Below are 72,089 nucleotides of genomic sequence, written 5' to 3'. Positions count from 1 at the left end.
TTTCAAGAAACTGCAGGGATTTCAGAAAAGGCATTGTGGCTTTTTGTTATGAAAGATAAATCAGTTCTTACCAGATACTGTTTTTTTGCATTTGAAAGATAAGCATAATGCTTACATTTTTATGGGAAAATAAAAAGGAAAACTAAACTTTTTTTTTTTCTTTGAGGAAAACTGTACACATAGTCTGATTAAATGTACTAAAAAAATTGATAAATGAATCCATCAGAATTAGGGGAAAGACTGTAAACCAATGTATTTGCATTTAACCAATATGACACTCATACTAAAAATACACTTGTCAAAAGGGAAATCCGGTGACGCACTTGCAGACATCCTGTGGCCAGAGGGACAAGCCGTCGTACCGGGAGAGAACACTGGACGAGCTGGGGAGGAAGACCGGAGGCGTTTGGTCTCTGAGGGAGAGACTGGTGGGGAGTGAGGACGTGGAGGAAGCAGTGAATGTGTTGTTGCGGAGCGGAGAGTGAGCTCGGGATCTGTGGGAAGTACCAGGGCAGAGGAGAACCGGAAGACAGCGGGTTTCAGGATGGTACGGGAGCGTGGACTGGATGGGAGTACGTCTTGGTCGGCAGGAAGGTAAGGGAACATGGAATCACGTCTTAACTGAAGGATCAGGCAGGCTCAAGGTCAGGGGCAGGCAGAGGTTGTGGGCAGAAAGTTCCAGTCAGGGTTCTTTTGTGGTTTCAAGGGGGGTCAGGCAATTCTCGAAGTCGGGGGAGGCGAAAGTCATATTTCATGGATAAAAGTATCTTGGGTGTGATTGAGGTCCATCGGCCCCTAGCCAAATATTCCAGGCCATGGCCCCGCCACCATACGTCCAAGAGGCAACCGACCTTGTAGGCCAGAGAGCCGTCATTGTGCTGCAGAGACGGTGGCAGAGACTGGGGGGGTTGCAGAGGGGATGGGTGAGCCTGGCGGAGGTGGGAGACGCGGAAGACTGGGCTGGTGCGCAGAGTGTGGGGAACGGCCATCTGATACACCATGGGGCCGATGCGATGAGTCACTCGGAAGGGTCCAAGTTTTCGGGGACTGGCTTGGACCAGGGTATGCGGCTGCATGGGGGTGTGGTTTCTGTCCTCTTGGACCGGGGACATGGGCTTGGGCCGGGGACATGGCATAGGTTGAGGAGCGTGGCCGAGTCGTACCGTAGCGACTTTCTAGGGATGAGAGCGATTCGCTGGCGTGGCATGTCGAGGTTTGTGGCGGACGCATTGTTTAATGGCGCCTGAGGTCCAGTCAATGTGGGGTTCGTGGGCAGTCAGCCAGGGGTAACCCAGCATGATGGGGTCATGGGGAGTCGTGGTCAGGTAGAAGGTGATGGTTTCGATATGTAGGGGTTTGGTTTGGAACAGGACCCGACCCGAGCCCAACCTGCTTCCACCCAGCCCCCTGACTGCACGTGGTGTATCACGCCGGGTGACCGGGAGCTGGAGTTGGGTGGCCAGGTTGATATCGATCAGATTCATGGCCGCTGTAAGATTCGGCATCACAAGAACATGCTTTCGTTTTGCATAGCGACCGTCTACAAGAAAATATGTGACATTCCTGTGTCAATTGTTGTGCATGAAGATTCAACACCTCTGTTTTTCATGCCTTTTTGTCTGACGGCAACATGTGAAGTGTCGGCCGTCAGGACCGCCCACTCTCTTTGTCTTCCCCAGATGGGAGGCACCGGGGGCGTGACATCAGAAACAACAGGTTCTGATTGGTCTGTGACAACTTCCTGTAGGTCAGTGACAACTTCCTGTAGGCCAGGGGTATAAAGGTCTGCTTCCATGTGGGGAAGGGGCTTTTTTTCTTTTCTTTGGTTTTCCCAGCTGTCTTTCCATCGAAACCGGATCTTCTGGTTTTGAACCTGCTCTATTATCTTATTTCTTCCCATGGCTCTGCCTCTTTCCTTCTCTCTCTCCCCCTTTACTCTTTCTTCTCATTTTTATTTTCTTTGTAACCTTGGTACCTTTTTACATTCAATATTCACATATAACTACAATAATTATTTACCGGTGTTAATAAATTAGAAACTGTTCATTTTTAACCTCTATTGTGTCATGCCTCTTTCTGCCAGGTAACATCAAGTTGGAGTGGTTTGAATACAGTGTTTTTACACCGCCCCAGAATCCACCAGAGCTTGCCCCTGATATCGGCCGGGTTTGGGTGTCCTCCAGCAGATGGTGATAAGAAACAAGCAGCGGGTGGTGGAGCAGGGGGAGGCTTTGGTGCTCACCATGGGGCTCCGAACGTCGGGTGAGCGAGGGAGTCAAGCTCGGCCCAGCTGCATGGGTTTGTCGAGGTCAAGGGGGGGCGGAGTCGTCGGAGCATCAGGCCAGCGTGCTGCAGGAGTACAAGGGAAAGGGGTATGGTTACGCCATTCTTGGCCGTGCCCGGTGAGACGTCAATCGATGGACGTGGCCAGTGTGATTATGCTGTCAAGTGTGGTGCCCAATCACGATTCACCATCTCGTCTTTCACCGCCTCCCGGAGGCCTTGGTAGAACTCTTCGGGGAGAGTGGCATCAGTCCACTCATTGTCGCTTGCCAGGGTTCGGAATTCAATCATGTAATCACTTACAGCCATGACAACACTGTAGAACTCTGAATAGAATGTGTGTAACAAATTTACTAAATTAATGTTTACATAATTATTACAAATATTTATTACAAATAAAAACAAATAATGTAATGTGGTTGATATGGAAGGAAGGAGTGCTGCTATTGTGTATTTTTAGTTTTTCTTTTATTTAATTGAATTAATTTATTTGTCAGTGTTGACAGTGCATTCAACATCCATGTGTTTGCTGTCAACGTGTAACTGCACAAAATATATAGGTTCTCTGGCACATCAGTACTCTTCAAATCTCATGGGTCTTGTTCTGAAGCAGCAGAGCAGATTTTTTCCACCATATTTTATCAAGGCCCATTAACATATAAACATATGCAACATGCTAATGTTGTGGACCTAAAATGTCACTGATCTGAAAAATAGAGCGGAAATGTCATTAACTCTGTAATGTCTAAAGCAAAGAGGCGCCAGATGACATGAATTGCTGTTGTATCATTACCACTCTCGAATAAACATTCTAAATTATCAACACCCAGGTCATTAATGGTCATCTCACCCATCAACCATCAATGCCCTGCAATAGAGGCAGTGATATATAAAGCCATGGCCATCAGCCAGGTCATGAACTAGCATCGATGGATCAGTTATTTGCAACCTCCATCCTCCTGAACTTCAGAAGTGCTGATCCTGACGGTAATGACAGTTTAAGTCAACCTCGGTCTTTGGCGCTGACATATTAAGGTCAAATTGCTGTTCCTCAAACCCTTCTGCCGTCTGAGGCAGACGCTAAAAATAGACGGCGGTCGATGGCAAGGCCCCGCCACTGCGTACCAGCCTGCAGCATAAAATATGCATGATCTTTTAATGTTCAACACACCACGTAACAACAGAAAACCCGGGGTCTAGCCACTGTGTGTTTGATAAAGCCCTACGTATGCCTCCAAAGCCCAGCCGCATTGCCGGTGCCCCCTTCCCTGCACGCCCCCGAGCATTCGGCAGAAAGTGCCGGAGGACGAAGGCAATTAACTTGCCACAGTGACTAAGAATGTGCTTTAAGAGGATATAGGCCCCTCTTTACTTCATCTGGGAACACGACACCCCTGCTGATGCTCTTGTTTGATGCTCAATAAAGTGTCTTCATCCTAAAAGGCCCGGCCATAAATAATGCATTGAAAGAAGCAGCGGGGCAAGACGAGAGATTGGGGTTATGGATATGACGTGTATGAGCGATATTGACAGGGCCTCGCCAAACTGGCTCCCCGCAGCTCCTCAACGACCGGCGGGTGAAACAGTAGACCGGTGTCCTTTAGCAGGTGAAGAATGAAGGCCCCCGACTGAGGCTTCGCCTTCATTTGCCTCTTTTTTGGGCACCCTGGTGAAAGAGCTTCAAACCGAGACCTTTTGCTCCGTTGATGTCTGTTGTTAATCATTAACTGTTGTGTTGTTCTATTAACCCTCAAATTGGGAACACAACGATGGGGTATTTCAGGCAATTTCTTGAAGTGTGGCTGGGCTTTTCAGCCGTATATACAACACTTACACAACTTCTTTATTACAATAGATAAACCAAAAAAATCTTACTTGTTATTTTCTTCACTGCACTTTTGGTTTTTAAAGGTAATGTTCTTTGGACTTATTGGGGCTTACGGTGGTATGTAGCTTCGCACATAAACAACAGTTATATCCAGCTATAAGTTTTGGAAAATCAGATGAGTACTATAAAGCTATAATGTATGTTGTCCGGGAAAATCAATCAATCACAATTTATTTGAACTGTGTACAATAGAGGCAACAGCCAAAGGCAACAGAGGCAAGTTATAAAAGGAAGATACCTTGAGATGAACCCTATCCTCCCCTTGTCAGCTTAAGAACATTTGCTAAATGCTGCAAATGTAAACAAAAAAATCAAGCCATATTTTGCTAAACTTAAATGGAAACATGTATCACATATACTCTATTTCATAGTACGTGTTGAAGGCGAGAACACGCTTTTTGTCACATAACATTATGGAATGAAAGTGCAATTGTGTTTAATCAACACTTTTGTAAAACAAAATCACTTTAGATTTGTGCAAGTATGTACTGTGGCCTGCACCTGCTCACTAGGAAACCAAGGTAAAGAATGGGTGGAATTGCATACTTAAATAGACTCATCAAGATGAAAAAAGGAGAAAAAAAATAATGAATTAAGCAAATAAATAAATAATAAAAATAATAAAACTGTTTTTAGCACCATGCCATGCTGCTTAATTGCACATCAGTTCGGAGCATAGCGCAGCCACCTCAGTGTCACATCTCAATCCACACCACGGCCAACGGAGTCGCGCTGCCAGCCGTCACGGCTGCTTTAATAGGCATCCTATCGGGCCCCAGGGCCGCCGGTGCAGTGCAAACTCGCTGTGCCCGGCTGCAATAAAGTTAACTTTATCAGACAGGAACGCGCACCCTGAAGCCACAGCCTGTTGGGTGTCGGAACACACAGACCTGCCAGCACCTGTTATTAACAAAGACAATTTACACATTAATGCAACTTGTGTGAAGGTGACTGTGGAGCATATGGGTGGCTTGACAAGTGAGGCCTTGCTGAAAATAAGTCATTGAGGAAAGTTAATCTATTCGTGGGGAAAAATAGAGAACAGCACAATCTTACTTATGAAAAGGTTATCATAAACAATCCATAATGCACTTCTTATTGTAAATAATTGTAATAATTGTAATATACAATTGTAATTGTAAATATTGTTGATAAACAGAAAAAAGGTCAAAGTAAAAATTAAGCAACCACTACACAATTCTGTTCCATGTGAATTATTTGTTTATTGGTCTTTCAACATTATTTAATGAGCTGGACCACAAAATGGCAGCTAAGGTCCTGGCCTAACACCTTCAAACTTCAAACTTGTACACCCCAATCCAGAGCAACTTCCAATCAGTAGTGACAGGGACAGTCCCTCTGGAGGCACTCAGGAATCAGTGTCTTCTTGATATTTGATATTTGATATTTACAGTATTTATCAGACGCCCTTATCCAGAGCGACTTACAATCAGTAGTTACAGGGACAGTCCCCCTGGAGCAATTTAGAGTTAAGTGTCTTGCTCAGGGACACAATAGTAGTAAGCGGGATTTGAACCTGGGTCTTCTGATTCTTAGGCGAGTGTGTTACCCACTAGGCTACTACCAACCCTTACGGACACAATGGTAGTAAGTGGAGTTTGAACTTGTATCTTTGTTAACTTAACTGGTTCATAGGTCTTACCCACTAAAGTCCTATCACCCCACCCTTATCAAATGTCATAAAAAAGACAGGTAATAGGCACTTATGGAAAGATAAGCTACTGTTTTCATATGACAACACTGTTTTCTGCATTATAATACATTGTATTCAGTCATTTTAAGCAAATAGAAGTTTAATTTGGAATAGAAAAAAAAATACTACATTCAACAAGAATTTAATGAAAAATAAAAATGTTGCTGATTGTTCATTTTTATTCATGCATAGTTTTATGTTCAGCTATGTAATATGCATACATTGCGTAAATTATTTCTGTCGGTGTGCAAATAATTCTGTCACAGATAAGACAAACTGTAATGACGTTTACAAAGGGGAGGGCATGACCAACAGCTCTAACACACTCCAATTCCTCATTCTCAGTGATTTAAGCTCCTTTCTGTCAATACGTCACTTGCTCAAGTGTCACACACATGCTCCCATCTTTTCGCTCCTGTCTCCAACCATTTTCTCCTGTTTGCAATCCAATCGGGTTGTCAGTGTGTCCTTCTCAGGGCCACTGAATCTATTGCAGATAGGTGTAAAATGGCACTTTTGTGCAGTGCTTGCATCTATTGCACTGACTGCAAAAGGATAATAAGCAAAAGCCAACAGAAAATATTAAATAATATCGTGGAAAAAAAACATAAATACTCTAATGGCATTACTGCTCTAGTTTGTGCAAATGAGGGCAAATGGTAGCATATATTTTGCAATCACAGAGTCTCAGCGCTGAGTGTGATGTTATGTGGGGAGGCTGAAAACATTTCAGGAAGATTTCACACACACAATCACACACACTTATACACAAAGGGTCTGCAGCGACAGACCACATGTAGTGCACTTCATCTGGCTGTTAAAACTGGCACGAGCACTTGGCCCTTCACTACGGCGACCAGCCTTTATGCTCCTGGCCAGCGGAACGCTCCGGATTGAAATGTAAGTCTCGCGCACTGGCTCTAATCCCCCACCAGCAATCCCATGGTTCCGGCATTCATCCCTGTCTGCTCTCGGGACTTTCCCCATGTATAGCCTCCAGTCCTGCCGTTGCTCGGCTCCAGAGCTCTGCTGAGTCACGGCAACCGGTGCATCAGTGCCTAGGTGTGCTTGCAGAAAATTGCCTGGGGCTGTGGCTCAGTGACCCAGGACTTTTGGAGTGTGTCTGTGTGTCCGGGGCTGTGTGGCTTCAAATGTGTTCTTTGATGGCTCGCTCGCATTCGGGCGAGGGTGACTTTGGTGTAATTTGGCCCGTGCGGCGAGTTTTGAGGCTGCTGATATGCTGCGCCTGTGAAAGCTTATCCGTCTGCTCTCGTCCTCCCCCTCCATAATGGATGCTCTGGGGGTCCGGAGGAGACTCGGTGACATTGTCCCTGCGACAGCACCCGTGTTGGTTAAATGAACACAGAATCGCCCTATTTGGCTGTGGAGGAGAGCTGAATGTGCCTGAATTAATGTTATGATGACCTCCAAAACCTGCTCTAAAGATCAGAAATCTTTCCGCCACCAGGTAGAGGTCCTGAATCATTTAAGTACCTGTCATAGAAGAGCACAAAATGTTACACTGTTCAAATAAATAAATAAATAAAGTGAACACATCATAGACAACAGGCGGAAATTATAGGCAATTAGCAAGACGTCCCCAATAAAGACGTGGTTCTGCAGGTGGTGACAAGTTTTCAGATCCTATGCTTTCTGGCAGATTTTTTTGGTCACCTTTGGTCACTTTGTCCCTCTGGCGGTGCTAGAGTGGTAGCATGAGATGAAGTCTACAACCCACACAAGCGGCTCAGGTAGTGAATCTCATCCAGGATGGCAAGGAGGTTTGCTGTGTCTGTCAGCATAGTGTCCAGAGCACTTCAACGTTTCCAGGAGACAGGCCAGAACATCAGGAGATGTAGAGGAGGCCGTAGGAGTGCAACAACCCAGCAGCGGGACCGCTACCTTTGCCTTAAGAGGAGCTCTGCAAAATCCCTGCAAAAGTGACCTCCAGCAGACCCAAAATGTGCATGTGTCTGCTCAAAGGATCAGAAACAGACTCCATGAGGGAGGTATGAGGGCTTAATGTCCACAGGTTGGGGTTGTGCTTACAGCCCAACGCTGTGCAGCATGTTTGCCATTTGCCAAAGAAAACCAAAATTGGCAAATTCGCCACTGGCACCCAGTGCTCTTCACAGATGAAAGCAGGTTCACACTGAGCACACTGTGCATTTGAGTATCAACACAATTTTTTTGTGTCATCTAGGATGAGCAGTGTACTATTCTCATGTTTTTGTTTTTTTTTCCAGAAGAAGCAGACACATTTCCTATTTGTATCCCTCATGTGCTTCCAAAACCAGTATAGGATAATAGGGGGTGGGGGGGTAACATTTGTACACACATACATATACCTACATAATGTAAAATCAGACAAAAATATGATAAACAAATATCATATTTTTTAATTAACAAATATCTACACAAAGAAACACGTCATGGCAGCTATGGCAAATACAGACTCTTGAGTATGGACTAAAATAATCAACTAGTATGAATATGTATTATATTTGCAGATTTGTCACTGTGTAAATATTGAGCTGTGCAATAGAATTCTGCAAGTTTGTCTTGTAATGTAACGCTGTCTGAAACTTACTCTTTGCAATGGGCACAATTTGATTCTTAAACCTTAGACAGATATTCTATGTGTCCTTTTTTATCAACAGGTATTGTTTGTGTCATGTTTGACCACGTTTGCTGATTTCTGTTGTGACAAATACTGTTCCGCGGCTTCTGAGTTCATATCTTTCATAATCTTTTGCTGACCTCTAGTGGTCAACATTATCACTGCAGTCAGCTTAAAAAAAAGCCTTAAAAGTATTAAAAAACAGGTCTGGATTTGGATATTACAGAAGGTTTGAGGTTCTTCTTCTATTGTTAAAAATATACTTTTTTTTTATCTAATTGCCATTATCTGATTGCTATTTTGACTGACACACACTTACATACATTCATACACCCACCCATGCATTAAGAAAAAAATAATAATTCAAACAGGTGAATAGCATCACTTTCCCAGAAGATGGCGTTACACACCAAGATGACAAATAGATAATTAAAAAGCTTGAACAGTTACCATCATGGTAACATAACAAACACAAATTCTCTCTTACAAGTATGTTAAATTGACCAAAAGTAAATGCAACAGAATACACTGGCTGCTGCTAGATATGATTGAATCCGGCTGACACATCATAGTTTTTCCGTAGGTAGGACACTGTCTAACCATTACTTCTTAAGGACTAAATGTACTGTGTTACATAAAAATAAATCGAAAGGATTGGCTTAGCCCTAAAAGGACAGAATCATGTGATTTATGGGTACATGTATTTACAGCTTGCTTGCATAATGACCGGCTTCTCCTCAGCTATTACAGTTGCAATTGCATATATTAGAGCCATTTTCTTTCCTCTTTCTCCCCTGTACCCTTTCATGCCCCCCTGCCTCCCCACTCACCTTACCTTTCAATACTGGCGTAGCATGCAGACTGTCAGAATAGTTTTCCATGAGCATTAAACCGAAAATAACATGATTGGCATGTGGAGGCTCCGTAATGATCTCAAAATGAGATGAATGCACATTACTCCTACAGGAATGGCAAGCATTCTGCATCTAAAACAGCAATTACAATTTTCCCCAAGAAAATCACCCAGATGGAGACAAATATGCAACAATTTGTTTGGCCATTAAGACGGCAGCTCCTGTTTTTTTTTTCTTTTTTTTCTTTTCTTATTTGGTGGTAGTTATTAAAATTGACATTATTTACTGCTATGTGCACAGAAATGACTGAAGTAATTTGGAATGGGAAGAGGTTTTTTTATTGCTGTGCTATCATTTATAGACATTGATTATACATTTTCATGTTAATTTCACATATGAAATACATTTGCCACAGGTCACTTTGGTAGACACATCCACCACCTGGATGGAAGATCTTGTGTGGGAACAGACTGCAGTCCAGCAATAGCCATGTGCATATAGTTCTTGTGCTTACCCTGCATACCATTTCTAATCACCGAATGTGCAACAGAATGCATATGAAAAGTGCACTAGATGGTGTATAAAGGAATAGGGGAAGAACTTAAAGTCATGAACAACTCAATTTGTCAAAAGAAAAAAAAAAAAATTAAGAAGTGGGTGTGACCTGTGACATATTACAACCACAACACACAACTTACAACCACAACTTGTATAGCCCATAATCATATACATTATGTCTCAATGGGCTTTGACAGGCCCCGCAGTTGACACCCCCCCCACACACACACACACTTGACCCTATTATCTTGCAGATAGCACTGACCTCCTGTCTAGGGTAAATGCGGCCCGGTTCCTGGTTGGTTCCCAGTTCAGCACCAGCAGGAGCACCAGAACCAGCACCAGTGTAGTGGAAATGAGGTATAAGACACACCGATGAGATTGGTTTTATATTTAATAACTTATCTTATTCCACATTTAGTGAATAGTATTGGAAATTTTTTAATTTGCAGTTTCTTTCATTCTAATAAAGTGGCAAATGAGAGCATATAATAATAATCATAAGTATAATAATACATATCACTGGGTTTATTGCATTGCATTTCTAGTATTATGTATCTACACCACCACTTCACCACTCTCCTGTTGTAGTGTCCAGATGGTGCTCATGTGTCCATATTTATCAGGTTGTGTGGAGGCTGGAGTGGCTCTGATGCGAGGAGACCCAAGCCCCAGGGGCACGTGGGCAGGTGACGTCTCCGCTGTCGAGCGCTGTTGCTGGGCATCATTCTCTCGCAGCCTGGCCTGGCATCGTTTCCTACTCTGGCTCGGGCAGTAACATTGACACGGCCCATTAAACACGGGGGGTGGGAGGGTGGGTCACTGTGTGTCAGGAGAGTTGTTCTTCCTGCAATACAGCACCGCCTGCCTCTAAGCAAAGTGGACTGAAGGGGTCTGCTTTCTCGGAGAGTGTCGAATGACGTGGTAATCTTATTGAAATTAAAATTACAATTTAAATGAAAGCTACTTAAACAAACTACTCTAGGGTCCCTGACATGCTAAAACATTCAGGGATGATTTCTCACTCATGCACACACAGACATTAAATTCAAGCTGAGACTAATTCGACCTCTTAAAGAGATGGTACAATTAAAGATTGAGATCAGTCAGTATCTGGCTTTCTACTGCTGTCTCCAGACGGACATCAACATTTCAACATCAAACACAGACTGTGCTATCATACTTATTATTTTGACTGTAGCATCCCTTTACACAAGTAATTAATTCATTAATTAAAGATTTTGCAATTGAAACAGACTGATAATGAACAAACACAAACAGATGTGGAAAGGAAAAAATCAATCAAATCAGAGACTAGTCACATAAACATTTTATTTTTCCATTTTTTTGGCAGTAGGAGCAATTTCTTAAGGAGTTGAATCTGTGTTTATATGCATATTTTACTAGAATTGAGAAAAAGGCTTTTTTTAAAATTTTGTGTTCAGGATTGATTTTGTCCTCCCTTATATAGCCCCTGTGCTACAAGTTGCCTGAACAAATGCTTAATCTGTGCCAACTTGTAGAAGAGTGCTACATTCCCCAGCATGAGAAAAGCTACAAAATAAATAAAGAAGCTATACCAGAAAATGTCCAGCTGTGTTGCCACTGGCAGCTGAAAAGTCCTGAGGCACTTGGTATGGCCTGTAGCCCTCCATTATTCACCCTTTTTCAGCAAAGGGCAGGATGGCGTCTTTTTAAAATAGATTTTAAAGAGATGTCCGTGTCACAGGAGAGACCCTCCGTGTGCCAGGTCATCTGATTAATCACTCATACCCCGGCCCCCTACCTTGCTTTTTCCTGTCACAAGGCATGTACGCACACACCCGAACTCACCCTTGAGCGCACTCGGCCACTCGAGTGTGTGTTTACTGTGTTAAAATGGGACACAGTTGAGCGCGCCTCGATGGCTCCGAAACGGATAGAGCGGATGGGGAGGGGAGGAAGAGGAGCGCGGGTCCCCGGCGGCCGGCCGGCCCTGTCACATCACTGGCGCGTCAATAACGCACCTGCATTATTGATCGCTAAAACCCAACACCACCCCTTCCCCACACACTCCGAAATCACTCCACTTCCCCCCATGGCGCTTTCGGCTCAGAGGGTAAATAAAAAAAAAAAATAGAATAAAAATGAATAAATATATACAGTAAAAATCGAATAATACATTAAACATCAGGACGTCCCAGCTGGAGAGGAGCGGCCTGCGGCTGCAAGGTGGTCATGAGTCTGCTGTCCTCTACCTGCTGACAGAGGATTAAAGCCTCTCAGCAGAATGCCGCTCTCTTCACGCTGAGATGAAACAGAACAAAGGACTGTGAGAACTTAATCACACACACGCATGTACATACATATATACTGTGAGGGGGCTAGAAAGGAACCATATTTCAGATGTCGGTGGTGCTGACACTAACATGCTGCGTTCCATTTGCCTCGGGGGTTCAGAATGATGTCTTGAGCTGACATCGCTTTAGCGTATGGGTCGGAAATCCATTCTTTCCAGTAAATCCAGTTTTAGCCATTGTTCAACACAGGGCGAAATAAAAAAAAAAAAAAAACACTATAATTTTTGTAGGGAAAAAATCTAAGACTGGAACAGAAACAGATGAAATTAAATGGTGCATGAACAATACATTTTATTATTGCACAGAGCAGCCAATTTGGATAAGGAGGTCAGGGACCTCCTAATCCATGTATGAAACCATACAAAAAGTAGCCAGTAAGTCTACTACCAGTAGATGGCGGCAAATACAATACTTTGTAGTGAATAATATGATTCATTATTCTTGAAAAATACTATTTAAATAGCTAGATTGATATAGTTGCTGGGGTCAAGATATCTGGAGGAACTTGATAATTCCATACTAGCATCTAGAGTCTCCATCTCCCACTTCACCCACTTGAGATCACCTCCTCCTCCTACGTGTACACCTGAGTGGCTCATGCTCATTCCCATGTTGTGTCTTCCTATTGTACATTTGTTACATTGGATAGTGGAGTAGGGGTTTGTTTCAGGGCCTCGTTCCTTGTTCCTTGTTAAGCATCAGTGTTGAACGCTCAGCTACTGATATAATACAGTTAGATGTGATATATAGATTTTTTTTTCAGTTGTTTTTTTTCTTTAAAAATTTCTCGTACAGTCTGCATTACCAGCATGCATCTATTATCCAAAAGTGATGTTGGGGTTCAAGTCGTGCCTCTACACGTTCCCAACTTGTTTGTGGGTTGTTTCCGGTGTGTTTGTGCTCTGTGAAATGAAAAACGATTGACTGTTTGAGCTAAACTCGACTGTACCTGTTTTCTGCTGTGCGCATCTGTAAATCTCTTAACAAGGTCAAACCATCATGTTTTTACACACACACACACACACACACACACAAGGTCGGACCGGTCGGTTTAGTTGAAGCACGATGTTAAACTACTTCATCAATCATCAGAAACATGCATGTTGGGCAGAGGAAGGGTTAGTCGCCGCTAAGTGAAACGCTGGCTTGGGGATTTGAGGATTTGTGGAAGTTAGAAAGACGTAAGTGATATTTAATGATCTCTGCCGAGGACGCCGTCCCTTCCTCGCACACGCTCACGCGTGCTCCGGTGTTGCCACGTGAAATGGCATCGGTGCGCCTCAGAGCTCGCTGACTTGACAAGTCATTCCGCTCCTTTTGAAATCGCTCCAGAAAAGGCGCTCTGCGGGGAATCTCGTCAGCTGGGAGACGTCGGCTTTCCGTGCAGCCGGTGGGGGAGAGCTGCATTGGCGTTAAGCGCGTGACACCAGCGCCGTGCGGCGGCATCAGCGAGCTGTCATGTAGTCCCCTGTACGAGGAGAGCGCTGGCGCAGGCCGTACGCCGCAGAACAAGAACGTGCACATGGCATCAACAGACATGATCCCTGTGATTGATGCGCGGCTTTGTTGCAATAACTGTTGCCGAGGAAACCTTGGTGTGTCCCCCCCCCGCCACCCCACACCCCCCTTCTTTCCCACAGCTTGTGGCATCGTGAAGGTCACGCTCACCTGCTGGGAGAGTCTACGTTCCGTAATATTTTCATAAACTCAGAACGCTCTGATTACAGGACGATTGCAAAGACGATTTCTGACTATCAGGACATCGTGGTGGGTGAATTATGGTTCAGTTTTGCTCTTTGCTTTATCGTATCATTTTAAAGCCAAAATGAATGAGTAACTGATTGATTGTACATATTGATTCGAGTTGATTTTCTCAAATTTAAAGTTAAAGTGAAGTGATTGTCACATGTGATACACAGCAGCACAGCACACAGTGCACACAGTGAAATTTGTCCTCTGCATTTAACCCATCACCCTGAGTGGGCAGTGGGCAGCCATGACAGGCGCCCGGGGAGCAGTGTGTGGGGACGGTGCTTTGCTCAGTAGCACCTCAGTGGCACCTCGGCGGATCGGGATTGGAACCGGCAACCTTCTGGTTACGGGGTCGCTTCCTTAACCGCTATCATTTACAAATTTACCCCTGTCTAAAAGCGTGCATTTAAATGATAACAAATAATTGTGGGCATCATGCACCACCAAATGTCTTTAAGACTTGTTATCATTTACAATTTCAAATATCCCATTTCTAAATAGAGCAAACCTATTTGGAAAGATGGAGACATCATACTGTATATCATGTCACATTTTCTTGATCTAATGGTTGATGCAGTTAACATTTAATCTTTAACACATTGTACATTGGTTGCAATTTTTGAACCAATTTCAATTTTGTACTAAATATATTACTACAAAACAAAATCTTCCTCATATTTCTGCAATTGATAAGTCGGTTGATTATGGTTTAGTTAATCGTGATACCAGACAGTCACTGGTATTAACACTATATATTTTTCTGTACTGTACTGCAAGGCTGCCATGAGTCCTTACACTGCATTTAAGTTGTGTCTGCAGGAAGGACTCATGCGGTTTAAATCCGGTCATTTTTCTGTGTGAGAAGTTTGTCGCGTCCCATTCGCGTCCGCAAGGCCCAACCCCCCGCTGTTCCGTCGTCCCTCTCCCCAGCTATCAGACACGCAGTAATCAGATTACAGCGCTGTAGATAATCAGGGATGAAGTCAAGCACCCAAGGGCAAAGTGGACAGAGGGAAAGGGGAACTTTCTGTCACCCTGCTGTCCTTCCGTTCGTGGATAAGCAGCCGTGGCACTGCAAGGCCCAGGCGTGGTGCACTTCGCCTCGCAGCTGACCATGCAGGTGATCCCTTATGAAAGCGTAGGGCTTGGTACTTGGTGACCCCAGGCTTTCTATCTCTCTTTTTTTTTCCCTCTGTTGCTCTTTAAAACGTTAAAGCGGTGGAGTTTGCCCAAGCGGCGGTGGCAGCTGTGGCAGATGAGTCACCGCTCACGTCGCCTCCAGGTGCGTGCACCTCATATAGCGCTGCGATGCACGCGTCCGCTAGACGGGAAGACGAGGAGCATGACAGTGATGAGCCCGTTCCCCGCAGAGATCAGCTGTCTGCATCCCGCCTCTGACATTTAATGAGGTTGTCTTACCGTCGGGCCTTTTTCCTTAATAGCAACATTATTGGGACACAGCAGGGCGCATAACCCATGCATTTAGAAACAAAGTAAGAACTTGTTGATGAAATTGGGTTGAAATTGCATCCACCATGAAAATCAACAAAATATTATAATATATTGATAAATCTGACATATATGATTTATATGAGAATATACTTGTTATGCTTGGTCCTGATTTCGTAATTATTTTGTAATTGCATGTGCAGCTGCATTTTTTGGCAGAATTAACCTACAGTCTTTGGTTCAGCATGTATGAAGTTTGTACTTCATACGGCAAATTATTACAAATAAAAGCCAGAAGATGTTTGTGGGTTTGGTTTAGGTGTGCTGAATCTGTCACACTGAAGCTGTCATTCTAGGCCTGTTGACGCAGATATGTTAAAATGCGTTAATGCATTAACAAGACATCTGGAGGATTCATGACAGAACGTGCAATTTAAAATACATGGATGTTAGTCATACAGGAGGTATGGCGAAATGTGCAAAAGTAAGAGGTACTTGGATCCAACTAGGAAATGCACTGATGTTGATAATGGTTTTAAAATTTAATTAAATCATTTTAAATTGGTAATAATGTCCATGTTCAGTCGCCTCAATGAAAATGTTGCTCACGTCTCTTTAGATGGACTTTAGGGCGAACATGAATAGCACACATAAAAAAAAAAAAATGAAGTGATTGTCATTCACAGCAGAACAGGACACGGTGCACACAGTGAAATGTGTCCTCTGCATTTAGCCCAACACCCTTAGAAAGCAGTGGGCAGCCATGAGATCACCCGGGGAGCAGTGGCACCTTGGGGGTTAGGGATTCAAACCTGCAACCTTCTAATTATGGGGCTATTCCTTAACCACTAGGCCGCCACTCCCCCAAAGAAACTGGGGGACGTATCAGATATTAAACTGATAAGAACAGATACTACACTTGATCTCAGCCAAAAGGCCGAGAAGCGATCTTACGTGATACAGGCAATCAACAGAAGCTGATTTTTTTTTTGTGACTTTTCTGTGACTTTTGAGCATTAACCTGCCTTTCTGTGATGAGACATCACAGAATATGCCGAATGCATCTATTTCACTAAGAACTCTGTCGGCAGATTTGGAGGGTCAACAGGACACACACAGAAACTTAGTGTTAGAGCTAAAGCGTTCCCTTGTGTCTGCATGATGAATTGAAGCTGAAGTGGTTTGCTCTGTTATCTCATTTCCATAATTTATGGCAGTTATGAAAATTAATGTTAAGATAGTGCCTTGGGCGCCTTGCCTGGGAAAAGTTGGAAGTCTGGGCCTCCTCGATGGAACACAATCGAGCATAAGTCAGCCAACTGGTTGTACTCCTGTTCCACAGTGGGTAACGGTTGCAAGAGGTCTTAATTTATAATCAATTTATACCACCCAGGGCCATTCATTACTGCGCTGAGAGTCACAGGGAATCTGGGGCCTTTTTTTTTCCTATTTCCTCCCTATACACCGTAACCACTGCACTCAAGAGGCAGATGGACCAAAATGAATGAAGTTCCAACTACACTGAAAATCTTGCATGGCAGAGCATGGCAGTGCAGGCGAAATGTGTCCCTGTCCACACAGAAAATTTTTTTTTCTCTGATACAATTTCTGTTCAATTTGTTTGGACCCAGAACGGTTATTTTTGTGAAACGGAATTTCTTTTTTCCGCCTCTCTGTGTGGATGGCGTAAAGCTTTGGAGATTCACAGGCTCACAGGAGACTCAATTGCATCCAATGTGCCACACTTGCCACTGAGCTCAGCACCAAAAAAAAAAAATAGGCATTAACGTGGTGAACGCACAAGGCCGCAGCAAAACTTGAAGCACGCAAGCCATAGAAAATAATGAGAAAATGCCATGTTCGGTCTGACGTATTAGCCTAACCTCCAACCTGACCTATAACCCCGAACGCGTCATACGTACAAATCGGGTAACAACAGTGCTGGTGCAGCTGCAGAACCTCATAAAGCAACCTCATGAAAAGACAAGGCTGGAGACAAGTTCTGGCGGTTTAACACAGAGCGGGAAAAGAACAAGACGTGAAACAAGATGCCAGAGCAGGGAGTTACAGCGCCACTTGTGGAGGGGGGCTAAAAAAGCATTCGGGACATTCGGGACATGCTTCTACGCGTGAACAACAACATTTCAGATAGCGCTCCATGGTTTGTTGTAAGTCATTTTAGAGAAAATTGTTTTCATGTGGACAGGGCCCAAATAGTGAGGTAAATTGTAAAAGTATATGTCTTACACGTGAACATGAATGCATAGATGCCTGCATGTATTTATTTATTTTTGCTGGATCAATCAATCATTGTTTATGTGGCGCTTTTTTACGATGTACGTTGTCACAAAGCACCCAAAAATGGGAACAGTGATCAAAGCGCCAAAGTCATCGATGCTCAAAGTCATTGTGAAGCAAAGCACATGGTGCACACGATGAAATGTGTCCTCTGTTTGTAACCATCACCCTTGGTGAGCAGTGGGTAGCCATGACAGGTGACCAGGGAGCAGTGTGTGGGGACGGTGCTTTGCTCAGTGGCACCTCAGTGGCACCTTGGCATCTCAAGACTCGAACCTTCTGTAACTGCTAGAACACCAGACTACAGGTCAAATTACTGGAAATGAGAGAAGCACCTTACCAGGTGGAATGGACGCCATCTCTTCTAAGTAGTCCGGGCCTCCCCTCTGAGAATTTCCAATAATTAACATTTAACTGATTATTTATTTATTCTTTTTGGACATAAAACTAAATTGTAATTCAACTATGCAGCAATGAAAGTCTGCCACACATCGCCACATTAGCTTGGGATGGGACCATAGCAGATTACTGACTTCAACATCTTTTTAGCAAGCTCAAAGACCTCTTTAATATTAATTTAGGTAATTTCAGACTGATGCATTCACACGTCATGACATGATTTACAATTTTACAATTTAATTGTAAATTACAATGTTAGAAAAACTTAGTTTATTTTTTGCCTGCACTTTTAAATTTGATTTGATGCCGGTCGCTATAGCCCCAGAAATGAATGTGACTTGAACAAAAGTTTGGTTTAATAGGGAGAAGTGGTTAGAAATGGGATTCTTCGAGCGGTGCCGGATATGAACGCGACGAGTTTGCCGCTCAGTCACCCAGGTGCATTGCTGCTCAGGCTCTGGAGCCGCCGGAGATCCAAGCACTAACTCTCCGTGTGTCAGGACCGCTTTTATATAGACACTAGCCCGAGTCTCATTCGGACAGAGGGAAGAATCCAAGAACGCACTCTCCTAATTCTGTTACCTATTCACTAACCTTTTCCCAAATTAACGGCAGAAGTATAAGTCGAGAAAATAAACATTCTACAGTTCGAACAAGCAATGAAACAAAAATCCATAACTTAGCGTAGGGGTATGGGTATGTTATTTTAATGTGGCTGACTTTTGTAAACACAGACCTTTTTTTTTTTCAGTGAACACACACTTGAATTTGAATTTAAAGTGACATTAGCATCAGTCTGGGGTAATGTGCCCTAAACATGAAAGTGCTAAAGCTTGTATAGGTTTTCTCAGACAAAAGACAGCCAAATGAAAGCCTGTCAGAGCGTTTTTTCACGGGCTTTTTTGTCTGGTTCCTGCGAGAGCTGCAAGGCGCTGGCTTCCATTGGCTAATGAGAAGACTTACACGTTTCTTTTATAATAGATTAGCTGCCCGTGCTGCAGTGGGTGAATTATGCATGCCGCCATGCTATCATTAGCCATACTCAGATCGTACATGTGAACAGATTATGTTTTCTGTGTGCACAGGGAGAAAGACCTGGAATTAAACAGGCTGGAAGAGATATGAAAAAAAAATGGATGAAAAATCTGGATAGAGAAATTGTTCTCACAAAGGGGACTCTAGGGCTATTGATCATGTGGAAAGCAAAGCTTGCCTGGTTTAAAAAATTATACCCCATGGAGTAGGAGACTAAAATTAAATTAGGCCTAAAAAAATGTAAATGTTAGATTGCTCAGGTCACAATATAATATTTATAAAATGTATTGTCCTGTCTTATCCTATTGAGGAAGAGGCCTTTATAAACCCGTTTTTGCCCCCATGACTCCCCCACCTGGCCTACAGAAAATCATAGGCCTTTTAAGATTTTCACATATTTCCATCTCATGTTTTTCATTTTGATAGTTGTGCTGCTGATAAGTTCTGAGCTTCCAGTTTCCTTCAATATTTATTTATTTATTTATGTATTTATTTATTTTTGCCATGGTTGCACATTTTACTTTTTGTTTGCAGCATCAGAGCCACAGAAGGCCAGCAATCAGCAAGGGAGCCACTGTGCTGGGCATGATATTAGCATTTGATGAAACGTATTTCCTCCAAATGATGCTACGGAATCCACAGGGTGTTCGGAATGAGGAGGAAGAAGAAGAAGCCTTGATATCCCATCTTGGTGATTCAGCTTTTTCACAGATTCATTGTTGTTGGGTAATTGGCGACCGGGTCATACACAGTGAATGATGAGCAGTAAATGACATGCTGCACACTTTTTTTATGAATGAAAATAGTTTAGCGCAATTTGAACAGGACAAAGTTCTGTTTTTGTCAGATTCATAATGCTGTTTAAAAAGGATTGTTAGAACAAAAAAATCTGCGACCAATGTGACAAAGATTAATTAAATTAATCAAAGACTTAATTCATTATTGATTCATACAAAGTTGTGTTATGCAGTAGAAGCTGTAAAAAATTGAAAAAGCACTAATGGAACGCTTATGAATACAGTTGTACACCAGTGTGGCCCAAACATTATATCTAATCACTCAAAGGAGAATGTACCATATTTTATACACTGTGCCATAAAAACAGTCTGTACACGAGGTAAGAAAGCCCCGAAAAGGCCTAATGCAGCCCAGCTTAATGCAAATGAATGTTCTTCTGCGAATGAGGCAAGCCCTGGACTATATTTTTGGACATTTTATTATGAAAATAAGTATAAAAATATAAATATAAAACAATATGACTCAGCATTCAAACAACATGATTTGAGCATGACTTATTCTACAGGGCACACTGTCTCTGTACACGTCTACATCTATGTGTTCACATGGATCCACTGTTTGACAGAAATTGTACTTTACCGTTCACAGAACATTGCTTCTTACAAAAACAAAGATATTGAGCAATATACATTATGTATGTTGTAAAACAGATTATACACACACCTATTTCAAATAGCAGTAGTGATAAAAGTTTTTTTTTTTCATAGTTTTTTAATCTTTTTTATGCCATAAACAATGATAGTAACAAGACTACTATCGCTCTTCATTGTTACAAAACACATTTTTTCCACACCATTGTACACAATTATTTCCTAAGGTTGAAAGGCATTGTTACTCGTAAAAAAAAAAAAAAAAGAAAGAAAGAAAGAAAAAATAGTATTATCAATGTGAAATATGAGCTGGAGAAGAGTCACTAGGGTCTCAGAGTGATGAAGACAAGTGACATGAGGATGGAAGAGGGTGATGTCCTTCACACCCCAGCTCTATGTCTCACGGCCCGTGTCCTTTGCTATGTACATGTCTGCCAGTTTTTTAAACTGCGGGCCCCAGTGACTAAGGTAGTCAAACTCCTGGTCCCCTTCAGTGGCTGCGGACTCCAGAGAACTGAGAGACTCGGCTAGGGAGCCGTTGCCCTCATAGGCGTAGGTGGCCAGCGAGTCATAAGGGGGCGCCGTGGGGTCCGAGTCGTTCTCCTGCAGTCTGCTGTTGATGAAGTCTCGTACGTCCGTGTTGTCCTTTATGGGGGACACGCGTCGGAAGGGAAACAGCATGTCTGGGATAATGTCCCGACGCAGTTTGTTCGTGTCCATGACTTCGGGGTTCCGCAGGGTTCCGATGTCAAAGGCCTGCGTGTCCTCCTCTCCGCCCCCCTCATCGTTGTAGCTCACCACGTTGTCCCGCACGTCCTCTTTGGAGATGATCAGCGGCTCCTTCTTCCGTTGTCGCCTTAGCGCCGCAAACAGCACAACTATCACTAAGGAGACGAGGGACAGAGAGAGTGAAAGAGAGTCGTCACTATGGACACAGTGCACAACAAAACCAAACAGCAACACTGAACACAAGGAACTTTTTCTGTTCTGGAAAAAAAAGATTTCCAGTGTCATGCAGGAAATGCGATAAAAAGGTCATGACAAATGCAATGGATTCGAAAAGAGGATATTTCAATCTACTGTACAATGTACGTATGGGGAGTGTTGGGCCAATTACTCAGGAAGAGTTTTCTTCTTATTCATGGCTTGTTAAAAAATACTAGTTTAGCTTATGAAAACGAATTAGATACATTACTGATTACACTATTTTTTTTTATTTTCAATGGCCACACCTTCGTTAAAGTATCGCACGGATAAGAAAAAAAAAAAAATAATAGTGTCTAATAAAAGTGTCTAGTTTCAGACACTTTATTTGAGGTTGGGACAACAAATAACAATGTTCTTTAGACCTTTCACAGGAACCAACCTAAAACAATGACAAAATCCTCCCTGCCATGTCCTCATCTCATATAGTCTCATAAAAGCTATTAAAAATGACTGTGTGAATGTATGAGGACCACATAATGGTTTATATATATATAGAATATAGAATGTAATGCAGAAGAAAACATAATCCACCTTGAAGATGGTATTATGAAGAACTGATTCAGAATCTAGTGTCAAGTGTTGAATTAGCAGCAACGGTGAGGCTATAGAAAGGGGGCAGTAGAGTGTCAAAAACAAGCTTCCGAACATCTAGAGGCTCAGACCAGAGAGTAGAGAGAGAAAGAGGGAGTGCGATAGGAAAGAATGGAGGGGGGGGGGGGGTGACTGCTTTCAGTATCACAGTATTAAAATACACAGAGCTTAGCGGAGACGCAGAGGAGTGCATTTCAAAAACGTGTCATTCGCTTAAGATCTCCGCGAATGCAACAAAGTGAGACGCCTTCCCGATCACTGATAACATCTCCGCGCTGCCTGCAGCGATAACCTTGTAGTATTAAGGATTCAGTTCAGAAGCCTTGCGCTCCCTCTTTTCATTTCGGCTTGGCGGAATGAGGCTGTGCCACAAAGCCCGCGTCCCTAAGCCTCCCAGCCCCCGCGCTTTGTTGGAGCATCGCTTCCGATGCGCGCCCCATCCCTCGCAGCACTTTTGGCCAAGTAATAAAGAGGTCGCTGAGGCGGTGGGCATTATGGTGATCCGCGGGTCGTCTCTTGGCCTCGCCGTGAAATGTGGGGGCCGCAAGCCGGCCTTGTCCCCCCCCCGGCTCCCTGCTCGCGTGTGTCGGCCTCTCGGCTCCGCAGGTACGGCCGGCCGGGCCGGTGCCTCCCACTCAGGTGTTAATTATGGAGGAGGGTTGCTGCGGAAAGGGGGGGGGGGGGGGGGGGGGGGGGGGGCAGCCCACCAACCCCCCCCCTCAGGCTCCACCTGACCAGAGCGCGCCGCCGAGTAGAGAGGCGAGGCGCGATCCCACGCCGCCTCTTCGTGCCCCCGCATTCTCTCTCCCATTCCTGAGGGGGGGCGTGAGGCGAGCGAGGTGAATTGGGGGGGGGGCTTGGATGCTGGTGGGCAACGAGCAGATGTCGTGATATTTGGCCCGGCGGGTGTGGCGGCGCTGCGTGGATGTGGATGACGCGTTCACGCCGGTGGATGTCAGTACTTCATTTGCCGCCACCAGGCCTGGGCTGGGATCCAGTCACGCAAAGACTGGTGGACAAATGTTTGTGTGCATTTAGGTGTCACAGAAAATAAATTGATATTTAAGTAATCCCATATGACCCAGAGGTATACGTGTGTGACAAAGATGAATTACATTTTTTTAAACAAAAACTGACAAAAACAGATTTCCTCTTGAGCACAGAGGATGCGTTCAACATTTAGAGGTCCAGTCAAGACACACCTAAACATTTATGGGGTGTTTTTTTTTCTGTCTATCACTACATGAAGAGAAAAACGGAAGACCCAAATATATGAAATAACACACATGAACCTATATATTAAACAAAATTCAACAAAATTTCACTTCACTTTCGAAAATCAAGTTGAAGAATTTTTTTTTTAGCCCTAATAAAAGACAACACGTAGAAAAAAACTTTTTTCAAGAGTTCAAGGTTGTTTTTTAGACAAATGTAAGACAATGGCAATATAGGCCAAAGCAATACATTTCAAATTCCGCACTGCCTGCACATTGCCTTCCCACTTGTAGATTAATAAGACATTTATAATACACTTCATACAATTGTATGAAAGTGAATTTCTTCTTACATTAAGGAAAATATATTGAATTAAGTACATAAGAATTACCAGACATCTACACATGCACATACAGGATACACACCTTCAACTTGATAACACACATGTTTTAAATGCTTTATGGATCTGTTGGCATAAATTGCAAAAGTACAGTACAGAGTGAAGGCAAAGGGGCCAACAAGTGCTAAACACCTCTGGGAACTCCTTCAAGACTGTTGGAAAACCATTTCAGGTGTCGACCTCTTGAAGCTCATCGAGAGAATGCCAAGAGTGTGTAAAGCAGTAATCAGAGCAAAGGGCGGCTATTTTGAAGAAACTAGAATATAAAACGTGTTTTCAGTTATTTCACCTTTTTGTTAAGTACATAACTCCACATGTGTTCATTCATAGTTCTGATGTCTTCAGTGAAAATCTACCATTGAAAAAAAGAAAACACATTGAATGAGAAGGTGTGCCCAAACTTTTGGCCTGTACTGTATATATTTTTTCTTTTGCATTAATGTGCACTACACACAATTGCACAATTGAAATCCACTCCTCTAACTGTACAAAACATTTATAATACACATTTTTTTTCCACATTGGGCTGCATAAAATTGGATAACTGTATTTTTCCTCCGCATTAATGAACACAATACCCAATCATGAACAAATTGCAATATAATAGACATATGCACTTTGCATACACATGTGGGAAAACACACCTTTTCATAGAACTTTAATGTACATGTCCTTTGGCCTGTCCATTATTTATTGATTTGCCCTTGAACATGAACACAACATATTTTCCCTTGCGTTTCTGCGGCGTATGCTGTTACATACTGCATTAGCTAACAAAGGGGCACAAGTGCTGTTTGTGGACGTCAGAAGCTGCAGCCGACCTACTTTGCAGGGAAAAAAAAGAACAAAACTAAAAGATGCCCCGCGCACAAAGGCCTGCTTTGTTGAACGCATACATTTAGTAATGAAAGTTCTCTCTGCGCCGGAACGTTTTACCGGGAACGAGTTTACAGTTACTGTGTACCTTGGGAGTCTCAATAGGATGGCCTACTTTTTACTCTTTTTTCATATTTTGATTGTCTGGGGGAAAGCACTAAGAGGAAAACAACACAAACGAGGTAGGAGTCGGCCATACAGAAGACAGACAGACGCTTGTTAACCGGACATCTGTGTTTCGGTGTGACACATCTGCTGCACATGATTACAGATGTAGACCAATCATCTGAAACACTTTATTCGTCTCCTCCAGTCCTCAGCTGCACGGTTATTAAATGATGAGTGAGATTCTGAGACCTGAACATTGTTTTCATTTTATATTGTTTTATTATTGGGACAATCTGTTCTCTGTTGGAATCATATTGGGTTACGTTCACGGCATTTATCAGACGCCCTTATCCAGAGCGACTTACAAATCAGTAGTTATGGGGACAGGGACAGGGACAGCAACTTAGGGTTAAGTGTCTTGCTCAGGGACACAATGGAAAAACGTGGGGTTTGAACCCCTGTGTTCTGGTTAATAGGCAAGTGTGTTACACAGGGGACTCTGTCCCTGAAACTACTAAGGGCATCTGTTACATTTGTTGATGCAATAGAAGTGCAGTGGATATCCCAAGACAAAATCAGGATGTTTTGGACCATGATGTTCATGTCATGTCGAGTCCATAAACCAGGGGAGTCAAACTTATGGTCTGCGGGCCACACCCCGCAAGATCACTGCATACAGATTCACGATTATGGCACTGATAAAGGAGCTTTAAACTGCGAATGGGTTGTGAAGCAGCTCTGAATTCTTTTTTCGTGCTTCAACGTCACCAAAGCGCTGTGTGAACAAAGTCATCTTGCAAGGTTTGACACATGTGCCATAAATAGTCGATGATATTCAGTGGTCAAGAAAAAAAAAAAAAAAAAAATGATCTAAAGTATATTTCCCCTCAGTTGTGGGGTTTAATTAGCAGGCTGTTTTGAATATTAAACATGAATTATGTCAAAATAAATTTACTAGCTTGGAATTTCAAAACCAAAGAAATCCACACCGCGAAAGATCAACAGTATTGAGGCAGTCAGTTGTGTTAAATGTAAAACATTAGCGGGTCGGATAAAATATAACAGCCTGTGCACCGGGTCCGGGTTTGGTTACTGCTCTCCAGGACTCAAGTCAGATTGAGATAGAAATATGCACCCCGAGTGGCACTCTAGTGCACACTAGCCTGCAATTTCCAGTGCAAATAATTACTGTTCGGTACGGGCATGCAGAGTTCATAGAGCCCAATTATGCTGTCTGACAATAAATACGGTCTGAGCACTCATGACATCGAATATGCTCATTGTATTTTGTGATTATCGATGCACAGTAATATCAGAGTAAGAGTAGACTAGCATGTTCAAGTTACATGTAAGTTTTCGCTCAGCAATAATGCCATGCTGGGTTCAAGAACAGAGCAAAGTTGAGAAAAAAACAGAACAAAAAGCAAATTTGTAGTCAAAAAAGCAGAATATTGCTAGACCAAAGTGCAATAGAGCATCAAAAAAATAAGAGAGTTGGATGCAAGTGTTACAGTAAAGCAACAAAACACAGAATGGTGATGACAAGTGAGAACTGGAGTTGATCCGGATGCCAACACTCACTCAGCAGTATGATGATGCAAAGCAAGATGGCCACCAGGGCTCCGGTGCTGAGTCCAGCCGAAAGCAGCAGCGCTTCCGTGCTGCACGAGCGCACGTTTCCGTCGCTGTCACACGCGCACACGCGTACCGTCAGGGTACTGGTGCTGCTCTGGATTGGGTAGTCGTTGTCAGAGATGACCACGGGCAGTAGGTACAAGCTCATCTCCCTCCGGTTAAAGCCTCCCCGGCGGGTCAGGATTCGAGCCGTATTATCTATATCAAAGAAAGAAAGACAAAAAAATCTTTGTATTGAACTTCAGAATACTGTTTTATACATATATTGATTAAGGTTTACTGCATTGTAATGCAACATACAATGATCAATGATAAAAATATGACTTCCCGCCTAATATCGAGTACGTCCTGGAGAGCCCTGACCCACAGGGACACTATTAGATATCTTGAAGCATGCTGTGATGTCTGCTACCAAGCAGCCAGTAGCAGATCATAAGACCCATAAGTTGCAAGGTAGTGCTTCCATCGATCTGTTTCCTTGACACTTTTCTTTTCAGCACATACTAGAGATGCTTGGTTTGATTGGAATCTGGAGAATGTGGTGGTCAGGTTAACAACTCAAGCCATGATGCGCTGCCTCTATCAGAACCAGTTACGGCAATCTGGGATACGGTTGGTCTTCTATTAGATCAGACAACAAAGGTCAGCCTGTACTCTTCAGGTGCATCAGACAACCTTTTTGGTGCTGAACATAACATATCAACTTGAATTTTTTTTGTTCACTTCACCTGGTCATAATTAAATTATATGATCAGTCTATGTAACTTGGGTAGCAGTATCACATTATGAATTTAAGCACATGCCAGTAGAACTTTACCTTCATTGTCTATAAGTGTGAAGTTGGGGTTATGGAGGCTGAAGGCAAATTTATGACCGACTAATGGCTCATCAGTATCCACAGCACTGATGGTCTGAATAAGCTGTGAAAAAAAATGAAAGAGAAATGAGTAACAATGAAAAATGAGCAGCATAAACGAGTCATATTGAACTACATCTTTCAGATCCTTACCTGTCCAGCTTTTACGTTCTCACAGACGAACGTCTCGTAAAACATGGCAAACTCTGGGGCATTGTCGTTGATGTCCAGGACTTTAATGAACACTGGAACACGGGTGATCTGGCCAGCATTATCTAGAATTTCAGAGAGAAAACAAAACAAACAAATAAATAAATAAAGAAATAAACACATACATAAACAACATGAATATAATGGTTTGGGTCATTTCAGGTTAAGAAAGCTTGTTTCGCTATGTTTGCTATAGTTAAGTAAACTGTTTTCAAAGTGGATCATTTCGAGCTGGATGGCTCCTCTGGAATTTAAAAAGATGTATGGTCCAGCTCCTGCTGTCAGGGTTTCATTGTGGTTCAGGACTTGCAAGGACTATTGATTTAACGTCACTATGTAACTTAACATAAAGCCCCATGTCTATTCCACTGTGCACTGTGCATCTGTATTCAACTAAACGTCTAATAAACACATTCTGTTTTAAGATATTAATGAAGCATTAACTTATTGGCATACAAATAGATGCATAATGTATTGCCATTGCATATCAAGACAATTAAACTGAATTTAGTAAAGAAATAAACTTTTTACAATTCAATTTCATTGTTAGTATCAAAACAATGTTATATGAAAAGATTAAACAGACACATATGGTTGAAATAAACAGTGGTCACAAATGTTTTAGTGCCTTACACAAACAGATTTGGATAGTTCTGAGACTGAATGAGGACAGAAATATTGTTTCCAGCATATGTGAGCATTAAACATATCCTGTATATGTTTTAATCATTAAAAATATGTCATTTTTCTCTCCATGCATTGATAATCAATAAGGACACTATAAGCCACTAGCAATGTCTAATATAAATACAGTGTTGAGATAATGAGTTAGTAATAAAAACAGTATAACACTATATAAAATTAGTATGTTACTATTCTTTGTTGTGACATTCCAAGCTATTTTAAAATGAAAAGTGAACAGAAAGGTGTGCATTTTACAAATGTCTGCCAATGGATGCCAAAAGTAAAAATGTTACAATGCATAATGTCTGCATAATGTATATAAATGCATATATACTTTTTTATACTTATATATGTAAAAGTTAATTATACATTTATAATTGTCTTAAAACAGTTTACAAAGATTAATTAGATGATTACATTATAAGATCCAAAGAAGCTTATGGGTAAGATGAGTTTTTAGCTACCGATCATTTATAATCATCTTAGAATCAATTTTGATTCTAATTGAACTCATGCTCAATGTCAAAGATATTATAGCTATAGAAATCTTTCTGTCCATTCTTTATCTGCTCATTTTTAGAAAAAAAAGACACAAACGCATGGATCAAGCCAGTGACTTTGTAGTCATTTGGTTCATCAGTGCCCACTAGACTACTGACAAAGCCAGTAGTGCTGTACTGAAAACGTGATATGCGAGGGGCGGCTTACTTATTTCAGAGGCGGCGATGGAGATGTTGTGCCACTTTGACATCTCTCTGTCCAGAGACTGCAGCGTGTAGATGGTGCCGTTGATGGAGTCGATGTTAAACAGCCTCTCCAAGTCCGTGTAGCGGTCGATGGTGTACCTGCACACGGAGCGGAACGGGAGTAATGAATTCTGCGGCATGATGTCCCGATTATGTCCGACTGCGGCTGCTGTGCTTTAAAAAGGTGCGCTGACCCTTTCCCGAGGAAAATCACAGTTCGCCACACACGCCGCGTTATTAATAACCGGCGAGGCCGCACCTGGCTGGCAGCCGGCCATATCCGCTGTGTACCCCGCCCAATGCGTGCCGGCCCAAGCTCATTAGTATTTGCCGTGCATCTTGACCCGAAGTATTTCTGCCATTTTTCAGTTGCTTACATACAGCTTACAATAAATACAGTGCCACAGACGCCGTGACCTTGGCTAAACCGCGAAACAGGTCGGCCCAGATCCCAGGGCTCGGTGGGATGTGTCCTGATGAGGCCTTTTGTGTTTGCATTTATTTATAGTGTACCGGCGTGAGCTGGCAACGTGTTTTAAGGCCCATCTGTTGCCTGTGCCTCTTCGCATGTACCCAGCCAGCCTCTTTTTACCGATAATGATGTCTGATCAGTTGCGTAACGTTACGAGCTTTCGCCGATACGCTACGGCAGAGAGCGCCTTGGCATTCATGTCTGTTTATTATCCTCACTTTGGCACTGTTAAGGGATAATAAATCACTCTCATTTTTCGCATTCATCTCAGTCAGCTCGCATACACGTCTGACATTTAAACACAGCCAGCGCAGCAGCATGCATCATCGAGCCCCGGTGTCAAACCTCAAAATGTCTCCTGACAGCCGCAGCACAACAGCCCGCCACCGAACGCCAGAGCGTGCCCACGAATGCGTGCAAGTGTACGAACAGACTCAGAGCCGCGAAGATTAACGTGCTTCCTTCATGTCTCTCTGAGATCGGGCCGCAGCGTGCATGCGCATGCATTCACAGTCAAAGATGAACAATGCAGCCGCTCTCACTCCATCAAGTGTGTGCATGTGTGTGTGAGAGTGCACGAATATCGACTCATGAAGAATAATTCCGTCCCTCCGTATCAATAGGTTTATGTAATAAACGTGTAATAAACCTCCTTAGGGGTTTCAAGTATGGTCAGTCTGTGTGTGTGCGTTTATGCATTAGCATACTTTTCAAACAATGCAGCTCTTCACTTTTTTATTTAGCTTGGACCACAGCAGTGTGTGAGTGTGAGTGTGAGTGTGTGCGTCTGCGTTCACACCCTCAGAGAAAAATTCAGCCACATTCTCAATGGGGCTGGGTTGCCAAAGTAGAGAGTGTGTGTGTGTGTGTGTGTGTGTGTGTATGCATGGTCCATGAAAAGTTTTGGAGCCTCTGTCTCCATGGGTAAAGGGCAGTGTGTGTGTGTGTGTGCATGCGTGTGCATTGTGTGTATGTTTGTTTCCGTCAGTGAGAGATTTTTAAAGGAGTTTTAAGTAAACAGATGCTGCCGATCCTGGGCTCCAGTGGGAGATCACCGACTGAGACCCCATGAATAATTTGCCTTTCCTCCTCCCTCATTCACACCTAGGCCCTGGGACGCACTGATGGGCTTAGATTTATCCAAGTGGAAACATCGAAGAGGCGTCCAGAAATAGGGGAAATGATTGAGACAGAAAAAAAAAAAAAAAAAAAAAGTCAGATGTGAAAAGCTCAGCTGTTTTGCATTTTATTTATTCTTCATCTATCCCACCACCTCATTTTCTCCCGGTTATCTATTTGCATGTATATTAAGTTATCAATAATACAAACATGAATCCTAAATAAAAGGGTAGATCTGCTGACCTTCTTATTAGCATTTAAAAACACCTATGGGAGTTTATTCTTTCTTTTTCTACGGAACGTCTTCAAACGTTCACTTTGTTTATTGGAAGTCTGACAATAAGGCCCGGATCCAATTTGGAAAATGAAATGCAGAGAGCACGAATGAAAAATTCATATCCTCCCTGGCTTTCCAGCGCATGTAGGACAAGCGTCTCGTGGGAGTCCGTCGGGAAACAATCAGGCGAGCGATGGAGTCATGCGGTTGACACTCACCTGACCGGGTGATTGTCGGCATCGGGGTCCCGGGCTGTTACCATGCCAATAGAGCTGCCAGCAAGGGTGTCCTCCTGCACCTCGATGATGTAAGGGTTCCGGGTGAAGACCGGGGGCTCGTCCACATCCTGCACAGTGATGCGGACCGTGGCTGAATCTGTGAAGGGCCCCATGTGCAGGAATCGGGGGTCCAGGTAGGCGTTGGTCACGTCCACTTTCAGCTGGTACAGGCGCTTGCCCTCGAAATCCAGAGGCTGCGGGGACAGAGAAGAGAAATTATCATGTTCATGTGACGACTACAGAAAGGGCTTAAAAAATGTAACTTAGAAAGTTAATGATAATAAAAAAAATATATAAAAAAAAAATGATACAGGAGACACAGAACATCTATGGAGGTGACAATGAGGGTGCTTGACAATCAAATAAATAAATTATGTTTTAAAGATGGAAATAAGGACAACGTTACACGTGTGTAGTCAAAGCACCCTCATAATCGAAATGCACTTATGAAATATAAAGAAAAGCAATAAAGAACTGCTACAAAGCAGTATCTTTTTTGCAGTCTAATTATTTCTGTCACCCAGAACAGGCTCTTTATTGATGTTTATGCATGTGTCACAGTCGCAGAAGCAGCATGCATGAGAGCTGCCAATTATTGGGCTTCTGACATTCTTAATTCTGTTTCTAAAAACTGCATTAAAGATTATATTCTGATTGATAGAAATTAAAGCTAGTCACCAAGCAGCTCTTTGTTGTTTAGCGCTTTGAATGATTGGAGAAGGTAATTTCTATGTTGAGATTAGTTTCATAGTTGAGACTAAAACAAGAATGATCACCTCAATCCCATGAAGAAACATCCGTATTGAAATGGATGGGCGATTACGATGCCCACACCCACATTCAGGATAAGTGTGTAGTGGTTTGGTGTCAAGACCTATGGGAGGTTTTGACATCTCCACCATAAGCAAAACAGCAAACCAAGGAACTATTGATGCCGAGAGCAAGGCTTGGTTTTCTGTATGTGTATATCATTTATAATTTGGCAGCAGTTGGCACACACCTACACACATTCACACATTTTGAGATGGGGTGCATAAGTCAAACTTTTTTTGTGTGCTTTAAAAGCCTAATTTAATAGCTATGGTTCAGGACGGGTCCTTTTTAACACTCACAGTGGTAATTGAAGGTCTTGGACTTTTTTAATCTCAATGCGATACCCTCATTCAGGCGATGAAAAGAGAACTTGTGATTATCCCAGAATTTCTTAATTTAAAGCCCTTTTTTGTCTGTGTACAATGGCTGCTGTTTAATACCCCCCATAACAGACGGGCTATTAACGATTCAAGGTGCGATTTTTCACCCTAAGCTCATTCACGTATGCACCGACCGTATCTATTTCTTACCCCTATTTTAGCCATGGTATTTGCATAATTGCCTATGACTTGTAAAGGCCGCACCGTAAGGAGCACAGAAGTTATAGGCAGGCTTCGGGAACAGCTCCGTTTTCGTGCACAAAAGCACGGCGGAGACTAAGTGCCTTTCTGCAGTGAATGGAGTTAAGGACCTTTGTAAAGTTAATAGGACATGAAGGTTTCGATTTGGGGATTACTTCTGCCACATACGCACCCAGGCTCGGGCTTGGTGTAGGTTGGAGCTCAAAGAAGAAACACAAGAGGCCAGGATCTAGGTACCTTTTTCACGGTTATGATTGCTTCTTGAGTCTCGCCGTCCGTGACCACGCTGAACATGTCGTGGCCATCCCCGCTTGTGATGGTGTACCGCATCTCGGCATTCCTCCCGACATCCGCGTCGTTCGCTTTGATGCGGCCGACCGGCGATCCCACTTGTGCCGACTCTGGCACCGAGAGATGGTAGGCGGCTTGAATAGAGAAAGCACAAAAAAAAAAAAAAATTATTAAAGCATGAGGTGCATGCAGCGCAGGCTTTTGTGCTTGACATGGACTGCATGGAGTGCATTTTCTTTGGTCTATTTGTTTTGCGCGGCTCTCTTGGGAGTAAGGCTTAAGCGCTTGCCGCTTGTTTGCTGTTTAATACAATTTCGGCTTCAATGAGCCATTTTAGCGATGCGTTTATTTATTTATTTTCCAGAAACAGCTCCTGACTGCTCATTGGTTTAGGGACAGGAGTGAGGAACGAGGGATTAAGTGTCTGACCGAGCGATGCCTTCGCCTCATCTCATCCATGACCCTGCTCAAGGAGGCATGTGGACTCAGCTGCACCTTTAACACTTCCACCGAAGCGTCTTGTTAACAAATCTTGTGTCTCGAGACACTGGAGCATGTGTTGCAATGGAACAAAACCGGGGGCATAAAAAAATGTCAGTAAATGTTCACAATCGGTGTCTAACACTGGAGTGCCCATTCGCAGTGTTGTATTTCTGAAGCCATATCCTACGCTAGATAGAAGACATGAACCTACAAAAAAATAATACACCATTGGTTGTTTTCTCTTGCATTGAAATCCCTCATTATCATATAAGGACTGTCGGTAAACGTGGTTTCACGCTTAGGCCTACAGTAAACGCCACCCTTTTACTTCATTTGGTATGTTACCCTTGATGAGAAGAATACATAGAAAAAAGAATCATAGTGTCATGGTCTCTTACCATGCCTTTCCATACAAAATTTGAAACTTCCACCACATGCTAAATTAATTCTTCCCATTAATGCCATTTAATTCCTGGAAAGGCTTGGTGACATGTCCTCAACATTTACAGTCATAGTTCAACATTTAAGTGGAATATCACTTAGAATATCACAGTCACTGAACGCATTAATAGCTTCCACGAATGTTTGTTCAGCGTCAAGTTGCATTACATTTCTGCTGGGCACAGCCCACAAAGTGTAATGTGTTTGGATAAACTCTGTTTCTATACGTCTGTTTTCATCAAGGTCAGCAGAAACAACGCAACGTATCGGCTTGGCATAGAGCTGTGGCGTGTAAACATTCCGGGTGTCTTCACAGTCGCACTGCCTGCGAAGGGAAGTGCACAAATCATAAGGATGTATGGCTGTTTCTGGAAGCTCTGATATGTTTTACTTATTAATTTCCATGCCATTTTTAGACAAGATTCAGGAATGATTCAGATGATTCGGGAAAACAGTTGTATGTTGAATTTGACACAGTTCATTCCATATAATGTAATAGTTGGAGTCACAATAGAATTTGTGTCAAATGTGTATTAGATCACAGGGAAGTTAAAGGAGTTCAGCATCAAACGGAAGTCTGTCTTTGTAGATGACCAAGGCGCATCTAATTTAAAAGGCTCTCAAGAGGGATGAGAAGCATTTTGCGACCTCAGCATAACCTTAGTGAAGCACACGTTTCATCACCTACAAAGACACATATCCAATACAAAAATGATGGGACGTGAAAAAAAATAACAAATAGACAAAAAACAGCAAATCTGCACTTTCACAGAGAAATCAACACACTAAATGATAGTAAGCCTGAATAAAATGAACCTGGAGAAGATTCCTTACTGTGGGGAAACCGTGGCGGGCTGTTGTTCACGTCCTGAAGTGTGATGTTTACCACGGTGGTCCCCGACAGCCCACCCATCTGGCCGGCCATATCCTTGGCCTGGATTACCACCTGGTACTTTTCACGGTTTTCCCGTATCATGTTGGGCAGGGCAGTCCTTATGATCCCTGAAAAAACATAATCACCCCAGATATGACTTGATCAGAGTGAAATCCATAACATTTATCAGTACAATCAAGCTGTTCAGTTCTAACCATACAAGCTCCTCCATCCAGGCAATTTCATGTTATGCTACACTTTTTTATATATTTCATGTAAAACCCAAAAAGCGCAAATTTTCTGCATTACTGATTAATATTTTGTTTAAAAAACAGCCATTGAATTTGGAGAACAATTACATACAGAGTATAAAAAAATCTTTTTGCAATGAAAAATGGATCCAAAAGGAACGAATCCTGAACTCCAGAAAACACTGCATCATCAACAAAATTGGGCTGCTTTGATATTTTTCACTCCACTGCGGCACAGTCACAATGACTGACAGGCAGTATGGGAAGAGACTGCACTATGAGCCATTCAGAAGGAGATGAGAAGTGCACAGGATCCTTGGGGGGGGGGGGTGGGCGAGCACATTGCTTTCGCTGCAATGCACCCAAAAGCCTGAGATCGTTTGGCCGGAGGTAGCAGCCGACAAGATCTGTCATGTAGCGGGGCCATTAAAACACTAGCCATGGATGGGTGCAGAAATGTCATGTGCATCATAGAAACTTCCAAAAAGAAAAAGGATAAAGTTACTTTTACATAAACAATAAAATATGACGTGTCAGCCCAGGTACAAACATAGTTATAGTTAAAGCTTAGAAATGGCAAAAAATCATATCCTTGTGTATTTCACGTCCACACGAATGCATGCTTACTCACACAAATGCACATTTAAATCACTTATTACCTGGCAAAAGCACACTTTTAAGGCGCAATGGTGGCCTAGAGGTTAAGAAAGTGTCCCTGTAATCAGAAGGTTGCCGGTTCGAATCCCAATCTGTCAATGTGCCACTGAGCAAAGTACCATCCCCACATGGCTGCCCACATGGCTGCCCACTGCTCACCAAGGGTGATGGTTAAAAGCAGAGGACACTGTGTATCACCGTGTGCTGGGCTGTGTATCACAATGACAATCACTTTCACTTTAGTTTGGCCACTCCCCTAAGTGGTAGTATGATGTAGTGAGCATAATCCTCATTAAGTAATTTAACACTTATGCATTTGTGTATGTAGGTGCACATGTGTTCAAATATTTGTATATTTTCCAGGCTTTTGCACATCCTGCTGACGGATCTGCCCACCCGGAAGCAGTCGAGTTGGCATCACGTACGTAGATTTCCCCTGCTTGCTTCTTGTTCTGACCCTGATGTGCCTGACTCTTCAGCCCAGCCCTCTTATATCGCCACTCCAATCACAGTCGCCGACTGCCCGGGAACTCAGCTCTCCCCGGCACGCATCCACTACCAATACATCACGGTAAAGGCTGAACCTTATTCCACTCTGCAAGTGCGCCCCTAAGCCCCACCCATGACCCTGGTGGGTGAAAAGTCTGTACATGCATCTTTTATTTACATGTATGGCATTTATTAGAGGCCTTTATACAGACCAACTTACAATCATTAGTGACAGGCAACGTTCCCCTGGAAACACTCAGGGTCAAGTGTCTTGCTCATGCACACAAGTAAGGTTTGAACCTGTGTCTCTGTGGTCTTCTGGTTCTTAGATGAGTGCGTTTCCAACTAAGCCAGCACCACATCTTATTTGTGGCCTCAAGCAAAAAAATGAAACCTTTTCTCACTGTTCTTTAAGAATTAGCGTGAGATTATGTAATTGCAAACACACACAGACACACAGACATGGGCGCACAAAGGAAACACACACGTGTTGCCGCTCATCGTGCTCATCTAACTTTGTTTGTTCTGCCTAAGGGGAACAGCCACCCACATGTTGACGGAGTCTGTATTTAGAGGAAATTTAATGAGCTCACCACGGACATGCACAAAGCACACTGCAAATGGCATTCGCACACTTAAACACACACACACGCGCAACTTTTCAAGGCTTCCTGTGCCCCGGCGTTTACCATTGCTGGGATCCACTGAGAAGTATGGCTGGCCCTGCAGGATGCTGTACACAAGCTTGGCACTGTTCCCGTAGTCTTCATCGTCTGCATCTGAGGCTGTGACTTGGATTACCATGGTACCTACGTGGGCAAACAGAGAGTGTGTGAGGGTGGTGGATTCTGAATGTCAGCGACATCAAACATTATGATGGGGATGGTCAGCCACGTTTGTTCATGCTGAACTACAGTGTCGCTTCGGCTTTTCTCCTTTCCCCCTCTTTTCACAGCACGTTGGACATCTGACTACTCCTTACCAACCTTTAGCTGTTCAGCAGAGTTCTCAGTTTTTGCTGTTAGTGTGAGAACAAAGCACACAGGAGATGAAGAGCATGATACTATTTTACATATTCATGCATTTTTGGCCTTTTCTCATGAAAATGGTGTAAAAATACCATGGTCAGACGTGACTAAAACCTAGGACGTTCATTTAAATGCATCCTTGGCGTGATATAATTCTAATAGATTCTATTTTATTGTAATAAGTATAATTTTTTTTTCTGACCTGTATAACTGCACAGCAAGGCAGGACGAATCTTGGACAGTACAGATGTATAATTACAGACATATGTTTTATTAAACTTATTCAAGTGTATTTCTTTCATTATATAGACACACACACACACACACACACACACACACACACACACACACACACACACACACACACACAACATTTGTTGTATATATATGTATGTGTGTGTGTGTGTGTGTGTGTGTGTGTGTGTGTGTGTGTGTGTGTGTGTGTGTGTGTGTGTGTGTGTATATATATATATATATATATATATGAACAAACGTGGCTGACCATCCCCATCATAATATATCATCATCAAAAGCACAATGGTAGCACTGTACACTGTATCAAAGCAAAAAATGCATACTGTACTCAATATGCAAGACATCAAATTTTATTAGATTATGATTTTTAAGTGCAGTTTATCATATTACAAGAAATATTCTGCTAGAATGAGGAAAATAGCGTTGTTAGATTCCTGAAAATGAAATGGAATGCTGAGTCGCTGCTCAATGACACAGGTAGCGAACCGTCCTAATTATATTTCAGAGCACAGGCGGTCCTGAAGGGGACTGCATTGGTATTCTCTGTACCTCAGCAGTCCAATTTGGTTCCCTATGGCTGTAAATTAACTCCATTACACTGCTTCATACGCAATGCACTCAAACACATGCAAAATGGTATGTGGGGTACACACTTCCACCCACACACACACACACACACGAAGGTGCAGCCAGGGCCGCCGGGTCACTCAGTGAAAGGAGAACGTGTGTGTGTTGGCAGAGTGGCCGAGGTCAGGATCTCCTGCCCAAAGCAGTCTGCAGAGCGGCCCACATTGCTCAGCACCAGCACACCCACATTAGAGCTACAGCGCTGTCAGGTGGGCAGCAGCACACAAACAAACACTAACAAGCCAACAGTTGTTTGGTTTATGCATTTCTGCCTTTTAAAAAAGGTGTTCTGGCTAAGAGTTTTACAACATAACATGGAAAAAAATATAAAAAAGATTTCAACCAACCAACCTTTCAAGATTCTAATTTCACCAATATGAATCCTGATCCACCAAGGTGCCACTGAGCAAAGCACCGTCCCCACACTTTGCTCCCCGGGTGCCTGTCATGGCTGCCCACTGCTCACTCAGGGTGTTGGGTTAAATCCAGAGGACAAATTTCACTGTGTGCACCGTGTGCTGTGCTACTGTGTATCACATGTGACAATCACTTCACTTCAGTAAGTGTTGCCTCTCATGAGCTATACAGAACGTGTTTGGGTGGTAGTAGCCTAGTGGGTAACACACTCGCCTATGAACCAGAAGACCCGGGTTCGAATCCCGCTTACTACCATTGTGTCCCTGAGCAAGACACTTAACCCTAAGTTGCTCCAGGGAGACTGTCCCTGTAACTACTGATTGTAAGTCGCTCTGGATAAGGGCGTCTGATAAATGCTGTAAATGTAAATGTAAATGTGTTTGTGGCAAATGCTGCTGTCACTGCTGAAAATGTTTCTGCTGAGCGTGTCACTTAAACTCATTTGCATGCGGTAAGATGCATTATTTATTCAAATATCCGAAAGTTCCAGTGACCTAAAGTGTCTTCATTGGCCAAACACAGCAACACTCAACATGGTATCATCTCCTTTGAAGTAGGACAAGGCCTAGCACATGCCTCCGGCAACCCCTGTGATGTCAGCTGCCCTACAACTTTAGCTTACGAATCCCAAATGAATCAACATGGTTGGCTGAAGGAAGTTCAGGTTCCCTCAGCTTCACCCCAGAAGCTTACATGGATTGTCAGCTGCAGTAAAATGGGCTTGATCTTCTCTCCCCTGACAAAAGCAGAGATGTGAGGCCACAGCAAATACGAGCCACCCTGAAGAGCTCAAAAGTTGCGCAATCTTGTAAATATTTAAAATGTTTATTATTTTAGAAACTCTTCTTTATACACTATTTTTTCTTTTATTCTATGGGTTAAATTGTCATTTTTTTTTATCAGTTTAGAAAAGTCTAAAAAAATGTTTTGATCTCTTTCATGCGTATCATTCCTTAATTAATTATTATCCATTTCCTAATCTATTAATTAATCTGTGCTCTGAAATTATATGGGCAATCTTGTGTCCCGGTAATCAGGCTCTTTTATTCTGCTCACCTTCACCACCAGGCTCTGCGTCAGAGCATAGACACTCCAGGACTGAATTTCGTGGTGCACATAGTCAATGCTTCATATTTACTGTATTTACATTTACATGTACGGCATTTATCAAGATGCTCTTTTCCAGAGCACCTCACAATCTGTAGTTACAGGGACATCCCCCTGCAGCCATTTTAGTGTGTCAGGCACACAATGGTAGTAAGTGAGATTTGAACCTGGGTCTTCTGGTTCATAGGCGAGTGTGTTACCCACTAGGCCACTACAAAGAGCTTTCAGCATTTACCTATTCGGCATAACTACCTAAAAAATGCTACCGATATTAAATAAAATGTAGATGCAGATATGTTCTGATGATATAAATTTGCAAACCAGAAAGGACAAGACACTGTGTGTCAGACTGCACAACTCTAGGCTATAGTCTCTAAGAGTGACAACATTAACATTCAGCACTGCATGCAACATCTCCTCTGCAGATTGAATAGAATCACTACATGCATCAAAAAAAGTAATGAAAGGTAAACATGTGTTCATTTATTTGAGGCTGTGCCCATGCATTCGTCATTGTAGCCACATCCCCAGATGTTCCTTATTTTTCATTTTCCCCAACGTCTACCCTTTTCCTCAAGTGTGCCTCGAATTCCATTTGTTTTACTAATAACTTTCTTCTTCTCCCGCACAGACTTTGGAGGTGACCCCTGCTCAGGTCCTTTCCTCTGAAGGTGGGCTGTATACGTTGCCAGCACCACGGCACCATGCCGTCCTTGGCTTCGCCAGGACCTCCGCCGCTCAGCGTTTGCTTTCCGACCATCTTCGAGCATACTAATGAGCTTGCAAACATCTGTCGTGCTCAGGCCCCCTCCCCTCGGATAACACCGGAAAGCGCGGTTCACTCTTCATGGATCAGCGCACTGATTAGTGCTGGGCACATTTCCGACACGAGGCCGGTTTGTTTCGGTGGGAAACGGTCCAAATGTGACCTTTCCCCTGGCTGGGCTCGCCCCGATTTCACACCTGTGCAGGAGTGTGAAAAAGTTGGGCGGCGAGGGCCCTGTTAACTTTTTTTTTTGTTGTTGTCGTCGTTGTTGTTGCTGCTGCATCGTGATGGGAAGTGAAGCAACTCCAGGGATCAGCCCCATGTACAGCTTCTCTTCAGTAATTACACTAAATCCAGGCAAAATGAGGGAATAAATGACTGGGAGTTTACTTTGTTACCTAATAATGTATTACTGTATAGCAGCAGCTACATGTATTTATTGCCCTGATTCTGAAATCGATCCAATATTTTGTTCCACTGGACTACAGACGTGTCAGTCACCTTTACTCTAATTTGAAATGTGTGGCTTTCTCAGCAAATGTCTCAGGCAGACGACACTTTGGAGTTTTTTTATTTTTTATTGTTCACCTTGAGTGACCAGCGTAACAAAACCCAAACAATTTCCACGTCTTAAAACCAAAATGTCAAGGACGTCTGTTCACCCTAAAATAAATCACGTGGGCTTTCACTTTTACTTATCTTTCCGGTCAGCGGAGCTCTCGCCATTGACTGGGCAGAGAAGCGAACCTCGAAAGCAAAGTACTCTCTGTTTAAAAAGAACAATGCATTGTGAACAGCGAGCACAAATCCAAGCAGAATATGTTGCAGTACAAAAATTCGTGCCCCCACCTGTGAGTGATAAAATTCATGATCTTTTCAATGCCTAAGAAATCCACACTGACAAAAACACAAATTCATACTTATTCACTTGCCACAATGTTTTATCAGACATCATGTGGATTAGTGACAAGTGATGCGATCATAAAAGTGGTTACAGTCCAATCCCACTTGTATAGTGTTTCATTCACCAGTATTCTGTTCTAGAGCCTGAATGCAAAATGACACAATTTCTTTACATTTATTTTGTTAAAAACAAAAAAATATATTTTTGGGGACATTTTCAGGTTTAACTAGATTGTGTAGTTATATTGTTAACAAGAGCACTTTGTTGATTTGCAAGTAGTTAATTGGACTTTTTCAGAAGAGTGTTGAGTAAAGAACGTTGGATCATTTTGGATGTGGCTTTTAGAAGCCAACTGCAACTGTTGTACAATGAGTTTGAATAAAAACATCAGAATTTAGAATTAAAAAAATAGAAAAGGCCTTAAAGCCCAAGACGAAGAAAACACACCCGTACAAAACAGCCTTTTCTAATTGTTTGTTCTCTGCTGTTCATGGTTCATTGTGTTCTCTGTCCTAAAAAAAAAACAAAAGGCTCCCTGCGCAAATCTGGCTGAGTGAAGTTAAATGAGCAGGATTAGCCGTCAGCAGACCTGCCAATGCTGAAACCTCTCCCTTCACTCCTCTCTTCAGACCGGGATCGGGGGACTCATCCGCTTGAAGGAACCGACGTGTGTTAAACAAACAATACAAAACGGATTTCAGGGGCAAAATCCTTAATCACAAACAAACACTCTTGTTACTGACTCTTGATTGCCGTCCTTAAACAGCAGCATGTCAAAGTCATGGTCACACGCACGAGAGCATCTGTGCGGATGCACACACACACACACACACACACACGAGCACACACTGCGCCATTTCGACGTGTTTCGCGGTTTTGTATTCCGCTGGGGATTACATCTCCTCTGTTCTTCATCCTCTCTGCAATAATGGCTGCTGAGAAAAAGAGAGGCTGCTTACAGCAGCCTGCTCAGCGCAGCAGCCCACACAACAGGGCCGTGTGCGCAATTTAACATGAGCTCCCACAACTGGTCCGCTCCCCTCCGCGGGGCTTGGAGCGGTTCTGTCTGATCTGAGAACAGAGGGTCGCATTCAAGGCCCTCTCTTTAGCATGCACGGCCAAATACAGAAACGGCATCCTGTGCCTGCCTCTTGGCCGCTGAGGGGCCATTGTGTGCGGGGGACATGGAGGCTGGTAATAATAAACTGGGAGTTTTGGACAGTGGTCATGGGGTTTTAGTCACTCAATTCACATAAAAAAAAGAAAAGGTCGCTTTCCTCTAAATGTTTTCAAACATTTTTTTTTTTTAATCCACCTGCATGTTTGGTGTGGGATGACTAGAACTTGAAATGTCTGCTGAGCACAGAAAACAGAAGAGCACAAGAGGGACAAAGGAAAATGCTGTCCTTAGTGTTGCCAGATTTGGCCAAATAAAAAATTTATTTTTCTTATCAAGAACAAATAATGGGGATCATGGCAGTATACATATCAGTGAAATTATAATCAAATAGTTTTGTATCATAGATCATGTGCAGATTGAGTAATGCTGTCAATAACACTCATAAGAATCTTTATCAGGAAATATTGTATATTGCACTATAATTACAGTTGCTGGACCAACCAAAATCACCCTTTTAATATTCAGAGTTTAAACAGAATTTTTATTCAAAATGTCACTCAGTACAGCCGTATAAAATATATAAGTATATTTTACAATATATAATGAAACAAAGCATCCAATTTTAGAAGATTTCAATGCTGTTGTAACACCAGCGGTGGCAGATTCTATAATTGTGACTAACGATTTTCTGTCGCTTGTATGGTTAACTACACAAGGGTAGTTCATGAGTAGCGTTTGTTATTAATCAGTGTTTAAACAGCGTTTAATAAGACAAACTCATTTAATTTCCCTTATTTATCTTTTCTCTTGGGAAGCGGAATGCTCTTCAGGCTTGACTACAGAAAAAAAAAGGGTTACGCGCTCAGTGGTATCTTTATATTCCAGTCACCATTTCCCTTTTTAATAAAGACTGCCTCTGTGCTAATTTCCCTGCCGCGGTCAATGGTTTCACAGGCCCCGCTTATTGATTAGAATATCAAATAATTACGCCATCACAATTATATTTTTAATGAAAGGAGGGTCCGTTGCTGTTTGTTTTGCCCGGGAATTACTTTTGATCTGCTGAAGCTTGCCTTTTGTAATGCGTCACTTACATCGGCTGGGTTCCAAAAGGTTCCGGCTCTTCATGGCTGATAGAAGCTGAAAAAGCCTTCAGTCACCATTATTTCTTCAGGGAATATTTCCCATTTCTCAGTCACTCATCTCGGTACGTGCGCTGGCGAGTTTACGTTATGTTACATAACACACAGCGAGCTTTACACGGGTTCCCCACGGACAGCCTCGGTTTCGTTGGTAATCTCCATTACGTGAACAGTCCTCCGGGTGTCTTTTGTTTAACAAAGAACCCACCTGGCACACAGTTCACCTCCAATTAGGCTACCCAGCGCACGTCTCTATCCGCGCTTGTGTGGTACTGGACATTGTTGGGTTGAATGGGAATGAGCTTGCGTGACCTTGGCAACTGTAAAGGAGTGTCTTCTGCGTTGCGCTGGCAAGAGTCCCCCCCAAACGTCCGAGTTTCCACATACCACCCAACAATCATAGAGCATGTAGGTGAACATCTGATTTATCAGTTACCCCTGGAGTGTCTTGTGTTTACAATGTGAGGGGTCAGTGCCTTGACCAGGGGTGCTCCCTCGTCTACTCCCGAGGCTTTATAGTTCTCCGAAAATGAGCATGAAAAACAAACTCCACACAGAATCCTTCACACCCTGGACACAAACCTTTTCAACTCGTTCCCTTCGGCAGGAGACACAGAACTCTGGAAACCAGCGAAAGGTAAAAGTTGCTCCTTCCCTCAGGCCATCTTCCTTATAAATAACTGACCGCTTTCACCTGTATAGCACAGCCGCACCCTGCTCAAATTTCCACGTTGTGTACACATTGAGCACGTCTCCATTCCCCATATGAAACCACCGATTATTTGCATAGTATGTAACCTGTAAAATTTTCTTTTTTTTTAAGACAGTTCACATTTCATTGCCTGTGTGGCAATGTTGAAGGATGTTGAAGGACTGTGTCAAAACTAGTTTCTCGGCCGGAAGAAAGAGCACGTTTGGAATCTTTCTGCGCTCGAGGCTGTCAAGAGAGAACCGCCCCACCCCTTCAGAAACGAGTAGGACGAGGGATGTGACACCGGCTGCTCACTCTACCATGGCGCTGCTTTCTGACAGCCCCAACAAAATTACACCGAGTGCCTTCAATCAGGCAACGTCTGTCTCTTAAAGCAGAGAGACAGAAATGGCACTCTCGTAAGCACAGCATTGATATTCCCCGTACAAGTCCTTGAGCTGTTTCTGAATGTTGCAAAAGAGTGGCACTGACAAGACTTTTGCATCAAGTACACACGTGACACATGGTATGTCTTCTCTATTGCCGAAGAAAGCGAGCAAGCAAAATGAGCAGTTCCTGTGTTCTTTGCTTGAGAAAGAGTTTCATCTCAACAGTATGCATTCAGTATGCATTCAGTCACAAGTCGATTTTTCTCTTTAGTGTTGAGGTACATCTGATGCATAACTAAAAAACTAACTAGCTTGTATCTACTTTTTTGCATGAGATAGTCTGCCAAATGCTGTAAATGTAAAATGCATTCACATTAGCAATTTAGGCTAATGGCAGTGACTGTGAAACAATGGATTCTTTTCAAAAGTCACAATTTTGTCGAAGTAGCAACACGGAAGGAACTTCAAACAATCTGCAGATGCCTGAATGTTGAACACTGCAGCATATCAGCTGGCAGACATTGATGCTGTTGAGGCACTACATGGAAAAGTTCTGATGGAGGCGCTAGATATCTCTGGTGGGCAATCCAGCTAGATGGCTGAGGATGGCTGTGGTCTTGTCTCCGATAATACAGTGGTTGTATTCACCTGTGTTTGACCCGTGAAGGTGGCTTGTCTTTACTTTGTATATTTACATTTACAGCATTTACCAGATGTCCTCATCCAGAGCGACTACAGTCAGTAGTAAAGTATAGTACCCCCGGAGACACTCAAGTCTAAGGGACACAATGGTAGTAAGTGGGGTTTGAATAGACGAGTGTCATACCCATTAGGCTACATCCTTCTGGTCTACCATCCTAATCTACTGTTCTGATGATGTCTTTTTTTTTTTACTTACCCACATCCGACATCTCTGGCACTGTGGCCACAAATGTCTCCTTCGAGAACTTGGGCTCATTATCGTTGATGTCGTGGACCTTGATGGTAAAGTTTGACCAGTCTTCAAGTGGCTGTCCGGTAAACCTGTTCACAGCCTGGGCACGCAGCGTGTAGAAGGCCTTCGCCTCGCGGTCCAGACGCTTCTTGGCGTGGATGTCGCCCGACGTCGCATTAATCTCAAACACCATGCCGGCTCCCTCTCCAGAGAGGACGTACTTGACGCTGCCGTCGCCCCGGTCTTTATCCGAGTGTAGCTTTAGGAAGACACAAAAGGGAGAGAATCAGTTTTGTCTAACTTGCCCATGAAACAGAACTTTCCAAACTTCACCTGTTCCTCAGCAACATGATTGTGTACCACTGAGCCTCAGCCCCTCTCAAACTGATTGCAAGGCTTCTCATCCTGATTCTGACTGCCGCAGACGCGCTGCGGAAGACCCTGTCCAACAAGCCTAGTCCATTAAGCAGTCTGCAGTCAATTAAAATAAGACAAGGAATGCAAGGATGATCATTTCACAAAGATCTAGTAAACCATGGCATAGGTTGTTGAGACAAAAAACAACAAAAAAAGGTTGTCATGACCGTTAGCAACACGAAAAAGAAAGAAAGAAACAAATTTTCCCAGCTGCCTGAATCTGCTGCAGCAGCGGGATGTGTGGAGTTTTTTTTTATTAATTCATCCAAAGGGCTAACCTCATCTCCACAGCAGGAGAGGATTCACACGTTGGGAAGGTTGACAGCTTACACAGCTCATATTTTCACACATACTTCCTTCCTTCTGCATTAGTTTGGGTGAGTCTGAATGTTTCCACCTTTTCAGGCACTTTATGATAAGCAGGGATTAAAAGGAACTCATCACATGAATTATTTCTCAGCCCTCTGCCTTTGGAGAAGATATTTTATTTGGTTATTTATTTATTTAGTTGCTTATTTTTGGGGAGGGACGATGTGGTGGCTGTGCTGTGTCTACAATTCAGCCTTAAACACCAGGGGCAGATCCCACGGTTAACCGACAGCAATCTAGATGTTCACATTTCTACAAGCATCTACAAGCATCTGCACTTCAATTTTGTGTTTATATTTAAAGAAAAAAATGATAAAATAAGAGGATGGCTTCAAAAAGATCTATATATATATATATATAAAAACACACACACACACATACAGTACAGGCCTAAAATTTGGACACACCTTCTCATTTAATGTGTTTTCTTTATTTTCATGACCATTTACATTGTTAGATTCTGATGGCATCAAAACTATAAATGAACACATGTGGAGTTATGTATTTAACAAAAGAGAGAATGCAATCGAGAGAATGCCAAGAGTGCAAAGCAGTAATCAGAGCAAAGGGCGGCTATTTTGAAGAAACTAGAATATAAAACATGTTTTCAGTTATTTCACCTTTTTTTGTTAAGTATATAACTCCACATGTGTTCATTCATAGTTTGATGCCTTCAGTGAGAACCAATGTAAATGGTCATGAAAATAAAGAAAACACATAGAATGAAAAGGTGTGTCCAAACTTTTGGCCTGTACTGTACACACATACATACATATGTATGTCTATAGAGAGAGAGAGAGAGTAGGAGAGAGGGGTTGTAAGTCAGCAAATATTATAAGAAAAAAAAGTATGTGCATCTTACACCAGATATACCAATATATTCAGCTTATCTAGCACATATATTTCAGCTGTTTAGCGACTAACCCGAAGTCACACAATTTGCGACATTTATGGATTTATGCATCCCTGGCCACCCCACATGCCACATTTTCTCTGAACTAGATTACTGCATTTCTGAAAGCTCCATTTCTGCAGAGGGAATCACAGGAAATGGGAATATGCAGGGAGTAAAAAATAGGGTGATCTAATCAGGTCAACACATAGCTAGTTAGCAGTTCAGTGCAGACGGACAAAATGTTTTATTTATTTCTTAGAGATTGAATCTAATTTATGAATTTCAAGTTGTTCAGGAACTTTACTTAAAAATATAATTATGGCCTAAAGGCCTTCTGTGATGTGCAAAGCGCATGCATATGTATTCTAAGGGTATATGTCGCAGTTTTAAAAGGATCCATATTAGAGCACTGCTAAATACAGCGTTGCAGGGATAGTTAATACCTGGGGGAATGTTCGTTTTGGGGACGAGTCATCAATTTCCCTACATCTACGCTCATGATACATGTATTATAAAATACACCGCTCATTATGATTAAACTTTCAAAACTCATGATAATGAATTACAAACCCTTTTATCATCATTAAAAAAAAAGTTTGCTGGACTGCGATGCATCACAAGCACGGCAGTAATTCAGAAAAAGTCCTCCAGAACGTGATCCAGAATTTGGTCGACTGATGGGCAGTTTTTTTTTCCTCTAGGATTTTAACCAATAGAATGCAAACACACACACACACACACACATATAGCTGTGTCTCTACATCAGAGTGGTTGGGATGTAGATATCCTGGAACAACATTTGTGACTTTGTTAAAGTCAATGCACTTTGAGCCAATTAAAAGTTTATTTCAGGAAAAAAATAAATGAATAAATAAAAGTGGTGTAGCTGAATCTGGTCACATAAACACTGTCACGTATTTTGACACAATTAAAACTCACAATCTCTCTGGACGCTGACAAGAATTAATTATTATGCAGACAAGTGAAAGCTTGGAGCTCTGAGTCTGCTAAGTGTTGTCAAAAGTGCTGAAAATCCGATAACAGGCTCGGTAGCTACAAACACTACAGCGAAATATTTTGGGCAGCATCCACCGCATGGGTGTTAATCCTGTAAAAAGGATCGGAGACATCTGACACAAAGAGCGAGGGAAGTCCATACAAGCACCAGTCAAAACAAAGTCCACTGGCTAATTGCTGTTTGACAGATGGGCTTAAGGGATTTGCATTCTTTATTGTGCTGAGAAAAGCGAAGGGAAACGCATGCACACGTCTTCCAAACACCATGCTTGGAATCTTTTTACAGTAGCTACAGTAAGGTCAGGTCATTCTCGTTGGAATTGGACTCTTCACAAAAAATCATTCTTTTTACGGAAGAAAAGTGCATCGCGGCTGATTCAAACGTGGCTGAAAACCAGTTGAACCAAGATGGGCAGTGAAATGGTAAATGGGCTTCATCTTCCATAATATGACTTCGAGGTCACATAATGGCTACAAAGGTTGTACATGTTATGTGGTGTCTTGTCGAGACGCAGGTTCCTTTTTTAATAATCTTCTTCTCGTAACCTAGTGAAACCGCAGAACTTGTCTAACGTTGCCTTGTGCAGCTTTCAGAGCCCCTACCAAACTCAGAATGGGTTTTCTTCCATAATGCACAATCCAAAATGCATGAGATTTTATTAATTGCATCGTTTAGTTATTTATTTATTACATTTGTTACTGGGCTTAAAAATCAGTGAAAGAAAATTATTATTATTAATTTATTTTTTTTAGTGTTCCTTAAAGTTAAAGTGAAGTGATTGTCACATGTGATACACAGCAGCACAGCACATGGTGCACACAGTGAAATTTGTCCTCTGCATTTATCCCATCACCCTTGGTGAGCAGTAAGCAGCCATGACAGGCGCCCGGGGAGCAGTGTGTAGGGACGGTGCTTTGCTCAGTGGTACCTCAGTGGCACCTTGGCGGATCGGGATTCGAACCGGCAACCTTCTGATTATGGGGCCTTAACCGCTAGGCTATCACTTCCCCTTCATTTGCCTTTTGGGTGCCCCCTCATGAACAGCTGTGCTTGGGACACACTGAGGTTTGTCTTTAAAAACACGGTGAGATGCATGTTATCATGGGAAGGTTAGAATGTGGATAAAAATGTGTAAAAATAGTTCCTTATCCTGCATGTTCCCCCGACCAAGCAGCGCTGGGAGGTGCTCTGCTTGTTACTCATTTCTACACTTCTTAAAACTGCAGCTGTCAGCATTGTTCCTGATGATGGAACACCACATTCTAATCAGATATATGCGGAAAACTCTTCTTTTGACGTACTCCATCAACTGAGTCGGAGCCGAATCGGGGACGACTGCGGGACACCAGGAATGCTGAAACACAAGCCCAAAGTGCAACCTGTCTCATAATTCTGCCACGGTCCCACCATAAGAGGCCATTAGCATTCATGTATTCTAATAGCAATACATAATATTCCACAATATATTATGACCAGCGACGTAAAATGTATTATGTATACAGTCGTGGTGCTTTATGCGCTCACTGATATGAGTGAGTTATAAATCTTTCATAGAGCCTTTATGAACAGCATACTAATGTGAAGTGTAACCAGTAAACCGATCAACATGCGCTCCGTGTTGAGAGGAATAATTTTACCTCATGACATTTCTTGAAATACATTTCCTCCTTTTTTCTGTATAAGGGAAACCTTTACATTTTTTTTGCAGCATAAATCCCATGAATACAAAAGACATAAGTGTCCTGTAATATCCATCAACGGTTCCCATACGCACACTTATGGGTGGAAACAGATGCTGCGTGAAGGACTGAGAACATTTGCATAGTTCTTTTTGTTCAGTCGGCTCTCTTTCCAAGTCTTTATGTGGCATTTGACATCTTAGGGCCTGGCAGACGTGAGCAGAAATCTCTGTGTGCACCCTGGATGTAGATAATACTTTTCTACAAGTAGAGCTGGGGAAAACGAAATAAACAAGCCATAGGCCTTTTTCCACTTCCCTTTTGAAAACTTCTAAATAAATACAAGTTTTGGTTTTACATTTTTTTGTCAGAGGACGAATGCAAACAAATTTTTTAACTTTTGAACAGTGTGCCCGAAAAAGGCCCAGCTGCAAGTGGCAAAAGCACAAACTTCACGTCCATGTAACGCCATTGAGAAGGAAGCACGAGCCACAACTGCATGCGATTTTGATGTTTTAACAAGGTCCTAAACATGAACAGGAAGTAGTTTTTACATATATACACATACACACACACACACAGTTTTTACACACACACACACACACACACACACACACACACACACACACACACACACACACACACACCACACACACACATATATAGATATATATATATATATATATATATATATATATATATATATATATATATATACACACAGAGGAGATAGAAGAACACACAGAGAGACAGGACAGACATAGGACAGAGAGAGAGAGAAGAGATAGAGAGAGAGAGAGAGAAAGAGAACAGGGATGGAGAGATAGAGAGAGAGAGAGAGAGAGAGAAGAGAGAGTAGAGAGGAGAGAGAGATATTATTCTATATACACACAAAAATATAGACAGACAATACATATACATATACATATAATATATATATATATAGATATATAGTATTATATATATATATATATATAGATATATATATATATATAATATATATATATACATATACATATTATATAATATATATATATGATATATATTATATTATATATATATATATATATCATATATATATATAGTATATATATATATATATATATATATATATATATATATATATATATAATATATAATCAAACATTGATAATATGTGAAATACGAAATATTTTGAGGGTAATCAGGGAGGACAAAGACAGTAAAAATTGGGACTCGTTTGGCCATGTGCACCTGAACGTTACAGAAGGTCCCTCCAGAACACCCCAGCCGGGGGCAGGGCAGGCCAAGGCAAGCACCAGCTCTGGCAATTTGGGGTCCTCCTCCGCTGCCTGAGAGTGAACTGGCGGGACTGGGAACATGGATCCCTCTGTCCGCACATCCAGTCAGGACCATCTCACCTCACGTCTTTTATCACGAGCCCACCATCCTTTCTTCTCCAGGCTCCTGGCTCTCAGGCCCTCTCTGCTCTTTCTTTCTTGGTTCGCCCCATGGTTCCTCTGGAGCACCCTCCCCCCGGACCGGGACCAGACATTTCCTTTTTCTGTTTACAGTTAAACCACGCTACTGTTTATGTTCAGGCCCTCGAGCTGTTTGTGTTGTTTTCATTTGTACAGAACGTAGGAATTTGCCACCACCAGGTCCAGCATGTTGTAAAAGCTACAGCTACTGGACAAAGACCTCGGGACTCTCACCAGAAAATAAAAACTTGGTAAATCTAGTGCTAAAGTATGCATGGCTGTGTATTATGCATGGCTGTGGTATGGTTACAGGTACGAACAAGCCACAAAGATGCCAAGAGATTACATTGCTGCCGAGGCTTTGGCTCTGCTGCAAAACATGGAGTCCTGTGACTTGGATGGTGGGGAAGTATCCATTCACTTGCAAGAGAGTTCGGACTCTGACATGTCTTCAGTTGATGAGATGTGTTCTGGGTTAGAGAGTAGAACTCCTCCTCCGGAGAAAGGTCTGCTGGAGGCACAGCCCACACAGAAAGACTCTGAGACGGCAAAAGATGGCACAGTCTGGGTTGAAGAAGAAGTAGGGAGGCCGCTATCTCACAGCCAACTAGAAACATATACATGTTATGGAGAGCCAACAGAAGAAGTCAGAAGAACTGTCAAAAATTGTTTGCAGAGTTTCTTGTTTTTGATGAGTTGGGACATCCTTCACACAGTTGAGCATGGCCTCAAGATGGAAGCAGATTTGGACTTGTCTGTCTATAAACTGATGGCCTGCAAATTGTCACATTTGCAGAACAAAGGCAACCATTCACACGTGATTAAGGATATTAGGTCAAAACAACCAGGCATATGGCCCCTCTCTGGGAGTTCTAGTGTTGAATTGAATACTACAGTGGAAAACAAAATATATATATATTCTCTCATCTGACATTCAGAGAATTTGGAGAATTGAAAAAAATAAAAACATTTGACTTCATCAATTCATGCTTGCTAATTATTTGTTGATATTTGTAACAACAATATTTAATATTTAATGCATATATAGACCGGTGCAGGCAAATCTATATCTTTTGAACTTATTCCCTTGACAGTCTTACTTCAAGAATAATGTTTTTTATTATTGATGGCAGAATAAGGTTTTAATTATTATATTATTTCTACTTCTATAGCTTTGGTAAAATATCATTTATTTTGACATTTATTTGTACTGTTTTACCTATGTTGCATATTCTTTTCCAAATTCCAGCTCATATTCAACAGCAAGTAGCAGCAGCATGTACCGTGCCCCCCACAAACACTACAGAATGTTCCAGATGAGAACTGAATGCTGATGGGAGGGACTCACCAGTCCCATCCAAGTTTCCACCCAGAGACGCGTTCCTAGCATTCATTAAAGTTGAACAGGGGGGACGTTGTGTTGGGAATAATCTTTGGACAATAAGCAGTGGTAGAGTGTAACTGTGAGATAAAAAAAGCAGAAGAAATGCCATAATAACTTCAACAAGCCAGCATGCAGTGGGACTGTTTCTTTTTTCTCGTTTTTTATATATTTTTTGGAAGAGTGGTGTTGATTGTAATGAGCCGAGAATGCGGTTTGGAGCAGCACAGCGAGGGTTTTTGCAACTTGCGCCTTTCATTTGCCTTTCTAAATTCATGTAGCACAAAATTAGCCTTTGACTGCGGAACAGCTTGAGGAATTAAATCCCTTGCACACACACACGCACACACACCCACACACACACACACACACACACAGAACGGTAGTTTTTAGGCGGCAAAAAAAATCATTGGCAATTCCTGTCAGGTCTGTCACAAGCATTGCTTAGTGCAGTGTGCAGAGCAGATAGCAAAATAGAGAAGGAGCCCAAAAAACGGATGCAGAATAATTATTCTGTGTTCTGCCCGTTGCTTTAGCAGTCCCTATTTTCCCCACTCAAACACACAAATACACACGTGCACACACGCACGCACACATACACGAGTGTTAATTCTCTCCATACATATTGCCTTTTGCACATCGGAAACCCAATTTAGCAGCCAAACATTCAACTGTTACTATTGACTAAGATGTATACTGTAATTTGCAAGGTGTAATAGGTTTCTTCCTTGGACTGAATTATGTTTTCACCGAAAGTAATCACCTCGGCACCGCTACCTCAGAACACAGAGGTGGGGAAGCATATGATCTCTGACACTTACCAAGAAAATAGGCTCTTTGCATGTTAATGTCTGGGGAAGAAAAAAAAAAAAGAAGAAAGGTCCTCGCCAGTCTTGCTACTGTGATGATGATGATGATGATGGCCTTGTGAGTGGTGATTGACGGTGACCAGAGAATCAGCCAGAACAGATCCACACAATGCAAAGCCTCCACTGTCTTATTATAGAGAAAATATTGAACATTTAAACTGAAAGTAAAACACACATCATGTAGAAGGCTTTGTAACAAGAAAGTCAACGAGAATAAATGTCATGGTCGGTCTCAATGGTAGAAAGGCGTGTTGAGAGATAAAGGCAACCCCCCACACACACCAGTGTCACCAGGGGTCAGAGCAGAGTGTGGTGAAGACCAGGGCAGCAAAAGCTGTTGTATTGCCATACGCAGAATTGGGATGAAAAGGCTTCTTGCTACAGAAATGATCTGTATTCATCTGTATCCTGTGTATTGGACTAAAATCTTACATGACAGAAGGCCTTGGGGCAAAGCTTTTTACTTCACACACTGAAATGCAGATGTGGATGACAGTCAGAAATATCTACAATTAATGATAATTCAATAGACAAGTATTCCAATAAAAAAAGAAATCACGTACTTTCAATTTATTCTGAAATCATTCTAAATACATTTCATTTACGGTAACAGAACACATAAGGGCAATGAAATTTGTAACGATGAAGGTAACAAGGACTGAGATTATAATGACCCCCTCATAGTGCAATCATAAAAGAAAAGTTGCACTATGGGGGGGTCTGTGTGAAAACATAATTTCAATACATGGTATACTGTGTATACTGTTGAACTGACAATAAGGTAGTGGTGCCCTGGCAGTTAAGGAAGTGGCCCCATAATCAGAAGGTTGCCGGTTTGAATCCCGATCCGCCAAGGTGCCACTGAGCAAAGCACCGTCCCCACACACTGCTCCCCGGGCACCTGTCATGGCTGCCCACTGCTCACCAAGGGTGATGGTTAAAAGCAGAGGACACATTTCACTGTGTGCACCGTGTGCTATGCTGCTATGTATCACAATGACAGTCACTTCACTTTGTAAACCAATCTTGAATCTTGAAATTCGTGAAAGGTGAAGTAATGTTCGAGTTATCTCTCAGTGCACAGGTTCCTCTTGCAACCACTGACAGTTTGCAGTCAAAGTTTCATTCGGCCCCTTTCCCTCTGTTCCTGTCAGCGGGAGTCGAGTTCGGGGGTGTCGAACTGTGGAGCCAGAGGGCACCCTCATTTAGCACACCTGGTTTGACTCATTGGCTAATTAGTGCATGGTTCTTGGACTAAAGGCAGTGCGGTGGAGTAAGGTGGACCCCTCCAGCAACTGACTCCGACACTCCTGGTTCAGCTGATTACAGAGAAGCCGCAGAATCGGAAGCGAACACATGCACAGGGCGGCTTTAAGCCTGGTTAGAGTCTTGCTCCAGAATGAGGACACGGCAATAGTGCGCCTTTATGCGTCGGGGGATAGAGGAGTTTCTCTGGAGCGCTTTGACAGTTCTAAATCTTTAGACTGGCCATAATCCTCTTCTTGACAGGAAAAATGCCACGATTTAAAAATACTTAGTACGCATGTTGAATCTGTCGTCACTCTAATCCTAACTCAGATGATATCACTTGAAAAACAATATGGTCATCTGCAAGGAAAACTGTGGTACATTTAAGAGATTATTGCATGGTTTCATGCTAAGTGTACACTGTATCGTTTTTGGCTGTTGGATGGAAATTGTTAAACCATCATGACGATTTATTCGGCTGTGGCTCCTAAACAATGGTTCTAGTGTTAAAGGCATCCATTGTCATGATCGTGTGAGGAAAGACAGCATGCAATAGTTTCTCTACAGTGCCAGTAGTTTTGGATGACCACTTCACAGTGTGTTACTACTACTACCAATAAATCAATAAACATTCACCATAAATGAAGTATTTATAATAGCAGTTCTTTTTGTGCAGTATTTTGTTCTCTACTCTAACTTGCATTGAAAGTGAAAGTGAAAGTGAAGATGATTGTCATTGTGAAACACTGCAGCACTGCACACGGTGACACAACGAAATGTGTCTTCTGCTTTTAACCATCACCCTTGGTGAGCAGTGCGCAGTCATGACATGCACCCGGGGAGCAGTGTGAGGGGACGCTTCCTTAACCAATAACCCACCACTGACCCAATAAATGGGAATATTTCACAACCCTTGCCTGACCGGGTATCGAACCGGGGCTGCAGCAGTAAAAGCAAAAAATCCTAACCACTAGACCACCAGACCGCAGACATGTAGCCTACATCTTAATAGGTTGTACCAATAGGTTGTTGAACACTTGCCCAGTGTTCTTAGTATGCACAAATTGTAGAGGAAATAAGGTCACAATTTATTCTGATTGGCTAGATACACTGTTCTTGCGATTCATTACAAGTTGTATAACCTACAGTATTTAATCATGGTAAAAGGCAAAAGCTTTATCAAGACATTTACTACACTTATGGCATTTATTAAATGCCTTTATCCAGAGGAAATTACAAGCAGTAGTTACAGGGACAGTCCCCGTGGAGCAACTCAGGGTTAATTGTCTTGCTCAGGGACACAATGGCGGTAAGTAAGGTTTGTAAGGTTTCACGTTTTACCCGTTAGGCTACCACCACCCATTTATTAGAAGCACGGCATAGGAACACAATTCCCCTGGCTACAGATTCTATCAGAGGTGGGTCATACTCAGAAGACACTGGTGGGGTGGTGACTTATTGAGAAAGAAAAAAAAAGCAAGCCTCTCGAGGCAAGCCAACGAGGTAACACGAGAAAAATGGGTCCTGGGAAATGGAGGCACTAAGGCTGCCTACAGTGAGGAACACCCCCACATCAGCAGCAATCAGGAGATCTGGCAGCGCAGGCCATTTTTGTTGACATCTTGGTTGCTGTTGCCTGGGAGGTGGTTTGCCTCCACAAATATTGCTTCCCTCGCATTGTGGATGATTGCTGCTGCTCATTCCAGAGCTGGATGACGGCAATCACTCTTCAAACTACAGACTTTGGATTTTACCCTAGATGATTTTAATTTCTCTGCAGACATTCTGCTGTCTGAATCCATGGTATGACTTGTTGCTGTTTATAGTCTCAGAACCAGTCACTCTACCCAGACAGAAGATTTCTAGTGTCTCATTTGCTTTTGTCTCTCTGCTGTATGTTCCACATCAGCCAATTGCTCTATGCAAAAAGGCATAGACCAATTCAAGTACATATGTTGCTGGTCTTTGGCTATTTGACCCATTTTCTGTTTACCATCATACAACTTTGGGAAGTTATATTATGACCCTATTCCTGACGCTAAAACAGGACTTTTCATTTAAGTTTTTTAAGAATGACGAAATTTTTAAGACTGATGAGATTTTTAAGAATGACGCAATCAATAAACCAAAAAAAAAAAAAAACTTGACTACAATTTAATGCTTGAACTTAAAGATAGTTTTTCAGGAACAAACAGGTGTTTTCAGTGTTTGCTTTTGAGTATGTGTCAGACTGGGTAGTTGAGGGCTGGGAGCATGTTTACCTCCGCTGAGCTTCCTCAGACTGCAGGAGGTTAATAGGATTTTGTTCACATCAATAGTGCTGATGGAGCAGCATGTGGGCAAGTGCCCTCACGCAAACTGCAGCCAAAAAAAAAGAGGAAAAAATGTGGCAGATTGCCTTCCAAGGGCTCCTCACTTCAAACCAACTTGCTGCACAAGAGGGTCAGTGTAGTTATAGGCTAAGGCTGACTAACAGCAACCCTTTACTTGGGCAATGTTGTGGGAGTAGACAAATGCATGTTTGAAAAGTCAAACACTGGTCTTTAGAAAGTCAGCATTCAGTGAATGTGAGTGTACGAAAGTATGTGTGGTATAAACCAAGAAGTTGACATTGGTGGTGTCCAATGGAATGAATATGGTACAAATCATATATGCAATGGCCGTCAGTCTCGACCTGACTGAGCACTTGGTTTTGGAGTGAAACTTTCAAAGTATATATAGTTTTTTGTACATTAACAAAATTATCTGTCTGTGCAGTAACAGGATAAATTTGTGATAAAGAGCAGCAAAGCTCCAGGTACTCAAAACTTTATGTAGGCTTTACTTTTTTCACATCTGCAAATCTCTGGATACTTCCATGCATTGTCACCTCAGTGCACATATTGGATTATAAGCCTTTGTGAAGTGATGACTGGTGCTGCCCAGTAAAATTGGCAGTAACCGCATGAAACGCATGAGGGAAAATGATTAAACTTCAGCGTTCCCGAGGCAAAAAAAGCATAGAATTCTGCACAGCAGGGAGCTCCGTGGGGAATGATGAGAGGCTATGTGTGTAAAACTATTTACTCTATATTAATATTGCAATCGTTTCCAAAGTGCATGCACTTTTGAATAACCATGTTACATTCAGAACTATGTTCATGGGGATGCTGATTCCAGGGAGTTTTTGGTGACACTAATCAGGTTTTAACAATGTGTTTTTATGTCTTTTTGAAAAATTTCAATGCCAGAAACTAAATGGAATGGATTTTAACATGAAAACATACAATATATGCTTATCATTGTTGTCTCTGAACAACAAGCTTCACAAATTTTACCGTGTTGTGAAAGTACATTTTCTTAGATTCAACAGACATATTTCACCGTCTTCCACTTCTGCTATTCTGCCCCATCGTCTGTCCATTTTACAGCTCCCTGACTGCCTCACTCCACATTACATGCTCTTAGCTCGGCTTGTTTTGGTCATTTTCTATCCAAGATAACTTTACAGCAGCGCAAAGGCATCAATCAGCTGTCAGGCAGCAGAGGTCAAAGCAAGGAGGGGGTGGACGTGATTGGATGTGTAAAAATATGGCCTCCCTCTGGGCCAAGCAAAGGCTAGCGAATTATCCTTATAAAGAAGATCATCAATGTCTTTGATGGCGTCTCACTGGGCTTCTAAGTGCCTGTCCGTCAGGCAAGTGTTTTCTGCTACACACATACACACACTTGCTCGCTCGCAAGATTAACTTCCAGAAAGTGAAGAGTGAGTTGATAGAGAGAAAGAGAATGATGAAATTAAAAAGAGTTTCCTCACAGTTTCCGCCCCTAAAGCTGTACGTGCATGGGTGTCTTTTCTCCCCTCTTCTCTGTATTTATTGCCTTCTCATGTCTTTCTGGCACTTTAATTGCGAATGAGATTGGACAGTGGGTGAGTCTGCAGCCAGCGCATGTGATTGCTGTCATGCCAGCAAAGTGGGCCGGCCAGAGGGCCATCAAAGCAGCTGGGAGTGGAGCCAGGGATTCACAGTCTCTGACACATCCACGACTGATGGGCTAGCTTCAATCTGTCCTGCTTTGTCGTCTCATCACGTAAACCTACCAGGACGAGGGGAACTCACGTCCCATGCTCTCTTTTGATTGATTTATTGTTTTGCCGCTCATCTTTTTTCTTCTTTCTTCAGAGGCCTTCTTAGACAGGCTCCTTCATGCGATGTTCTCTGTACTTGTCGAACAAGAGAGGAAGATGATATCTGCCGCCATCACACCTTCCCTCACCACTCCCTTCATCTTCCACCGCTCTGACACAACCCGGCGCATCACACTTGTTTACTTGTGAGGTATGAAGCATGCAATGAAAGCAAGCTTCCTCACAGAAAATTGGCTGTCGAGAGTCACCCCCCCCCCCCCCACACACACACCTCCCAGCCCCCCACGGGACCATAACTGCAGCACTCCAAATTACATCTGTCTCAGGGTTAGCGCTAGCGATAGAGCACTGCCGGTGGAGGCTCTGATCTGCGGGTAGCGGGGCTCAGAAGAACACTTCCGATTGTGTGATTCCTATCTGCAGCTTCTGGCAGGCGGCAGAGGCTGGCAAACCCTCTCTGAGGCCGTGCCGAGAAAGAGGGAGATCGAAGGATAGAGCGGAAGGAGCGGGGCTCTAGGATTTGGCTGCTTATGTAAAGAGTCTCATTTCTTCTTCCTCTAAAACCACTCCACCGCGATTCAGAACTTTCCAGTCGTATTTATGTTGACTAAATGTGCCATATGTGACTGTAATTTTTGTGACTTTAACCTACCATTTCATACAAGGAACGTTCCTACCAAAGCATATATGATGACATTAAGAATGCATTAGTTCAAGAAATTGTGGGTTTTATCCAAAAACTGATTTTAGTTAAACAATTAGCTATGGGCTGTACCTAATCTCCAGCAAATTAATTATTCCAGTGGTCTTGTGATGACCTTTGTATTTCAATGTGATGACCATAACCTTTAACATGACCACCATAATGTGGTCAGAATCATACTAGGAATAAGCAGGATAAACTGTTCAATTATCAAAGCTAAACTAAAAGCTAGGCCAACACTAGCCATGAACCAACAGGAGCTGGAAGAATGGTCTTAAGGTACATACCTTTCCCACATACTGATCCAGGGATCCCGTGTACTCCTCCATGATAACGAAGGTATTCCACATCCACCCACGTTTGGTGCGGCGAAGTATTTTTCCATCAGAGTTCGAAGAGGAGGCAATGCCTGCAGAGTCATTCTGACTAACTCCCGTCAATAGAGGCACAGCGGAATCCAGGATGATGATGATCACCACAAAGAGCAGAAGGTGATTGGTTATCATGTTATCCGAACGGTACGTCACGGTCGGACCTCTCAATAAGCAGTCAATTAAGAAGGCAGGGAGATCAGCACGGCTGGCACACTAGGCTGAAATGCCACTAAATCTGACATTTTAAATGCCAAGCCAGTCTACTGAGTTTTCCTCAACCTGTAGAAACAAGACAAAGTACAAATTAGTACAAGTGTAGTAGAAATGGCTAAATCAGTTCCTTTTTTATTAGATGGTACAACTTTTTCCTCCTAAACTTTTTTTCTTTTACTTAAAGAGTTATGTAGTCAACATGTGCAGTCCAGGCAAAAACCTGTCGCACCCGACTATGTGCAATATATTGTGTGCTAATTACTAACTGAGGCCCATGGTAGGTAGGCCAGGCGGCACAGCTTGGCACAGGCCACATTCGCCATGCCTCGCTGGAACCCCAGCTCCTTCAGGACCGCTCCTGATAGGTAATTTGGTGGATGCATGCATAATTTATAGGCTTTTGGAAGTTAATCCTAATAAATCCACACACACTCACACACACACACACACACACACACACACATCCTCATTCCACAAAAAATGGGCTCCAGTGTGTAATGTCAGAGTTGGGAAGTGATGCTGACCCACATTCATTACACGTCTCACGTGGGTGACAAAGCAAGCAGGACCACAGTCACAATATCACTGTCTGAGCAAATCAAAAGGCGGGAGAAAGAAACAATGTCATCCGGAAGCATTTGATGGCACAAAAAGACCCAATTTTTTGTCTGAGAACAAATTGGTATTATGTTTCCATTGATGGAGCTGAAGTACCACATGTAAATGAATGCTTTGTCAGGAATGTAAATCGAATGACTCAGATAATTAGATACTGACAGAAAATGAGGGTGGCAAAAGAAGGCATTATACAGTCCACCTCATTTTATTCACATCATTATCATCTGTGAAAATCAACAACTACGCTAATGGCAAAAAAATGTTTAATGGCTAATCTTTCAATGTTCCATGTATAAGCTAGTGGACAAATGACATTATTTAAGTAACAATTCAGTTTGCAAGCAAATTGCAGTGTCTTTAGAGAACTATACCCTAAAGTAGACACGTTGACGTCATAAACAAATCAAATCAGCAGTGTGTGTTTGTGAGAAACCTGGCCTCCTACTCATCTGGCTCCACCCATTTTTAAAAGGGAGTTATATAAACATAATTGAAAATTGTGTTATTGGTAACTGCATTACACCAAAAAGAAATGGTAGTTTATTTCCTTCAAAATAGAGATTAGGACCGAGTGGTTGTAGTAGCCCATTGGGTAACCCACTCGTCTATGAACCAGAACACCCAGGTTCAAATCCTACTTACTGCCATTTTAGCCCAGTAGGTAACACACTCGCCTATTAACCAGAAGACCCAACCTACTACCATCGTGTCCCTGAGCAAGACACTTAACCCTGAGTGTCTCCAGGGTGACTGCTCCTGTAACTACCGATTGTACGTTGCGCTGGATAATGGCGTCTGATAAATGCTGTAAATGTAAAATAAATAGTTTTTTCTTTCATTTTATCCTAATCTTTAAGAAATATACAAGACCACTCCATGCTTAGCACATAGTGCTGCGATCAGCAAAAGTTTGAAAATAGTGGCCTTACAGGTCTTCTTGGGCAAAGTAAATAACTAAGCTAAAAATATTAATTGTAATGCATGGAAATGTTTAAAACGTGCCATGGCCCAAGGAGTTGTTAATTTTAAAAATATGCATTTTCTTACAAAATATGCATTTACACCCTCAGCGCATGTCATTAAAACTTTGGCCTCCAACTTGGTCTGGCCACGCCCATCGATTAACCTTGACAATCCAAGATGGTATATGAAAAAGCCAAGGAGCCGATTTGTGACTGAACGGATGACCTTGGGTGGACTGCCGGTACGTCAGGGTTTCTTCTGATCTGGGCGCGCTCTGGCAAACGATCAGCAAAAGTCATTGGTTATTCTTGATGTGCACTCTTTTTTTTTTTTTTTTTTTTTTTGCATCACGGCCATCTCCTTCCCATTACGGCTAACTGAGTCGAGATCAAAAGGTCCTCTCCCGGGTGAGTATCTGGCATGCACAGATGCACGCGGTGGCATGAAAATCTCTCGGTGCTGGCATGCATTTTGGCATTTTTGATGTCGAGCTGCTCGAGGAGTGTTCTGTAACTCTTTTGTGTGTGTGTGTGTGTGTGTGTGTGTGTCAGTACTAAAGGCGTCATTAACCACTGGCAAGGAAATGCAATTGTGTTGGCAAATAATTAAGCATGGTGGCATGGGAAAACAAGTTGATTGGCCTCCACCCTGTCCACGCGAGCAATGCCTCTTTTTTTTTTTTTTTGAAAGATTGAGAAACTCACAGGGTGCCAATAAGCCGTGAGCTGATAAAGAATTTTCCTCTTATCGCCACTCTGCGAGCCTCCAGGCTGCTGCAGGCGTGACAGCACGGAAACATTTTTGGCAGTTAATCTGCTCTGATTCTTGTGATTGCATTTTCTAATTATCATTCAAGGCTGTCCTTGAGATTTAATAGCATTGTGGATATTAATCGGAGACGCCGCATGCCTATTAAATGCCCATCCAGTGTATCTTTTTAAAAATCCGGCAAAAGCTCGGCAACGAGGCAGCGAGTGAGTCGCGGAAGAGGCTCACCAGATGTTCGCAACTTTTACTTAATTTTCTCAATTTGATTAGTGCATTAATTGGCCAGAGTGTATTAAAAAGTTGTTTATAGAGAGATGAGCTGCTGCTTAAGGATATATGTTCACATTAATTAGCATATGTGAAATGAAAAGCACGAGGGGGGGTGGTGGTGTCACTCACACAATCCCCAACACATATTCCCACTGTTGCCATTTCATGTGAGGTGATGCCGTGGAGCATAATTGGTGTGTTTGTGTGTGAGTGCATGCCCACTTTCTGATCCTTGTTTGTTTTGATTTTTTTTTTATAATTCTAAACCTTCCAGGTGAATGGGAATTCTAAACTGGCGTGGGTGTTCTTCTGCGCTAGCTTTTGTGAAGATAATGTGAAGCCGTGGTTCTAAATGAGGCATAACCTTTGTAATGAAGGTTCATAGCTATACATACACATAATAACGTGCATTCACCGCAACTAACAATGCAATTCGAGCCACTACATCTCCACCAGCTCGCCTTTCCTTTCAGACATGGGTTAATTAAGCCTATTCCAGCCCAAGACTCATATATCCATTCACACACATGCTTAATTATACCAAATCTAATTAAACCAAATTCTGGCACACACACACATATACAATACCTCACTTGGCACACACAAACATACATACAAAAACAGAAATACAGTTTCATTTGTGTGCATGCAAACACACAGAGTCCTTACCAGAGCCTAATTAAGAATTAGTCATACACAGATTACCTCACATCAAACAGCACATTGTATATTTGCATCCATACAAACACCTCAAACACATATAAGCACACGCACGATATTTCCATTAGACAGTGTACAACGCTCATTCATTTCTTCCTTTAATTCCCGCTAATTGTGAGTTTAACATTCTTCATGTTTTATTCATTACTAGCCTGTCGGTTTTGTTTGGTGGTTGTAAGTCACTATACACGCATTCACATCCTTGCTCTTCCTCATTTTCAATGTCAAGTGTTTTACTGCTCTTTTATTCCTACATCTACGCAAAAAAATACATTTTAATAGAAAATCTACAGGATCCTTTGATTTGCCATACGCTTCATTGTGTGCGAAATCCTTCTGCAGGCTTCATCTGTGATAGTGCACACTCCCTCAGCTCAGGAAAAAGACCATCTCGCAAAAAGCAGCGAGTCCATGAGAGTCTGTCTCCTGTCTCATGTCTCGAGACTAATGACGCTTAAAGTCAGATGAGAGGGGAATTTTTCAGGATGCAACAAATTCTGCATCCATTCATTACTGAAGAAAAATCTCTTTCTCTCGTTCTTTCTCTCACTGAATTAAGATCTGCACACACAAGTAGATGTCAAGCAGACATGGTAGAGCCAGTGTGTGCTTGTGTGTGTGTGCACAGCCTTTACCGATACATGCACAGACGTTCATGAAGGGTTCAGATGTAGTTCTCCCCCCTCGTGGATGAACAATCTGTCACGGTCATGCATTCTAGGTAATGGTCCCCTCGAAAGCGTTAGACGGAGACAGACATAAGAATATAAGAGGGAGTGGGAATGCTACGGAGAGGAGGGAGGGGAGTAGTGGACAGGGCTGCGTGAAGCAGAGCTAGTGAGAGGCAGTGCCACTTGGTGGAGCCCTAGACCTTTATTACAGCTCTAGCATGGGTGTCCCTTACGATTACCACATTTTCCAGATGTGTTTTAATCTTGCGGATTACATGCGTGCGTGCCACATGTCTGGACACGGGCATAGACATATATTCTCTTTGAGCGTGTGGTTCATGCAATGCATTATGTTTGTATTATGTTTTTTTTAAACTGCAGTAGTGAACTTTGCTTCTGTCATTTTTTTTTTTTTTTATGTCAGGACCAGGTCGCCCTGGACTAATGTAGTGTGACTGCCCTGGTGACACATGGTCAGACAGTGTTGCAAAACTGAGAAAAAAAAAAGATGTTTTTTATATGTTCAGAAAGGTTCTATTTTAATTGTTTCCAGCAAATCTTGATGTGCCTGTGTGTGTGTGTGTGTGTGTGTGTCTGCTGCAATGCCAGTGACCCAGTCACTTCAACAGAGAGCCCATGCGATGCTGGGCAACATTTCATCTGGTTCTGGACTGGCATGAACATGCATCAGTCACTGGTATGTGGTAAACCTGTCTTCTGGGGGGGAGTGGGGAGTAACAAAAATATCTCGGGCAATATTACTAATAATACTTAGAACCATAATATCAATAGTACTAGAAATTAAATGGTTGTCAAAAAATGTGAACCATTTTGTGCCGGGTCTCCTTGTCACTATCTGTCCTTCTCCATATGAAACCACACTGTCTCACTAATCACACATCACACAGCCGCTTGTCACCCGTTTCTCACCCAGCTGTAAAGCAGCCCTCCCCTGTTGAAGGTCACAATGTCACTCAGCTCACTCTCTAAGTGTCTGGGAGGATGCAAAATTCGAATGAAAACCTCACTCGAATCATGCAAATGAACCCTGGGATGTGAACTTGCTGGAAAGCTGAGGAGGGTTTTTTCTTCCCAACAGGAAACGTGAAGGATCTGCAGACTCTTACTGATCCCCCCCAACAGTTCTGCTGCCACCAGACTCCCACAGATCTGGAAGATGTTCACTTCTGAGACTGGGTCTCAGTTAGAGCCAGTATGTGTGTGTGTGTGTGTGTGTGTGTACAGCCTTTACTGATACATGCACTGAATAAATTCTCCATGAACAAAAATATAGACAGTATAATAATCTAAAATACAAAAGGATGTTGGTGTTTATAATGTAGAGTAAATATATAGAACAGGAGAGAATAAGGCTACATGTCAGGAGTCTTTTCCACCCAGCAGTAGAGGAGGAAGAAATAACGAGAAAAGGAAAAAGTGACAACTCTTCCTCTTAATCCTCTCTCCCCACACCAAACCAGCCAAAACGAACTAATGATGCGGGTCCTGTCGCCCTGTCACTCCTGCTTAAACCCACCAGCATAAACTTTAATCACACTCCCCGTCCCCACGAGCGGCAGCCCTGCTCCAGGGGACCGGGTCCCTTACCTCGTGCTGCAGCAGCCTCCGCTTCCCGAGCTCACAGGCGTCTTCGGCGTCCGTGCGTCTCCTCGCCTGGCATCCCGCGACTCGCTCCGGTCTTCTGTGCGCGAGCGCAGCTGTCTCTCTCTCTCTCTCTCTCTCTCTCTCTCTCTCTCTGTCTCACTGTCTCTCTGTGCTGCTTCTCTCCCTTCAGCCTGTGAGCCTTCTCTCGCTTGCTCTCTCTCTCTCTCGCGTCCAGCATGTGCTCTCCTCCACCCAACCCTCTCTCTATCTCTCTCTTCCCTCTCTCAGAAGCAGAAAGGGGACTGATTTCTGATTGGCTGCCACTCACAAGTCTGGATAAAAGAGGAAGAAGCAATGGGTATAGAGAGAGAGAGAGAGAGAGAGAGAGAGCTGTTGCTTCATCTCTATAGAGGGTTAGGTTACGAGACGCTGAAAGACAGAAAGGATGGTGGGAGGGGGTTAAATGAAGGATTCTTGCGGTTATGCTGGAGCACGGGAGCTGGGGACGAGGCTGATAGACTCTCTGATGTTTGATGTCTAAAGAAATCGTCCCGATCTAATCTTCACTCTATGACGGCGGCATGAAGGAGAAAGGGACCATAACACGTAAATCACTGCTCACAAGCTCTCGGCTCTTCTCCCTGACACAGCTGGCCAGAGGAGAGAAAAGAGTTGTTAGAAGGAGACAGAAAGGAACATCATTGTTTCTGCTACTTTACTTGAGAATTGACACACATTCTCTAGGACTACACTTCTAAAAAAATATAAATAAATAAATAAATAAATAAATAAATGATGGTTATGAGGACAATGTCTAAGACATCTCTTTATTTTCAATTGGGTTGAGATCTGGTGACTGAGGTTTATTTTATATGAGTTACAAATGAATCGTCACAGAAGCAGTGTTCCTCTTGAGCCTCTTCTCGTAAATATGAGTCTCCAGACTCTTTACAGTCCAGTCTCCTTTAGAACCAGTAGGGAAGTAGGGTGGTAGTAGCCTAGTGGGTAACACACTCGCCTCTGAAACAGAAGACCCAGGTTCAAATCCCGCTTACTACCATTGTGTCCCTGAGCAAGACACTTAACCCTAAGTTGCTCCAGGGGGAGACTGTCCCTGTAACTACTGATTGTAAGTCGCTCTGGATAAGGGCGTCTGATAAATGCCCCCCCAGAAACTCAGAATACACATTGAGGATGTGCGTCGGCTGTTCCAGAAACAGAAGACCAGAAAAGCCGCGGGTCCAGACAGTGTCTCCCCCTCCTATCTCAAAGCCTGTTCAAATGCAGAGAGGAGGCTCCACCATTATTCCGGTAACCCACCATCACTGGTCTGAATGACCAGTGGTCATGAAATCCTTTGAACGGCTGGTTTTAGTCCATCTAAAGAACATCATGGGATACCAGCTGGTCCCCCTGCAGTTTGGTCCCCACTGGGCAAACAGGTTGGTGGATGATGTAGTGAATATAGGGCTGCACTACATCCTGCAACATCTCGACCACCCGGGAACCTACGCAAGGATCCTGTTTGTGGACCTCAGCTCAGCGTTCAACACCATTGTGCCTGAACTCCTCACCTCCAAACTGTCCCAGCTCAGCGTGTCACCTGCTACCTGCCAGTGGATCACCAGTGGATCCACCACGCTGCTTCCTGACAGACAGGAAGCAGCATGTGAGGCTGGGGAGATCACTTCTGGAACACGGTCCCTCAGTACTGGTGCCCCTCAAGGATGTGTCCTCTCCCCATTGCTCTTGTCCCTGTACACCAACGACTGCACCTCCAGGAACTCAACTGTAAAGCTCCTGAAGTTTGCAGACGACACCACTGTCATTGGGCTCATTCAGGATGGTGATGAGTCTGCATACCGACAGGAAGTTGAGCGGCTGGTACTCTGGTACTCTTGAACACGCTCAATACTGTGGAGATGACGGTGGACTTCAGGAGACATCCCTCAACACCATATCAGACATCCCTCCCTCTCACCATATTAGACAGCCCGGTGTCTATTGTGGAGACCTTCAAGTTTCACAGCTTGTACAATAACACTTACACACATTGCACATTGTTGTTGTTTTTCTTTTACTCTGTACTTGAGAGACACCATCTACCAAAATGAAATTCCTTGTATGTGCTTGCACACACTTGGCCAATAAATACAATTCTGATTCTGATTCCGATTCTATTGTGTTCAGAAATAGCAAGGAGGATTGTCTTCTGGACTAAGCACACTTATTACAAACAAATAAACAAACAAATAAATATATAATTAAAAAGGCATCTTTTGTTAGACAGCGGGGATGGTGGTCCAACAGTCTGAAGGCTTATTCTGAACACTTTTTATTATTTACTCACATAAGCAATCAAAACCGTCTTGAAGGTAAAAAAACATTCATCAAACATGCTTCGTTTTCGCCTGCTATAAAATATTAAATTCATGCATGTTTCGTGCATTGAGTTATGAAAATGCCATCCCTCTTAGTCTTTGTAACTGCCACATAGTACTGACTGGTAGTGAAAGACACTCTGAAAATTGCTCTGGACAAGTGTCTGCTAAAAAAATACCACAAGTCATCTTAATATACAGTACAGGATACACCTTCTCATTCAAAGTGTTTTCTTTTTTTTCATGACCATTTACATTGGTAGATTCTCACTGAAGGCATCAAAACTATGAATGAACACGTGTGGAGTTATGTACTTAATAAAAAAAGGTGAAATACCTGAAAACAGTTTCTTCAAAATAGCCACCCTTTGCACACTCTTGGCATTCTCTGGATGATCTTCAAGAGGTAGTCACCTTCTTGAAGGAGTTCCCAGAGGTGTTTAGCACTTGTTGGACCCTTTGCCTTCACTCTGCGGTCCAGCTCACCCCAAAGCATCTCGATTGGGTTCAGGTCCGGTGACTGTGGAGGCCAGGTCTCCACTTTTTGTTAAGTACATAACTCCACATGTGTTCATTCATAGTTTTGATGCTTTCAGTGAGAATCTACAATGTAAATGATCATGAAAATATAGAAAACTGAAGATGTGAGGAGGTTTGTCCAAAGGTTTGGTTTGGCCTGTACTGTATACATTTGCATTTGGTGGTAAATAAGAAAGCACCACAAGATGGCATTATAATGCATATGCAAATGAACTGTCCTTGAGTGTCCATTGGCTATTATTCTAGAAAGCCAAATGAACTGACTAATTTAAGAATATTTAATCTCATTAAAATACTGGCTCATACTATTTTTGAACAAAAGTCAAAAGAAAAAATGTAACTTAGTCAAATTTTAAATAAAACTAAATGTGCATTGTTCTCAAATCTCACTAGTTTTGTTGGCATGTATAATCGTAGCTGTGAAGTGATGAGAAGAGCGGTAAAAGATATAAGTGCAATTGGAATTGTTTTAACTTGGACACACAATTTCACAATTGCCATCATGACATCCCTATACTTACTGCAGAGATAAAAAGAAAAAAAATGAATACATGAGTAAAAATACACCTGTGCACAGTTTTTTTTTTGCTCTCGTGGGTCTTTCTTTCCCTTTAATTTGTCTCCCAGCTGTATCACAGATAGATGAGAGGACAGAAGGAAGCAGTGCATGTCAGACACTGGAAGACAAAAGAAAGACAGTTCTAGTGATGGGGCATCACACGCCTGCAGGTGCATGAGTCGTACAGGCCTGTTCCCACGGACGTGTTTTCTTGCGGAATGTGCCACTCAGGAACCCCGGATGAATAATTTATCCATGCAAGCAGCAGCCCGGTTCGCAGCGCTCGTCCCGGCACAAAGTTTATCCATGCCTATCAGTGAGAATAGGTTATTAACTCCATCCCGGCGCCCAAATAAATAAATCAGGCCTTGGTGCTGCAGCGCTGTGTGACGGCTAATTAGCCTAGCTCTCCCGCCCGTTTTCTGTTTTGCTGCCAGCCCAGCGCCGTCCGTAAAAGTGCACAGTAACTGTACAGCAGGTGTTTTCTGCATTTGTCACACACTCACATTCGAGAGAAAAGAAAAAAATGAACAAAAAAGCTTTTAAAAAATCCTATAGAATTAGAGTTAATTGTGTGGCTGTTTATATCAATGGGAGGTTAATTATGGCCACTGTTACAGGGCCCCGGATGACGTGTGCACGTGTTCCTCTGTGTCTAAAATAAGCTCTCTGGAAAGGGGGAGGGGGATCCGTCTGCCTAAAATCAAAGCTTTGGCCATATCCGAACCAAAACCACCCAACAGATACACCCTTGCCCGTGGGGCTCTCCTCATACTGGCAAGATGAAAACGCCAGACCACCAAAGACTCGCCTGCTGCAGGCCCATTGCAGCAACATTGAGCCCCTGGCCAAATCTGCTACCCGTTTTCTTTTGTGAAGTTTAAGGCCGTGGTTCCCTTACGAACTGAATATTATGTTCTTCTCTCTTTTTTTTTTCCACCCCCTCCCCCCTAAAATATTGAATATGCAATATTTGCTGGGTAAACGCTCTCTCCATTCTGAACTTTGCCGCGTATCACTTCGCCTGTATGTAAATGAAGCCATTAGGAAAGCTTAGCATGCGACAGTCGCCCACTTTGTGTGTTGCGTAACGTTTCTTTGACATTTACAGCTTCTGCCCTGCCTCTGACTGACTCTCATGTCTGCTGAGGCTCCACGCCCAAGGACATTTTCACTAAGATTACTACATCTTTGAGGTATCGGTAATTGCCATTTAGGCATTTTGTTGGAGATGCCTTTTTCATTTGCACTTATTAACAAGCAAGCTGATTGGGGATTTTCATCAGTCACAAATTCATTTCAATGAGTCAGTACAATATTGGCCAAAAAAATGGACAAATAAGATGTTCAAAGATCAAGGGGTTAAGGTGCATGATTATTAACAAATTGATTTTGATTGTCATTGTTATTAGTCAATCACGTTTGAATTATTGATTTTCCATTTTAATGTCTGTGCCAAACGAAGAAGGCCAATCAATTTTGGTTTTGGCTATGCAGCCACTTGGCTATCCCAAGCGCAGAACTGTCCATGTGAATAACGCACTACAGGCCAAAAAAAAAAAAAAGACATTTTATTAGATTCACTATTAAAATAATGTGTCATGTTGAAAATGCATGTTTATTAATGAAAGGATCGTTTGGTGACGTTTAACTGAAGCATGCCTGGCAGGAGGTATTATCCATGACTGCAACCAAGGTACGAAGAGAACTCATTAAAATAGTTGAGGTACTCCGTCTATGCCCGTTTCTAGCTCTCACTAATACACATTTTTCACTAGCAGGGTTTGGGATATTTAAATAGGTTCCATTCTTTGCAAAATGTACTGAAACTGGCTTTAAGTGGAAACAATGCACTGAATGTTGCATGAACAGAAGTAAATGGTTGGAGCAGATTGCAAGCATAATGGAAGCATAATCACACACTAAAAATCACTTTTTGAGTTCTGTGACCATTTGCTCTTGGTTAAAATGCTCCCAGCAGCTGACAATTTATCAAACAAACCCAGATCGGACAAAGAGGTCGGTTTCACACTGACCTTGACCGCTGACATTTCATCAAGTCCCTTAGGTATTGGGCTCTCAAGAATGGGATGTATATGAGGTCAGCAACCCCCCCAAAAAAATCCATTTATATTTGAGTCCTGAGATTCCTCCAAGGTGAAATTCGACAGTTTGGACGAGCATTTTGAAAACATCCAGTTAAATGCGGTTGGAAAGTAGTAGTAAAGACTAACAAAAAACAGATAGATTATAGATTAGATATAGATATTTTGTGCAATAAATGTTAATATAACACTCGCATATGAACCAGAAGACCCATTCTCGAACCCCACTTTCTACTACTGTGTCCCTGAGTAAGACACTTAACCCTGAGTGTCTCCAGTAGGACCGTCCCTGTACCAACTGATTGTAAGTCGCTCTGAATAATGGTGTCTGATAAATGTCATAAATGAAAAAAAAAAAGATTTACTTTGATGTGTCTTAAGTTTCAGTATGCCAGCATTACTCTTCTATATTTTGATTATTATGATGAATTACACACGACACACACCCTATCACGACAACAGAAGAGAATATGGAAGTCATTTCTAGACATTTTAGCCGCTAAAGAAATGTAACTTTGTTGCTTCCTTAGTCAGAGTCTAATTAGATGCTGTGGGTGGGAGGTGGGCATTGACTGAGCTGAGCTGTTCCCTGCTCGAGGTTTTAGCCCTCGGAGCGCACTTGTTTCAGACGAGGTAATCATTTTTTTTTTCCTTGACACTAATCTGCACTGATGTATGGTAGCGCCGTGGTGTATTGGAGTCTGGCACGGCTCAGAAGAAGAGCGTTCCTTCATACGTTCTCTCAAATTTTTTTCATCCTTTTCTTTTTCTTTTTTTTTTTTTTTTCCATTCATATTAGAGGGCCTCAGGATGCCTCACTCTGTAGCCAGTGCCAGCTCTGCC

General features: G+C 42.6%; 1 protein-coding gene and 1 pseudogene across 2 annotated transcripts; both read right to left on the bottom strand.

Moving 5' to 3' along the window:
* Nucleotides 1-16,286: 16,286 nt before the first annotated feature.
* LOC114784993 (uncharacterized) lies at nt 16,287-16,406 on the bottom strand (annotated as a pseudogene).
* Nucleotides 16,407-20,387: 3,981 nt separating this feature from the next.
* LOC114770331 (cadherin-10-like) lies at nt 20,388-65,877 on the bottom strand. 2 transcript variants are annotated; one of them, XM_028964164.1, is made up of 12 exons: nt 65,665-65,877; nt 59,747-60,112; nt 45,256-45,550; nt 36,601-36,720; nt 34,475-34,642; nt 32,663-32,850; nt 30,972-31,225; nt 28,848-28,984; nt 27,399-27,520; nt 27,207-27,309; nt 26,336-26,587; nt 20,971-21,461 (listed from the first exon to the last, which is right to left on the bottom strand). In XM_028964164.1, the coding sequence occupies exons 2-12, from the start codon at nt 59,963-59,965 to the stop codon at nt 20,971-20,973; spliced, it is 2,349 nt and encodes a 782-aa protein (XP_028819997.1). In that variant the 5' UTR covers nt 59,966-60,112; nt 65,665-65,877. The 2 variants fall into 2 exon arrangements, with proteins under 2 accessions (XP_028820007.1, XP_028819997.1); XM_028964174.1 differs by lacking the exon at nt 65,665-65,877 and having other exon boundaries at nt 20,388-21,461; nt 59,747-59,965.
* Nucleotides 65,878-72,089: the final 6,212 nt, after the last annotated feature.

The sequence above is a fragment of the Denticeps clupeoides genome, chromosome 2 (genome assembly GCF_900700375.1).
Source record: "Denticeps clupeoides chromosome 2, fDenClu1.1, whole genome shotgun sequence".
In the NCBI taxonomy this organism is placed as follows: domain Eukaryota; kingdom Metazoa; phylum Chordata; class Actinopteri; order Clupeiformes; family Denticipitidae; genus Denticeps; species Denticeps clupeoides.
This window is presented reverse-complemented; position numbering and strand designations above follow the sequence as displayed.

What these genes read in the sequence shown, in the direction of transcription:
- LOC114770331 (XM_028964164.1), bottom strand. Translation starts at nt 59,965, where the DNA reads ATGATAACCAATCACCTTCTGCTCTTTGTGGTGATCATCATCATCCTG. An exon ending in GCCGACAATCACCCGGTCAG is followed by an intron (nt 28,985 to 30,971) that starts GTGAGTGTCAAC and finishes CTCCGTGTGCAG; the next exon opens with GTACACCATCGACCGCTACA. An exon ending in TTGCATCATCATACTGCTGA is followed by an intron (nt 21,462 to 26,335) that starts GTGAGTGTTGGC and finishes TCGTCTCCTTAG; the next exon opens with TGATAGTTGTGCTGTTTGCG.